We start from the raw sequence: 65,419 nt of genomic DNA on the forward strand, positions 1-65,419 counted from the left end.
TTTGTCATCACTATATGAAACCTTGGTCATGCTTACATGAATGCTTACATGAAGAGTTTTTTTTTTTTTTTTTGATGTGATAGTAGGAGAAAGAGGCAGGGAGGTGTTAGTATGGAAGAGATTTATGTGAAAGGTATGAGACAATTAAGTAGGTAGGTGTCAATAGGTAAGATGGGAAAAAGGGTATACAGATAGTATGAGATGTAAGTAGGTAACATGAAAGGGAATGGGTGAAAAGTTAGGGTGGGATGGAAGGTGTAATATGAGACAGAGGGAGAGAGAGATGTATGTGAATGATAGGAACGATATGTAAGTGGCAGCATGAGAGAGAGAGAGAGAGAGAGATGTAAAACTATATGCATTTTTTATCTAATGGATGTAAAGTGTTATATTTTGTTTTCCTAATTGGTTTGTAAAGAAGCAGTCCCCCTCTTTAGACCAGTGTACTCACCATAGACCAAACTATCTCGATTGATACTGTCAAAGGAGGCAACAAAGTATTACATAACATTTTTGAGTATGGAACAATCCAACCCCTATTTAATATATTCCACCATTTAAAAAAAAAAACACTATCCAACTACAAATCATGTCAAAAAATAAATAAAAAATCTCTGGTTGATAGGTTTTCAAGAAACCAAAAAAGGATGAAAAGAGAAACATAGTTCTAGTGTTAAGACGTGACATTTCCTTCTAAAAGTTTCAAAAAATGGGTTATGGGCAGAAATTTATACTAGTGCCAAAAAAAGATCAAAGGCTAAAATAAAATAGACGATCTGAGTGCACCGAAATGTTGTATCTTGGTGGCGGCTAGTCAATGACCTATGTTTCTGAATCCACCTTGTCCACGTAACTTTATTGTAGTATTTAGTCCACGATCCAAATTCCTCTACTTAAATCACGCACGTGACTCACCTTTGGAGCCCTATATAAACCCTAGCATCTATACTCCTTTGTCCATAGAGAAACCAAACTATATACACCAAGAGCTCTAACATCCTCATCTCTTCACTTCATCATGTCTTTCCATCAAAACCAAAACAACGTTTGGAACTCAAGGGTGGCCATAATCGGCGCAGGAATAAGCGGCATCGCTGCCGCAAAAGAGCTTGCGGGGCTCAAACCGGTGGTGTTCGAGGCCTCGAACTCCATCGGTGGGGTCTGGAAGCACTGTTCTTACCGATCAACGAGGCTCCAAACTCCTCGCTATGATTACGAGTTCTCCGACTACCCATGGTCGGATAGAGCAAACCCCACATTCCCAACTCACACCGAGATTGTTGAATATTTGCATGACTACGCTGTAAACTTTGATGTCATGAAATTTGTGAAGCTCAATTCTAAGGTGGTGGAGGTCCGGTTTGTTGGGGACCGTGAGTGCGCCTCTCCCAACGGCAAATGGGCGGAGCACGGGCACCCACTTCCCGGTCGACCAGTTTGGGAAATTGCCGTGAAAACTCATGGATCAGAGACTGTTCAGGTCACCATCTGCCTCAGGCCATGAAATTATTTTACATCGGAATTTCTTAGCATAATGGTCACCCAAATTATTTAGTTTTACAAAATACCATTTTCCTAGATATTTTCACCCCACTACGCATGCGCCCCCCTTATAACTTGGTTTAACGCTTTTTGACGTCAAACCAAGTTAAAAGGGGGGCGCACGTGTACTCCAGGGGGTGAAAATATCATCAATAAAACCTCTTTCACATGAATTTCTTGAGTTTGACCAAACTATACACTTTTTTTACGACTTAAATTTACTAGTTTTCTTGACAACTCAGGGGATGTTGTCATTCTTAAAACTAATTAAAGTTCGTTTTGGTCAAAAAGTTAGTAAGGCTGTGTAAAAGGGTATTTTTCTCATTTTCGTTTTTGGTCTCCATCGTTCCAGTTTTATTGGGTTCACTTTTATTAAACTAGTTGCTTTGCTGCTCTTACACCGTCTTTGGTTGTATTTAGAAAGAGCAATTAATATCTTAATTACGTACCCAAATCCTTAATTATATGGGAGATGAGAAGGAAAGGGTCAAGAGTGATACCCATTACACATGGAAATATGAAAGTTATGGCCATGTTTGGCAAACATGAAAAATATTTCCATGGAATATTCGTGGGCCTAATCTCGTGTGAGGGCTGAGAAGGAAGGTGAGAGATATAATTGAGTGGGCAGGAGTAAATATAGCATAATAAATCCCTAAATCTCATGAAAAGAAAATACCTGTTTTTCTTGTTTTCATAGAGCTTTTCATGCTCCCCACACTCTCACCCTCACAAGTCTCTCCATCTTTTGCCCATCTCACACAACTGGCCCCACAAATATTCCATGGAATATTTTTTTCATGGTGGCCTAAATGTGGGAATTGGGCCTAAGAAACTTAGGTCACGTTCTTTAACCCTTATAGGCAGCGTTTCTGCACCTTTTTGGTTGCATTGAAATAATGTTTTTTCGGAAAATTTGACCAGTTTGGCCCATTGCTATAATTTCTTACACTCGAGCAACATGTGGTAGTTATTTGAAATGAATTCTCTGAACGAAAGCGGAATCACTCCAAAGGATTCTCTTCCAGGGTTTTGCCATGGAGAACAAGTTCACTAGTTGTTTGCTAATTTCATAGAGGGGCATATTGATCAATTTAATAAATTTGGCTAAATGATATTCCCACCCGCTTTGAAAAAAAAGGTCTATTTTTCTAGAGACAAACAGTAGAAGGGGGGAATGCAGTCATTTTTTAGGAAAAGACATAACAAAATGGGTGGAATTCTCATTTCCCTACACTTTCTTTTTTCTTCGTTTTCCTTCTTTTATCAATTTTACTATGTCGGTTGAATCTTGGCTGAATAATTTTGTGTGTTTTTCTTTCTTTCTTTCTTTTTTCTAGTGGTATTCGTTCGAGTTCGTGGTGATGTGTATCGGAAAATATGGAGACATACCAAAGTTGCCGGTTTTCCCACAGAATAAAGGACCTGAACAGTTCCAGGGCAAGATCATGCATTCTTTGGATTACTGCAAACTCGATCAAGAAGCCACCACTAAGCTAATGCAAGGAAAGAAAGTTGTGGTTGTTGGTTGCAAGAAATCAGCTATCGATTTAGCTGTTGAATGTGCAGAGGCTAATCAAGGTATTTATAATACTAAACATATAGTTTTCCATATATATATATATATATGAGGAAAAGGATTGTGAGCTTGAGCGTTGGATCCTTATGGTGCGCTTGAGCTCTCAAACCCATGTGGCCCACATTGTTAGGATGATCCAAAGCATTCATTTGAAAGGCCCTTACATAGATAGGGTGTGTACAAAAAATCAGCTCCATAGGATCATCCTAACCCATCCATTTGTGGAGGTCAAAATGGACAGACCACAAATTTGCCCATTTTTGCCCTCCACTTTTGAAGGGGTTAGGATGATTCAATGGAGCTGATTTTTGGTACACACCCTATCTATGATAGGGCCTTGCAAATGAATGGTTTGGATCCTCACAGAAATTGTGGGACCCATGTGATTGGTGCACTCAAGCGCACCATTTGATTATAGCGCTCAAGCGCACCAATACATTCCTCTCTCTCTCTCTCTCTCTCTCTCTCTCTCTCTCTCTCTCTATATATATATATATATATATATATATATATATATATATATATATATATGTGTGTGTGTGTGTGTGTGTGTGTGTGTGTGTGAGAATAGTGTTTCTGTGTGCATTCGCGCCCGGGCGTGTATGTGTGTGAGAGAGAGAGAGAGAGTTTTAGGATTTTTTTTTCATGTAAGAGAGCATTTCTGAGAAAAAGACAAACAAAAGGGGTGAAAATATCATTATATGTGTGTATGCATACTTATGCATGTAAATATATACTCATCCAGAAACTGTTAGGCCACCATTCGGAATAGATGCGAGGGATACAAACCCTTTTTCGATAAGGTAGGTGGAAGTATGTATTCGTTAGTCACCATCTTTCTCCATAATATCTGCTTTTTGTTCGACATTCCAATAGTCATCGAAGACTCAGAGAATTGACTCTTTGGTCATTGAGGAGCCCATACTTTATTCGCAAAAGCTACAAGCATGGAGATAAATTTCTTTGTAATTTATCACAATCTGGTATTTGTTATTGACTTGTGTTTGTTGGCGTTGATTTTATTGATTAAAGGACCAGATGGGCAACCTTGCACCATGGTGATAAGGACCTTACATTGGACAGTTCCTTCTTATTGGATTTGGAGATTGCCCTTTTTCTTGTTCTATGCCACAAGATCTTCACAGTTTCTCCATGGAAGGCCCAATCAGAGCTCCCTTAGACATCTTTTTTGCCTACTGTCGTCACCATTGGTAAGACATTCTTTCTTGGCAGCATGTGTTTCTAAGTTCTAAAAGTATGGCTGAAGACTCGTAAATATTTAAAGATGTTTCCACTAAAATAAAAGGTCAGATGGCATTAGCAACATTCATAAAACAAAAATAATGAAAAGATTGATGGGCCAAGAAGAAAAAAGGTTGTAATATCCCATATTTTATTGCATTTTCAGAAATGTCTACTAGTAGAAGAGCTTAAAAAATGTAGGGAAAATAGGAAGAAACCCCAATACATTACGGGATGCCTTTGCACTATAAATATAGAGAAATTTTGCAAGAGGTGCTTGGCTGCCTATAACTACTTGTGTTTGAAATATAACTAAAATAACTTCATAATCTACCACTATAATGATCCAACCGTCAAATCTAGATCTCATATATTCTAACAACTACTAACCCGCAGTCTTATTGTGTGTTTCCATAGAGAAGGGCCGTTTCAAGGTTTATTGAGTCCTATTTGGTGTGGAAACTTCCATTAAAGAAGTATGGGTTGATACCAGATCACCCATTTGAGGAGGATTATGCATCATGTCAGATGGCAATCTTGCCAGAGAACTTTTTCTCAGAAGCTGATCAAGGACGTATTCGGTTTAAAAAAGCATCAAATTGGTGGTTTTGGAATGGGGGGATAGAATTCGAAGACAAAACCAAGTTGGAAGCCGACATTGTGTTTCTTGCAACAGGCTTTGATGGAAAAACAAAGCTCAAGTCAATATTACCAGAGCCTTTCCGCGATCTGATAGAAGACACTTCTGGTGTCATGCCTTTATACAGGTAAATCATACTTTTTATAAGTTTTTTATTGAAAGCCACTGCTTCTTTCGTCAAATGGGCGTAAAACAAAATTTACATCCATTCTCTAGTGGAATGATGGGCGTAAAATTTACATCGAAAGAAACGGAACCAAATGGTCTAATGGCATTGCTTAATGTTGTTTTGAAATCTAAGTACAAGTTGATCAAACTAATCCGTTGACTTAAATCCCTGCTCGAGGCTCATTGCATTGCTACCTTTTGAAGATAAATGGCACCCAAACTTCCCAAAAGAGAGATATAACTACAAATCTACAAAGAAGATACACAAGAGATATATGTTAGCTTTATTCAAACTTAACGAGGAAATACCTCCAGCCGTGATGATCAGATGGAGTTGCAAAGCAATGCGTGCGATCTGACTGTTCAAGACGCTCCCGAAGAATAATGTACACCAGTCACTAGAGAGATCTTCCAATCTACCCAAGTCTAGATGCTCAGATAAAAAAAAATCTAATGCTTTGCCTTGTAGATCAGGGACCACTTAAATAAGAACCCTAAATCACTCCTTGATTTTCTTAATGTGTCTTGCTCCCATTAAGCAACAACTTCATATATAAGATTAGGGATTAGGATTTTAGTTTCACTCCATTTTTTTTGTTTCTTAGATTCACTCCATGCACCACACTTTTTCTAAACTAAACTCTTAAGAGACATTATTATGGGTTGCTCTAAACCCATGTTTAAAAATCTCTCTGAACCTATGTAGGCTAGGTTGCCTATGTGGGCCACCCATATTGGAAAATGTTCTCAACAATAAAAAGCATATATATCCTAAAATAGTTGTGAAGGTTACAATCTTGATTGCATTAATATGGAAGAGAGATCCTTCTAAATCTCAAATTTTGAGATCCAAGTGAGGGAGAAACGTGGAGATTTGGATGGTCTCCACATATATGACTCTCCCTCTCTCTACATTTACACACCTTCATGAATTTCTTGGAAAGAAATATGATAGTTCTATCTTTTGAGGAATTTTTATTTGTTACAGGGGTACAATCCATCCTTTGATACCAAACATGGCCTTTGTGGGCTACGTGGAGAGCGTATCGAACCTACACACGGCAGAACTTCGATGTAAATGGCTGGCTCGACTACTTGACGATCACTTCGTGCTCCCAAATGTGGAAAAGATGCTTGAGCAGACTAATGAAGAAATCAAGGTCGCGAGGAAAACCACAAGATTCTATAAGAGGCATTGCATTTCTACTTATAGCATCAACCATAGTGACGAAATATGTGAAGAGATGGGATGGAGATCATGGAGGAAGAACAACTGGTTCGCAGAACTTTTCAGCCCTTATAATAACGAAGACTACAAAGAAGAGAATTAGGTTTCAAAACCTAGTTTGATTTGGTACAATAAGCTCATTTGTTCGCTTATCCAAGACCAAACATAAGATCTTAGTAGGATATTAATAAAGGAAAAAGATGGTGCCTCACTTGTTTTTGGTACTTTGCTACCCATCTCTCTTTTACTTGGAATTTTTTGTAAGTTGTAAGAGCCAGTTATGACCTAATAAGACATTATTTAGGTCCCTAAGATATGTAAGGATATTAGTCTCCTAATGTTAATGTAACATCAATAATAATTATATAGCAATCTTTTTCATTGTATCAGAGCCAACAACACTCGATCTCATTTGTTTGATTGATTACTTTTTTTTATTAACTACAGAATGAATACTGATAATTTCTTAAAAAAATTTCTTGCAAGAAAATGAGCAAATAATAACTCAGAATCTCTGATACCATTTGTTGGGACAAGGCCCACTATGAGTACGTAATGGGGTCCCCCAAAACAAACATAAGTAAATGTGCACAAGATGTTGGGAAAATTTTTAATGGTTGATGAAAAAAGTAACTCTTTAGTCCCAAGAAATAGTATAGGAGGAGAGAGAGTATGCAAGGCAAGCTGAAGCTTTCTCTTATATATAGGCTCTATTTCCCCACTTATGCAAGTGGCTTCACAAAATAAAGTCCCGAGGATGCAATGCCTACATCAAGAACAAAAACTGCACCCCAAGTTCATGAAAACCAGTTTGCCCTTAGAGAAAAGAGAAGAGTAATAAAGGAGAAAGCCCATTTTGAAAATGAGACCTTAAGCCTTCTTTTATAGAAGATAAAAAAGACATGAAGGCACCCTTTCAAATATAGAGAATTTATATGATGAGAGGCCTTACGAACACGCACTTAGCATCCCATCCTTGATATTTGATCCAACAGGCTCACTCTTTGAGGAGCTGCTGTTGGATCAAATCTCAAGGGTGGTACCTTTTATCGTACCACCTTTACGTGTTCATACAGCCTTTCATCATATAATTTATCTCAAATGAAAGTACCCTTTCATTTTAAAATAACAACTTTTCATAACAATGGTTTTAAATTTTAGTTTCAATACAAATTTTGGCCCTGGCCGAAATCCGGTAAAAAGATAAGAAATGTCATTTCTTTGAGCCGAAATTTCAAAATTCGGTAAAATAATAAAAATTATTATTTTAATGAAATTTCTGAAATTTCGACCGAAATTTGATACATTTCAGATATTTCGGTTTCGATGCATTTCGGTTTCGGTCTTGACCGAAATCCAAGTGTGCTTTGAATGAAAATACCATTTTACAAAAAGAAGTGTCATTTTGAAAAAACCCAGCACAAGAAATGTGAACAATTAATCTGGCAAGAGGATATTCATCAATTAGGGAAATGATAAATGTGCCCCTTTTCATTACTAGGGACACCCAGCTATAGTGGACTGCAAGGGGGCTGTTGTACTTCACATTTAAAGAATGAAGTGACTTGATTGCCACGTACAATGCAGCTAGGTGTCCCAAGCGATGAAAAGGGGCGCATTTATCATTTCCCATTAATTAAATGCGATGACAATTGTAATGTCACTCACCTAGTCACCTTCTACCAGCCCGATAAAACTCACAAAGAAATATCTTCTTCCAACTCTAATAAAATCCCCTTTTTGCTGTTTTACCTTGCAAAACCACCTTTAAAGTTTAAACTACGGTGCCAAGCCAGTGTAACCCAATAACCTTGAGTGTCTAGGGTTTTCAATAGCAAGAGAGGGAAAATTATGAGAAAAAATACATCTAAAAAAACCCAAGGCTAGTAGGTTTACAATTTTCTTTAAAAATAGGAAATTTTTACTTAAAAATCCATGAAAAATAAGTTTACCAAACACTGGAAAGAGTAGACCTTGGTTGCACAGAAGTTGTGATAGCTTAGCGGGTTTGCCTGGCATTTGGATGTCTCGTCATAAAAAATCCCTTGTTTGGTTGTCAATGCAGTTTGAAATCACAGCCAAAAAGGTTGATTTTTTGCTCTCTCTCTCTCTCCTGCACATTCTACTAGGTAAGTTCCAGGTAAATCCAATGCTTGTCTCCTCCCTAGCTGGATACCCGCAATCAAACAAAGAAAAAACACCTTTTAAATAGACCACAGCAACTATTCCCAAAACCCTCTTTTTCTATACCTAAACATGAGAAAAAAATCTGAAAATAAAAAATTCTTTACATCGTTGTCAAAGATGGTTATTATTATGCTAGTGGAACAATTAAGGCCGCCCCCATACAAGCAAAGAAAATGTTACACCTTTGTCCAACCTGGATGCATATGTTTCTTTCTTCGATTTAATAACAAAAAGACAAGAGGCCCACTCTAGGTGGAGTGTAGTGGCTTTGGTCTTTCCTGCTGTAGTCGTACACGTATGTAAAGAGATCCTCCCACGTGATCTAATTAATATGGCTTCTCCCTTTGAATTTTGACAGTAACCCATTTTTTCTTAACTCTTTTTAGCCATCCATTTCTAACACTTTGTAGATTGCTAAAGCCTTGGTTGTTTTGGAATTTTAGAATCAAATTTTGAGTTCAAAACTGATTGTTGGATTCAAAATTAAGGCCCTTTTTATTTTGGATTATGAGAACTGATTTTGAGTTCAAAACTAATTATTGGACTCAAAATTAAACGTAAATTTGAGTTTGTTTTGGATTTTGAGAACCGATTGTGAGCCCAAAACTGATTTTGAGTCTAATAATCTTTTAATTTTGAATCCAACAATCCAATATTATTTAATTTTGAATCCAAACATGGCCAAAACAAACAGGGCCAATGACCAGTTTGGTATGACGATGTTCGTGGATCCATATCACATCTTGCACTTACTTGTTGGGAAGTGATATATTCATCTCCTTTTCTTCCCTGGGCTAGCAACCACTAGTCTATTTATGACTACTCTTTTACACTACAAGGGGGTGGCCCGGTGAATAAAATGGGCCGATCTCGTGTTGGGATTACGTGTTTTACAAAACTAGAACGGTTCGAATGTTGTTAGCGACCTAACATGGATATATATTTCACTGACTTAGTTGAAAGCGGCATCAAGTGCCATTCTATTTCAAAGCAATTCTCTCCGCTCAACCCTCCATAGTTTCTTCCTCGAACCCTGGTAATGCAAAACCATGGAAATTAAAAAGCTATCAATAAATATCTAGGTTCAAAATTCTAAAATACTACCCAATGATTTATTCATTCCTCATCATATTTAACAAAGATATATTAGTGGCGTCCTTTTTCTTTTTTTTTACTTCACGTCTCTTCTTAAGAGTGAAAGAAAAAAAGAAAATTTGCTCCATCTTGTTCTTCTCCTTGACCATCTCCATCTTGGGGTTTTTTTCTTCATATTTTTTTTAATGGGTAAAGAAAAGAATTAGATTTTATAAGCCTTTTCCTCATGGAAATAGACTGGTCGCTCACCATTGTGCTGTGAATTATAATTCAAGATATAGACAAGGGCTAGTCTATTGCATGTTAATATGGACCCAAGCCTTGTTGAAAAAGGATAATCAAATATAGGATTGAAGCTGAGAAGATGGAGCAAATCCAAGATGATGACTAATTGGTTACTTCCAATTACGTAAATTTTTTAATTGGAAATTTTATTTTTGACGATTTTTTTTTTTTTTTTGCATAAACTGAGGAGATGGAGTAAATTTTCTTTCGCAAAATCTTTTAATTGGAAAAAATAGCCTTTTTTAAATTGTATCAATGAAAACAACTTAATTTTGACTGGATTGTATCAGGTAAAAAAAAAATATAACACAAGCACATACGGGGAATGCACCTGCGGGAACAAAACCCTATTCCTTTACCCTGCTCTCTATATCCATCGGTCCATTAGTTCTCAACCAAACACTTAACCAGATGGAGGTAAGGTTGGAAGTGGAAAGCGACTCTCCAAATAGAGTCCTGTGGGCTAAAAAGATTCACGGCATTCTGTGGAGAATAGCCAATCTATTGGATGAGATAAAATATCTTTGTTTATGGGGAAACCTTTACCCCCTAAGTGCACTTGTAATCCTTTCTTACTGTTTTAATAAATTGTTACATTTCTAAAAAAAAAAAAAAAAGGGGGGTCTTAAGCAAACACAACAGAAAACTTGACATTCTGCAATCTTGAGCGTTGCAGCACGTTTCCTAGGTTGAAGAAGATATTCAATTACATTTAAGAAAACCCAGAAAAGAAAAATGCATAAATCCGAACATGAATTAAAGAGAAGGGAAAAAAAATCAATAATTTCAATCATGAAGAGATAATTGTGACATGCATGAAGAAACATGAATGATGGTGAGTCTCTCTTATTCATAGGGTTACAGGAAGAGAGACATTATTCTACATTTTGTATTTCAAGCTTTATTTTCTAGTAGTGCAAGTAATCTGCCTGTGAAAACCCACTTATTCACCGAAATCGGATCACAATGCTGCAAAAAAGGGTCCACTGATTGTTCAGTGTGATCTCTTTTGTGCTATTCAAGACTTAAAGCAGAATTTCCCCGGCTCGGGATAGTTCATCTCCGATTGGTCGGCCTTCTCTATTCTGAATCCCCTCATCCTCACTTCCTCAGAATAAGAGCTATCTTTGTAATCAACAGGTTCGAGTGTCCACCCCTTGTTTTGAACACAACCGCTGACTTTCACCTGTGAAATCCAATATTAGGCAATGCCATGATTTGTCAAAAACTGTACCTGAATTGTATGATTAACACAAAAATAGAGAAACTTATGATTTCATGCTTGTTAGAGTTTGCAAGTTAATTTGATATTTTGGCTAGAAGGGAAATGAAATAGAACTGTATTTAACATAATCCAGCTCATTTATTTCCTCGCACATTATAAATCTAGTAAGTGAGATCAATATGACAAGTTGACTAGAATTTGTAAGTGGAATGTTAGAATCTTGTTTACAAGGCTGATTTATTTTTCCATTTGCCATATTTTTTAGTCTTATTTATTTGTATCTTTATTAGTTTTTCAGTCTTATTTTACTTATGATTTGATTCAATTCAGCCTATTATCTACAGCCCAACTTGATATTCCGAACTTTGATCATGTTGAATACCTCTGCATCTTCAACCAAGTTTATCACAAGCGCTCCATCCAAGGAGAGGCCCTCAAAAGACACGTTCCGACCCTTGACAACCATGGTGGACCTCTGAGATATAGAGCAACTGCCACCCACTTTTCTTTTCACATCTGAGAAGGTCATCGCCCATTTAGGATTCCATGCGATACGAGGCCACACTTCCACTTCTTGTCCATTGAAGACCTGACGTACAGGATCAGCTACCTGGACACCAACCTGGCAAACAAAAAACAATTTTGAACTGGGAAGCAGAGCATATGTGAATGCTTCATAAAGAGAGAAGAAACAGTTTGATCAAGAAACAAAAAAAAGAAAGAGGAGCATTTTTTACTCATCAAGATTCCCAGTACAAGATGTTTAGAAATTAGAAACATGAGACAAAAATTTTGAAAAGAAAACCAACCTTGGTTGCTGATGAAAAACCATGTGGTTATTTATCAAAACCAATTGTTTTTTTTTATAATGGAACAATAAAAAGTAATTGAAATAATATTTCTTACAAACATAAAAACTAAAAAGTGAAATAATCATAATATTCTCACTCAAGCTACTAAGGTAATTACTGCAAGATATGAGCCCCTCTTTGCCAGAGGTTGCAAAACTACTACGAGGTAGCGGAGCAACTGAATGACAAAGCCAGATGATAACACCTTGTTTTAGAATTAAAAATTCATGAATAAAAGGGTGGACCCAATTAGGAGCATTTTTTACTCCTCAAGATCTCCAATACAGGATACTTATGAGTCAACCATTTGTGGATGAAACCAGCTGTTGAACAGCAACAATACATTCAAAAACATGAATATTAGGTTCTTTAGGAGCAACTGTGAAAATAAGCTTTGCGAACTATAAAAGCACAAGGAACTTGAAACATAATGACATAAGAGAGGGGTCGTTTGAATTTGTATAAGATGTGACCACGTCAAGTCAAAGTAGCCAATTTTTTTCCTTTTTTGTAAAAAGTAAATGTTGCAAGTTTGAATTTGCATAAGACGTGAGAATGTGAAGGAGCCACTTTTTGTTTGCAAGATTAGATGATTTTCAACTTCCCACTCTTTCATATGTATGAAGGTCTTATCCTTCAAATTGAGTGGCTTTAAAAGAAAATAAATTAGCATGTCTTAATTCAAAACTGCATAAAAATACCTCAATAATGTCATTCCTATATGTTATGACAACAGACTAAAGCAACTACCTTTCTAAAAATTAGGCTGTTTGCCCTGTAGATAGCCATTTCTCCACTAGTTGCACTGTGGTATGGATTTCCCTTTGGTACCTGCAATGGAATAAGAAGCTAAAAGTTAAAATTATCATTAGGGTTGTACATTGAGTACAAAAGAACGCCCACAATCAAGACCGGAAACCAGAGACAAGACAGTGGTAACATTGATTTTACATGTGATTACTTAGAACATAATTTAATGGATCATTCCAGAACCTCTTTTAAACAGTTTGCAGATAGGGATAATTGAAATATTTAAATAGTTTCATAGCTTCTGCTATCTAAAAGGAGGTGTAGCATGGATTGCTGGGGTGTGCTGGAGCATATTGTAACAATCATTCCAGATTAGAATAAATAGTGACTTTCCATAGGTTTACTGCACACAAACTGGAAAACAACAAAATAAGAGAGAAAGAAGAACATGTCAAATCAATCTATAGACTGGAAAGTGACTTGTTCACACTGTCCAACAAGTAAATGAATATCTATCTAAAGTTGAAAGCTTAAAGATTCTGAAAAAAGTAAAATGAACTTTATTCAACAATAATGATTTCCGTCTGAAACACTTTAAAATATTTCAGATAAATTTTTTGTTCTTTATATATATATTCAGACTACAATGTTGGATAAAAAGAAATAGGATATATGTATGAAAATAAATGTGGACACCTTGTCCCTGCAGTGTGTACGCTGTTGTTTTATTTTAATAAAATCGTTAGCATTAAAAAAGAGTGCAAGTAAAAACAAACAAATTTAGATAAATGCACCGTATCTGATAACTTAATGTATTGCCACACACACCAGCGCTATTAGAATCTTGGCATCTTAAAATTTATTCAACCAAATCCAATATTCTCCTAAAATTTAAGTAAAATATTTCCACATGAATTTTATCCATCAGTTTCTCAGAGGACAAGAAGCGTATCTTATACTTAATTAAATGAAGTGTTAAGAGTTTCTTTTCAGATTATATTTACTTACCAAACAAGTTAATAACATAAAGCTAGCTCTAAATGATATTTATAGTATATTCTAAAGGAAAAAGATGTACCTTTGCAGCATCCTCAGGGTTGTTCTTCACAGGTGCATAAGCAAGCCATATATCCATTACCTACAGGTAGCAGGTGCTAGTTGTTAATGACTTCAAGATTTACAGTTGAGAAAAAATTGCAGAAAAACTTTAAAAACTGGAGTAAAATCCACAAAAATCTTTGAAAGATGAAATATCAAATCATAGAATCGCAGGCAAAACTTATCCTTGCATCACCATTTGCTACATTTGCCCCTGTTCGTTTTAGATTATGACAAACGATTGTGTGTCCACAACCTATTATTGGACTAAAAATTACATTAAATTTTGAGTCCAATAATAGGTTGTGGTTGAGTCCAATAATAGGTTGTGGACAGACAATTGGTTGTCATAATCTAAAACGAACAGGGTGTTAGTAACATCCAGTGGAGAGTTCTATTTGTGATTGTGGAGACAGTGGTAACGTCAATCTCTGTTTGCATGCTAAGGCCCTGTTCGTTTGAGATTGTGGCAACCAATTGTCACCTCCCAATCATTATTAGACTCAAAATTTAATGTAATTTTGAGTCGAAGGGTGGCAATCGTTTGTCATAATCCCAAACGAATAGGACATAAGCAATAAGCATATACGCATACATCTTAATCAGCACCAAGAAGAAAATTTATTAAGAAAAGGGGATAAGGAAAAAAAACCAAGTATTAGATGAACACCAAGGAGAACATATGATTCCACAAAGAGTTGGGTCATTTTGCCAATGTGATAGCATAAAATACAAGTAGACGCGATTAATTACTAAATCAGCATCAACAATCATATAACTGAACAATTCATAGTAGAAGTTGGATTCAAGTTTATTCAAGTTTATAAGGGATCAAGGTATATCAATATCGATGGGGATCATCCTTCACAAAAATAGAAAAGGGGCTAAATATGATAATTTGGCCCAAATGCTTTAGTTTCTTTTTCCTTTGTTTGCAGGGGTATAATTGTCTTTTGGGATTTTAATTTTAATTTAATTGGGATGGGATGGGTTTTAGTCAGGGTTTACTATTCCTGTGACACTATTCATGCATCGCTAGTCACACAACACAACTCACTAGGCACTAGTCATCCACATTTTAGTTTGGGATTTGCTAGGCCATTCATAGAAAGCCATTTTGTGGCTCGGTTTTTCAGGAGAGAACAGGCACCTCATATGAATTAAATGAATAACTGAATAAGATAAAGTCTGCTACGAGGTGGCTGTTATCTCCTTAAAAACCAACCCGCAAAAAGGCTTTCTGTGAAATTGTCTAGCAAGCCCCTTTTACTTTTTATTTTCATGAGTTTTATGTGGAAACTTTTCCAGGAATTAGGTTTTACTTGTTTGAGTTAAAGAGGGCCTACATGAAGGTTTTATATTGTTTAGAACTCTCTCTCTCTCTCTCTCTCTCTCTCATGCGACAGCCGGTCCGTGAAATGCCTTCTGTGATGGTCCCTGGCAAATCCCTTATATATATATATATATATATATATATAGGCCTTTGGCCATTCCTTTGGTTATTAATGAAATGGAGAATTGAATTTTCGAGAGCCTTGCAGCCATTTCTATTGTCATGTGGATTAATGGCATCGATCAAGGGAGGATTCCATTGATAAATAAACGGCCCTCTAGGTGGATTCTATTGATTCGGCGTGCTTCTTCTCTACGTGGATTCTTCCGAAGTGGATCATTTGGCAACACTTCAACCTTTTTATCTTAGTTTTTTCTTATCATACAGTGTATCTTTCAATATAAGTTTTGCTTGTTTTGTGCTCAGGATCATTAGGTCCATTTTATCATCATATATTTTCCTTTCTACAGCCCCACGGAGGTGGATGATTCTAGGGTCCTTCCCATCTTCATAAATCAACAAGCTTTCTCTTTTTATTGTTTGAAACAAGTGCTGTTAATATTATCTTTATAGTATTCCAGTCGTACATTCTAGTTTGTTAAGCTAGTATTACTTGTTTCTTGAAATACACAGTTAAATTTAATCTTCCCATCGAACAGTCCATCCTTAGACTAAATTCTGCTGATTTCTAAACAATTTCCTTCAATATCTGTAATTTCAGCATATCCCTAGAACTTTTCTTGAATTGTGTCACCCTTCCCATAGGCCATAGCCTGTCCCACATCAAATATGGTCACAGCAACTTTGTAATAAATACATCTGCAACCAGACTACTAAGATTCTCAACTGGCAGTCCATTGCAAAAGAAACATCATCCATTACGTGACTCACCATGACTAAAATCCCCAACTTACGCATATCATTCCCCAAAATTCCTACATCTTGAGGGTTCATGAATTTTGAGCACATTATTAGTGAGATGTACAGATCTTTCAGAAATATTACAGTCTGATGGTGGCAAAAGATCTCTCTCATCGCAGCCCAATATGGATCGGATTGGACTTAACATTCACAATCAATGCTATTGGCAATAATGGCAGGGTTCCGTGGAATGCCCCATTCGTTAAAGACAAAATTTTGAAGATGTTGCTTGATCGTCCACGGAGGATCACTCACGTATAAAGCAAAGAAAACTGATCGGCAGATTGGTAGGCTAACAAGGGTTCCTCAACTTGTAATTTCAATATCTCTAGTACTTAGACAGACTATTATTTGAAGATGATGGCAAGATCGATCTCTCTCTCTCTCTCACTGCTCAATATAGATCGAATTGGACCCAACCTTCACAGTCAATGCTATTGGCAAGAATTGCATGATTCTGTGGAATGCCCCATTCGTTAAAGGAAAATTTTTGTAGCTATGGCACGAGCATCCATGGATGATCACTCACATATATAGCAAAGAAAAACTGATCGGCAGATTGGTTGGCTAGTAACGGTTCCTCAACATGTAATTTCAATATCTCTCCTACTTAGAAAGACCATTGTTTGAAGATGATGCCCTGGCATTCATCAGTGCCCATTTAATTAGGCTGTTCTCTGCTTCTCGTACCTTTTCTTTTTCTTTGTTTGTGATATGTCTTCATCTCCTGCTATTGTTATATCACTACGGGTGTAAACGAGCCGAGCCGAGCCGAGCTTGGCCCAGCTCGGCTCGGCTCGTTAAGCTCAAAAGCTCGGCTCGGGCTCGAACCAGGCTCGAGCTCAGCTCGGCTCGGCCAGGCTCGCGAGCCTTACCGAGCTCGGGTTATATTAAGGGTAATGATATATTCACACCCCTCATCTTCCCTGGACAACCCTATCTAGTGTAATTTGACTACTCTTTTTACACCACGGGGGGTGGTCTCTAAGCAACAAATGGGGTTCCAAAAATGAAGTGATATATTTTGCCTCCCCCTTTCACTCCCTGGACAACCCTCCCTTTTAGTGTATATATTAATATATAATATATATTTAAATATATTAAATCCTTAACGAGCCGAGCCGAGCCGAGCCTGGCCTAGCTCGGACTCGGCTCGTTAAGCTTAACAAGCCTGACCAGCCGGCTCGGCTCTGCTCGGCTCGGCTCGTTAAGGATTTGAGTCGAGCTTGAGCCGAGCTTTTACCTAGCCGAGCTCGAGCAAGCTTCCGAGCCCGAGCCAAAATTGACACCCTAATATATCACCTTTTTAATAATAACTTCTTGCTTACCCAACAAAAAAAAGGTACACATCAACATGAGCTGCCAGTAAAAAGATGATACCATACAAATGCAATTCCCCTGCTCCAGTATGCAATTTGGCCTAAGTACTCATTTTTTTTAAAAAAGGCAATTCTAATACTAATAACATTTTTAGAATTACTAATGGGACGAACTACCTAGAAACAGAACCAGAAATTATGTCCATAAGCCAAACGACGCCAAGGTATTGATTAATGCAGAATTTGTAGTTTGTATTGGGTTAGTTCATTTGAGATAATATTTTAGTGTACAATGGAAAATATACGATTAGTAATCCATTTTGTGATTTAAAATTCATAATTTCTAACATAATATTATATAATCATTTGATATAATACTGAGGCACTATATCCAATTACTGTAAGGTGTAACTGACTAGGATCTATTTCAGTTGCTTTGTCACATGGTATTAATGTAAATCGTCTATTATGTGTTAGATGGGTTGTAAAGTAACATGCGGATATCTTCTTTCAGTGAAGTGTGCAGACACTATATAAGACAATACAAATTTCCATTACCCAAATCCAACTATTATTTAGAAGATAGATAATTATGTTAAAATTTGGGAAGTGATTTTTACGCTACTTTTGATCACCAGGAACACCGAGCACCAGTGTACGTGGCAATCAAACCCACTGGATTCTTCTGACGTAAAGTACATTAGCCCCCCCCCCCCCCCCCCCACCCACCCCCCCCCCCCCCCCCTTAGTCATTGATACACTGGAAATGGGAGTCCCTAGTAATAAAAAGGGGTGTAAATATCACTTCCCTAAAATTTTAATGTGTCGGAGTTACTAATTTAAATAATACTTTTTTTTTTTATGACGAAGGGTGTCCCCACCCCCTTCGGGCGTGATTTAAATAATACTATTAACTACAAGAAATGTGACAAATGAAAATAAATTTTACTATAGATAATTATGATAAAATTTTAATGTGTCGGAGTTACTAATTTAAATAATACTTTTAACTGCAAGAAATGTGTCAAACGAAAATAAATTTTAATTTTTAAAGCTTGATGATTTCAATTTATACTCTTGTGTCATTTTCTGCCATATGCACGGGTATTATACCAAATTTTATTTACTTGGTATAAGAAAAATAGATACTGTTTAGTTGCTTTTCTATATCATGTGTTGTTAATTTATACATATAATAATAGTGTTCAAATTCTTTGCAGTGGCAGGCAGCTCAATATGACAAGCTTATGCGTTAGGTATAACACCAACATGTTTAGATTCAACTTTACATATGTTATACAAACTCTACTTCAAACCTAGCCTATTTGAACTCAATCAAATCTAGCATATTTTGTGATAATGCTAGTAATTTGAACAACCTAATATGGCATTGAAAGGAAAATTGATTTCAACCTAGAAGAATCATAAAAATGAGAATAAGAAACTTTTCAAGTTTTATCGTCACATGCTTTTCTTAGATATTTGGTTCGCATAGATCTGCTAATAAAGGGAGCTGATATTTACGCCCCTCTTAATTCTGCGGACACCCACTTTCACACTCTCAAACCGGCTAAAATTGGTTGCAAGTTACAATGAAAGAATTGTTCCAAACATGACCAAAATGCCCTTTCAACTGAACCCCCTCCTATCTCTCTCGCGCTTCCAAATCCCACAACCCTCAGCTTCTCCTCTGCATCACGTCTCTCGCTGCAAAGCTTCAAGGTCTCTCTCTACAAAGAAATAAAATTTCAGAATCTCTCAGTCGCTATTATTATATTCCAGAATCTTTTAGCCTATCCTCTCTCACACTCTCCTCTCTATCAATCAACCCAAAGCTCCCTCTACCTTGATCAACGACTTCACAAAATTCTGTCACCCAAGGGTCCTCCCCATGGCCATCAACGCCATAAAATCCCTCCAAAACCACATAATTCGTGCACACAGGCGTAATCACATTACTGGGAACTCATCAAATGTTGCATCCAAATAGAGCAATTGAACAAGGGAAACTCGTCCATCAACACCTTTTCTCACATGGGTTCAAACCAAAATCCTTTATAATCAACAATCTCATGAACATGTACATGAAGTTAGGTCTAAAAGAGGAAGGACGCCAACTGTTTGAAAAAATGTCTGAATCGTAATGCCATTTCTCGGACCACAATGATTTCAACTTAGACTAATCCTACTGTGGAGAAGGATGGATTGAGGACCATTCAATAGAGCCGTTGCAGTATAATTGTGAGATGGGGAGATTTAATCGTTTAGAGTTTGATCACAGGAACATTTGCTAAGAACAGTAATGATGTTGGAGCTCTCGATCTCTTTAAGCATATGAGGGGTGGTTTTTGAGCAAATAAGGTACACTAACGAGTGTTTTAAGAGCTTCTACAGGTGTAGTGCTTTTGGAAATTGGCAGACAATTACATGCTCAAGTGATGAAATTTGGGAGAGAATTTATGCTTGACAATGCACTTTTGGATAGATATTGCAAATGTGAGGTTGTGGAGGAGGCGAATTTGGCATTCGAGCAGATTCTGGAGAGAGGAGCAGCGGTTTACAGATTTAGTCATTCAGATGGTGCGAGAGAGAGAGAGCAACAGGGGTTTCATTGAAAGGGCATTCTTGTCATTTTAAAAGTACCCTTTTTGTTGTAACTTGCAACCGATTAATGCCGGTCAGGGGGTTTAAATGCGGGTGTCCGCAGAATCAAAAGGGGCGTAAATATCAGCTCCCGCTAATAAAACAGTATGTGAACCAAAAGACATGAAAATGATTATTTCATCTGATATGACACAAAAGACAGGGTTCAAAACTATTATCATAAGCATAAGATTTTATGAAGCTTTTACTTACTGTGAATCCAACCCTTGCCGATGGAGGCAGCGTTTTTGGATAATCTTGCATCATACACTCCAATCGGGTTGAGGACTTAAATGATGTCCTGCTAGAATCTTTGTATCTGAGACAAGTGACAAAAATGTAAATAATAACTACTAGATATGGTAAATAATAATCAAAGGAAACATAGTTTCTAAGGCAGTATGCATTATGCATATCTTATCATGCACTTGTAAGAGAAAAGAGAATAGAAACATGAAATAAATTGCATTATCATGTGTCATCAACAATTCCCAAAATGATAAGAAGAAAATAGGATATAGTAGCTCAGATATGTCTCACAGGCCGAAGGTTACAATTTCATCATTGTCTTTTCCTTTTTTATCTCTTTTTTGTGAACTTAGGATTAACTAGAGAGCTGAAGGTTGAAAGATTGAGAAGACATTGCATGTTTCGTTGGATATAAGACCCGGATCCAAGCGGCCTTTGCTCAGTCAAATCACTATTTAGGTTCTTGGGCTACCCCATGGATATTTCTTTCCCCTGGCAGAGGATTTAGAGACTCCTATTCCGTCCACAAGTTCAGGCTTTCTATTGGAAGATGATTCTTAGCAGAATCAACACTCACGACAGTCTGAACGATCGACACCTTCACTTGGCGAACATATGCTATCTTTGCGCAATGGACGAAAAATTCATTGCACATCTTTTCATTATTCGCAGGGTGGCCTCACTCATTTGGGAACAGATGCTCAGATGGTTTGAGATCAGCTGGGTTTTCCCTAATTTGATCCAAGATTTGATTTGCAGCTGGCGGGTGAAGAGTCTTGGCTCTCTTGGTCTAATCCTCAAGCAACTTACACCATTTGTTGTCTTATGAAACATTTGGATGGAGAGGAATTCTCAAATTTTTTATGATTAAGGCTCAATCATTAATTGGATGGCATGGTGATGGGATCATCCTAGGGCTCATCCTCTAAATTTTAAGTGTCTTTTAGGTATTTCTAAGTCCCTTCAGTTATAGGAGAGGTACCATGGTCTTTTCCCATCAAAATCACTTGAGGCCCGTTTGGATACCTAATAATTTGTATTTGGATTTGGAATTGAGTTTTGAATACAAAATGAATAAATCTGCCAGCTCATGTTGAGGGAGACAGAGAAGGAAGGGGGTACTTCCTTCCTACTGGAGGGGAGATGTTGAGGAGCAAAGAGGGTGAAGGAAACTGCCAGATCTGTGGATTTCCAATTACTTACTTCCACAGCATATCTGGAAATCTGTTCTTTTGCACTGTCAGTCGCTGATTTGGAAATCCAAGGATTTGATCCGGATCCAAATCACAATGCAAAAAGGGCTGCAACTGTGAGAAATCCAAATCAAAATCTTCTCGGCATCCAAACAGGCCCTTAAGGTCTTTGAGTTTCATATGAATATGTTTTAAGGGATTTGCTAGACAATTTCGCGGAAAGCCATTTCGCGGCTGGCTTTTGCATGTGAGAACAGCCACACATGTTGACTTTTTGGCAGATTTTATATTATTCATTTAATTCATCTAAGGTAGCTGTTCTCACATGCAAAAGCCAGCTGCGAAATGGCTTTCCGCGAAATTGGCTAGCAAATCCCATGTTTAAAATAGGCCTCAAACATGTATTAGGAAAATTTTAAGTGGGGAGAGAGAGTTTTTAAGTCATTAGAGAGTATTTTAGTCCAAAAGTGTTAGGTTTTTGTTTAGGGATTTAAAATTTTAAACATGAATATTTTTTTTTTGATGCTATGCAATGATGGAATGCATATAGATTTGAAGCTTTTTCTCTCTTGTGTGGATGTGATGCCTTTGCTTCAAATTATATCAGTTTTCTGTCCCTAAACTCATCTCTCTCTCTCTCTCTTCTAGTCCATCTTTGTCTTCTTCCATCCTCCCTTCATCTCTTTCTCCACATTCCTATTTCATATCTTTACTTGTTTGTCTCGTTCTTTCCCTATTCCTCTCCCTTTTTATATCCTTTTCACCTCCACCTTCAATTGGAGGTTCTGATACCACGAGGGTATTTGCAGGGACTGTTGAGATAAGGAAAAACGTGTAGGGTGATTTGCAGTCAATAGATATGGACTGTAGAGGGTTGTAGGATAATAGGAGGGTAGCTAACGAGGGTTAGAGGTGTAAAATAGGGCTAGGCGCAGGTTTTTGTGGGCAGGGCAGTCCACGAAGATGGACTGTGGGGACAGGGTATGGTAGCAGGTGGGGTAGGTAACGGCTGGGATAACAGATATTGAAAGATTTGACTACCTTATTCAAAAAAAAAAAAAAGATATTGAAAGAGAATGGAGAATGGACGGAGTTGAGGTCCTGGGCAAGCAGGGAATGGGTTTCAGAGTTTATCTTGGGTCTGAAAAAATAGGCTGAGGTTACAGCCTTACAGGTCAAGGACTGTTGCAGAATAAAATTTCTGTAACTGAAAATTATCTATCACAGATAATTTAATCTACAAGAAAGGGTTGTAACAGGTTTCAAAACAGATCTATGGGATAATTAAATTTGATCAATGGGATAATTAAGTTTGATACTGGGTGGAAATATGGGTTTGATTCAGGCTTACGATCTGGTCGTTTCGGATTCGGTTTCGGTTTCGGTGAGGATGGAAACAGAAACATTTCGGTCATTTCGTATCTGTTTCGGTGGAAATTTAAAACCATGCCTCATGGTTCTTCAATTAGAATATGAAGTATACGGCAAATTTTGATCTAACATGTGATTTATAGTTTATATTAATTTCAGCAATGGTTTCACTAATTTTTCATGTTTTGTATATGCAGATAGCCTCATTGTCCATAAAGAAAAGATACATCATGAGATAATGTTTGTTATTAGTAGGAACTATTAAGATTTTTGGCTATAAAACAGGTGCAGGCTATCATACACTACAGGACCATCTTTACAATGAAAAAAGAACAAGAAAAAGGATCCGATGTTGGATGACTGGAACATAGATGAGCATTACTTAGGGTTAACAAACTCCGTAATGGCACCTCGTGTTTTTGCGACCTCATTGATGTATGAATCTAGTTCCAAAATCAACTGCACAAAAAAATACAAACAGATAAGTCAATTTTCCACCATAAAAGTGCTTATAAAAACCATGTCATTAATATCATGAAAAAAAACCTTTCAAAGAATATCGATTATTAGTTCATTGTTGCACTAAGCAAAATCACTATTAGGGTGGTTTTCATGGCATTGGTAGCAGCTAACTTGTCAACAAAAGAAAGATGAGGATAAAATAGAATATTAAATGACACATAGTCCACAGATTTTGTCTTATTCATTTAATTCTTCTGAGGTGGCTGCTCCCACATGCAACAACCGGCCCAGGAAATGCCTCCTACGATGGTCCGTAGCAAATTCCCACGCGCGCACACACACACATATATGAATCTTACGATTTATGATCAGGAAAGATTCGACCCATATTACGATATTCGATTCTAATTTTCAAAACATCGCTTCTAGGACCATATGTTCAACCCAGTTCTAGAACATTGAAAGCTGGAAGAAGACCACATGATTTGGAAAGACAATAACGTGAACACTCTTTCAAAGGATGACTCTTGAATCTAATGACATGTAAAGGATGGAAAATCAACAGATTCAAAACATCGTGCTGATTCTTGTGTTCCATTTGAACAGTTCTAGAACTTTCAATCATTTCTAAAACAAGCATAAGAAGATGGATATGCAGATTTGAAGAACTCAAACCCAGTATTTTATTGAGAACTTAAAATTATAGACCAAACTAAATCAATCCATGACAGCTCAAAAAAGCAAAATTAAAAGAAAAATCTAATCAACGAGTCATTCCATTGTTCACTAATATGCTATTTGTAGTGCCAAAGAATGAGCGAAGGAATAAATATCTGTTACGGGGAAGTATTTAACCAAATTCCTAGTCACACTAAATGTGGTTTCAAAGATGGATAAAAAAACAAAAATCCAAGTTAGATGCATGCCTGGTTTATATTTCCGGGGAAAGGAGAAAAGCCTGTTTCACAATTCACATCTCCCTCAGGATATCCAGTCGCCCTAAGCAGAGGATCAAGCTGATTGTACTCCACATTAATCACCATTGTCCTCCCTGAGCCAAACATATGCAATTCAGTATTATGAATAAGGTACGAACCAAATGGCTTAATGGAATATCACATAAACAATACTGAAAAGCTATCTTAAAAGCCTGGTTTATTACGAAGAATAGGAGCATAAATATCTCTATAACCAGAAAATAAAAAAACTGATACAAAAAAAGAAAAGAAAATATAGGTGTTCTCTAGCTTGTAAGCGGATGAGCACATTTTGGGAATCAACTGCATCCATTAAAAAAAACACAGAAACTGTACTTGACTGGTAACAACTGTACTTGGCCACATCGGCCATTGGGCTTCGTCCCTTCCATAAAAAAATTCATTATCATTGAAAAAAAAAGAAAAGAAGCTGGAGACGGGTAACAATGGAAAGAAAAAACCCAAAATCTACATTAGATTATGGAGAAAACAATCCAAGAGATAAGGTGGTGCTAACATAGGCCTTTAAGTGCTAGTATATCTCCCAATATGTGCCAATAGCCATGCAACCATATGAAACAATTAAATACCTTCATAACTCAAAATGTGGCATGAAAGATTAGACCATGTAATCTTGAACCCTAGTCCCTTGAACAAAGTTGAAAAAGGCACAACTCAAGGTGGTATCATTAATTTCCCATATTAATGCGGTGAAATGTCAGAGATATCCTTGAACAAGACATGTTCCTAGAACTGAGGACCATAATGAAATTCTTATGTATATATATATATATATATATATATATATATATATATATAAAACACTTCCAAAACGGATGTCCATTTGGAAAATAAAGATGAAAGTGAAAATGACCACCAATTTGGTCATTTTCACACTATTTAGAGCACTCTTCCTTGTCTTCTTGCGCATGTGTCATGAAGAGGGTCTCATCTTTTTCTTCAAAATGGATTTCCATTTTGCCATGCTCAGGCAATAAGAATCTTTATATATATATCCCTCCATCAACTAGTTTATAGAAGCAAGCGTAAAAACGACCAGAAACCAATATGAGAGTTCCTTGATAATTATTTTCCCAACAAAATCCAATTGGAATGTTAAAAAGATAAAGAACATGTATTAAGAAAGCAGAATGCTATTGAATCAATTACCATCAGCATGAGTAAGCTTGGTGATTCCCCCGATAGCTTCTTTTGCTTTGCGAGGAACCGCAAGAGAATTCACATGGTACTTTTTAGTAGAACTAACACCCAATGAAGCAGGAATTGCCTAATACACATTAAAATGGGAAAGAAAATAATTTTATCAGAATTTTAGATCCAAACATCAAGACTCTACTAGGACAAATAAATGAAGCCACACAAAACATCACTTTCGAACCTTGAAGAGCAGCGCATTAGTATCTTGGAAAAATAGGACCCATTTCAGACCTGCATCATGCCTGGAAGGGGGTAAAATTGTAAAAAAGAGCACCATAAGCATGTCTAAGCCCACATTCATATATAACAAAAGAAGCATTCAGTAACACAATCACTTCAAATCATTGAAACCACCGAAATAAACAGCAACTTGCAGAGCAGAATAATAAGCTTACCATAACTTTAGGAGGCCACTAGAATAAAGAAGTGAATGCACATCGCCATGGCCATGAGGTTTTGTCTGTCAATGTAGAAACACAAAGAAGGTGGGAAAGGAAAAATAAAGTAAAATCCTCATGTTTAGTGTGCTTAACTGAATAACTCTGGGAGTATGACTAGAATTCTTTAAATATCGCAAAGGCAAGACCTGGATCTTATATTTGTATTGTAGGTCTACTGCAAGCCTGGCATCATTATCATCTAAGCATGCTACCTTTTCCTGGAATGGGTTTATGAAATTGAATTCGATCTTACAATTCCAGAGATTGAAGTTTCAGGAAATTTTTCATGAACAAAACATTGGTACAATCATGCAAATACCTGCTTAAGAAGTTTCACTTGTGTTGGCTTCATTCCAAAATAAGCATTTGATTCTAGAAGATCTAAAGTGCGTGCATGTGTATCATCCGATGTCATTATCACCAAAGGAATCTGAGTTTGACATTGGCCTACAAATCAAAAAAATTATCATTAGCCCAAAAACATGCACCACAAGGAGTTGTTTGGGTACAAATGAGACCAATTTCATGTGTAACTCAATTTCAGGGAAAACTGATTTACCCTCTTTGGATGACCAATTGATTTACCAGTGCCAGCTAGAGGGCCGGGCACCAATGAACATTATGAGAGAGAAGAAGAGGGGAGACACTATTCAAACAAAAAAAAGGCAGAGGAGGGGGAGGATAGAGGACAATTGAGGGTGGAAATGACAGTCAGGGAGAGAGCAGAAAAGAAGGACCCGAGTTTTACGAGTTTCAATGCGTTAAATCAATTTCAATGAACCGATTTTGAAGTTTTTAATAAATTGTACTCCTTCCGTAAATCGAATTCCAAAAAAATCGAGTGATCCAAACAGCGTAAAATCGATTTCAGGGTACATCCAGACACCCCCTCTAAAGCACATTCATGGTTTGTAAGATAAGGCTGAAGCAATACAAAATAAGAATGCCTAATGAATGACAAGGATTGGCAATCAATCAGTTAAAAAGATGAACCATTCTATTAACCAACCTTCTACCAATCTACAGCTAGCATCTTGTAGAGCGAGAATAGACTCCACATAGTGTTGTAAGAAGCACGTTCCAGTTGTTGATTCTGAAGGAAGAGCCAACTTCAATAACAGGCACGCATGGTTAGAAATAGAAGCTATGTAGAAATCAGGCAGATAAATTTGTGTCTAAGTGTTAGGGTCTACCTTAATTCCCTTGTACCCAAGACGTTCACCAAGCCCACCTGCAACAAGAACAAATGCAGCATTCCGAGCCTCTCTAATGCCAGCCTCTTCAAACATAACAAAATTATCGTCGCCAAAATTCAGAACCTCTCCTGATGGAACCTGCAACAGAAATATTTTTGCATAAGAAAATTGAAGCTCATGCATTATCTATGCCTTTAATAACATAATCAAAGATAATTGCGCATACCTTCCTTTAAATTTTAAAAAGAGTAGCAGCAGGATGCCCAGGAGGGTGCCAGGGCCATGACACCACTCTCCGGTTTGTCCTGCATTGTGGCCACACCATGCAGGTGGTCTGGCCCACATTCAGTCCGTGCAGATAGTGGCCATGCGGGCCATGGCATCCTCTCTGGGTATCCTCGTATCATTTTTCTTAAAAATAACGAATTAAAAATATCTATGAAAATTATGGTGGAACATCAGAATTGCAAATACAAACACACTACAGATGCATGAATGCATCTATGCAAAACAGAGAGCAGCAAAGAATTTAGAAACAATCATCATTACTCCATGAAATATGATCCAAGTATGGATATATGGTACAAAACATTTACATTTTCCAAATAGTACTGCACAAAGTAACACAGCTAAGATGCAAGGCATATAACTAACCATGAAGTAGAAAATCTCTGAGCTTTGGCATCTGAATGCATGTAAGCCGAAGAAGACTATTGGACCTAAGCACCCAAAACCGGTTGAAAACCTTCGAAGAAATGGTGTGCAGCTAAATTTACAACTCCCTATCAGGTTGAGGTGATACCTCATTCAAAGAAAGGAAATCTTAGCAAAAAATGGCAAATGACCAGATCAATGCAAAAGGAACCTATCATGGATGAGTTAATTGGATTCCATATATAGAAGTCTTATCAAGAGAAAGAAAGAAAAATGTATGTGTTCGATCAAGAAAGGAAAGACAAAACTGAGAAGTCCATTTGTGGTAGTCTCTAGGAGGAGTCACACTAGTCTTCTCTATTGATGCGTAAGAGACATCAAGCTGACAAGCACAAGCGACATCAAGTGTTTCAAGAAGGCGATCTTGTCATGGTGTATCTGTGAAAAGAACAGTTTCTAGTGAGTATGTACAACAAGCTCAACAAAAAGGTGGGACCATTCACCGTATTGAAGAGTGGGAGCAATGCTTATGTGATTGACTTGCTAGAGGACATGGCACTTTCAACATCTTCAACATTTTAGGTTTGTACAAGTAACCATGGTGGGGAGATTGGTGTCATGGAGGTCTAAACTCGATGTCAAGTTCTTCTCCAATCAGAGGAGAATGCTGCATGCATGAGCCATGGCCCACCAATGATTGGTATGAGTGGGTGGCATGGCCCACCAAAGGGGGATCACTAGTCTCTCAGTAGCATTAGAAAAAATTTCTCTTTTCTTTGAGTTTAGTTATTGTTTTCTCTTGGAGGTTATTCTAGCTAGACAAAAAAGCTATTGACTTATGTTAAGCAAGGGAAATGAGTGACGAGTAATTGTGTCATTTTGCCTCACTTCAATAATGGTTTTATTTTTTTTGGAAGAGAGAGAGAGAGAGAGAGAGAGAGAGAGAGAGAGAGAGAGAGAGCTTTCTTCGTGGTTTTCTCCTCCAAAATGTGGATTTGGAATGGAGCTAGGATGGATTTTGGAGGTTTTCTTCAAGTAAGTGATACCCTTATTCTCTATTCCATCTTTTCGTGATTGGGGTTCTGTTTTGCTGTTCATGTGATTTTATTCTTGTTTAATATCTTATTTGTTGCACTAAATTTGATCTTTTGGGTAGTTTTGGGAATTTTTTTAATGCACTAATCACCTTGTGATGAATTATTCAATTCTGTGATTATTTGGATATGTTCCAGCAATCATCTTGGACTGATTTAGCATTTAAACTCTTCCCAGCACTAAATCACACAGTAAGGCTTGAGGGTAAAAAAACGGTGGGAAAAAACACAAGTTCAAGAAAACAACCGGAAAAATGTAACGAAATAGGGATTTCAAAAACAAGAATGCATTCACTTACAGAAGGAGTAAATCCATCAAATGGATTCTTCCCCGCTTTTGAATCTGCTAAAAGATTTCTAGCATTTCGAATATATGACACCAAACCCCCAGGATAGCTTGAATTAAGCCGCGCTACCTGAAAGAAAACAACTGCTTGACATCAATAAGATAAATGAAAGAAAACAACTGCTTGACATCAATAAGATAAATGAAAAAGCATGAGCATATTTTCAGCAAGGAAAAATAATTTAATAGTTCAAACCAAGTGATGAAAACTCACAGCCCAGACTACAAACTCAATTAAATCCCTCAGTTTTGTCAAGGCCCACTCTTCCATGGAAGATATCAAACAAATGAGAAAAAACTGTCTCTTGAATTATGGACTTTCTGTAACACTCTTGATCTTTCAGATTTCTTCAAATTGTTACTGACCAACCAAGCCAAGTAATGTAAAGGATTGGGAAAGTCTTATGTGGATTCCGTGGTTTTGAACACTGGGTGTAACAATATTCTCATATGGACATTCAAATATCTGATCAATAAGTAACTAAGGAAACATGGAACAAACATAATAAGGAACATGATGTAGCATGAATGTGCAGTATAGTATGAAGCCATGTGGATCTGGATAGTGCTAAACTGTAATGAATTTAATTTAAGAAACATGTAAGATTCTTGTAAGAACCAAAATAAAAACTAAAACTAACAACAAACATCATGAAAATATACCTGATCGAAGAAGCCCTTTTTTTCTTCATCATCAACACCTGGCTCTAGCCAATGCACAAAAATATGACTTTGTCCCTCGTCCAACAGCATTTTTGCAAGTTCAATCTGTTAATCAAAACTCACAATGATTATGATCATTATACCAAAGTAGAACTCGACTACTAGAATCTTTTGACGCTTTATAAAGGGTGGCCCAGTGCACGAGGCTCCCGCCATTGCAGGGTCTGGGGAGGGCTAGATGTACGCAGCCTTACCCCTGCTTTGCAGAGAGGCTGTTTCCGTGACTCAAACCCGTGACCACCAGGTCACAATGGAGGTTCAACTTTTGATGCTTTATATAGATATTAATTATAAATGATGCACAAACCGTTTGAATGACATTAGATTTCTTGGTCAGTGGATATTACATGAATAAGGAAGTACTGCAACAAATTAACAATGACGCGAACAGCTTTGCATACATCATTATTCATGAACAAAAGACAATTAAGTTTTTTTAATCAAGTGAAAGCCAGATAAGAAGGAAATATACAAAACAAGCTCAGACTGGACGAGTTGTTGAACCAATTAGAAATTTGGTCATGACTTCCCAGCAGCACATTCAACGCCAAATGCTGCACTTCTTAATAAAAGGATTTGCACCCCGATTGACATGTGAAATACAACCAAAGTGGAGAGTGTGCTCAGATTAGCGATAGCTGCAGAACAGACACCAATGAGAAGACTCCCCATCCATCTTATAGGGTAGAGTGAATTACCCTCGATTCAGCCATATAAGACCCTTCCTCGGTTAGTTTTACCAAGTTACACAGCTCCATGCCTCCACCTCAATCACATCAAAAATACTAGTCCAAATGGAGAGCAAGTGAAAACAAGCAACCCTTCATGCTATTTACGTAAAGTATCAAGTTTATGTAAAGTAGAAGGTTTTCAACTGTCAAGATCATGTTGTGGGGCTTTTTTGGATAAGTATGCCAATCTATCATGATCGAGCTATTTATATAAATTTTCATGTTACATGAAGTAATCAATGCTTAAATCTTGTTTTTTCTCTTCAAAGCCAAACTTGCCTAAAAGTGAAATTGTTCCATTGACTTGGATCAAACCTACCTGACTTTCCATTTCCAAAATTGCCATGGTGAGCAGATATCATAGGATTGTTCTGACAACTAGTCATAAGGCCGATCGAGTCAAAATCATACTTCAAGTAGTAATGACGATTTATATTTTTAAAAATATCTATAATTCAGAAACAAGAAAATATCGCATATAATACAAAACTGATGGTATTATTGAGTGTATATTTGATGGAGCCAGTGCTGGGAAGTAGATAAAAATGAGAAGAGGAAGATTTTGAAGAGATAGCAACACCATAGGTGAAGAATTCACGGTACATGATGATGATGATCAAAACCAAGGTGAAGGGTTCACAGCTTATAGTGATGATCAAAACCAAGCAAGGCTGTTTAAGTGCTCACAATAAGGAAAATTTAGAACCTCAAAATGGGGATAACATAAATATAAAGATTTTATTTGTGAATAAACTGATAAAGACCTCTGGTTTTGAAAAAAAAAAAAAATCCTCTGCCAAATGCCTATTGTCGCATTCATTTAAATTGTTGATATAAAAGTAGAAAACAGAAGGCAGTTTGAATTAACAAATGGTAAGGAACGTATATACCTGATCCGAGGAAAGAATGCTGAGATTCTTCTGAAGATTGGGAGCAGAAGCAGCCCAATAGCCTTTTGGAGATCCATTGATTCTTAACTTGGAAAGGTTTTCGGCAGTTGCTCCAGATGACGCCATCCTAAAACCTAATTTCACGCCCCAAAATATGAAGAAATACAATATGGAATCTAAATGTTCTAATCTAGGGTTTAAAACCTAGCAGCAATCAAATACTCGACGAAGAGACCGGGCGAAGAACTTGAAGGAAATTATCCGATCGGAAGAAAAGAAAACCAGACGTATGATGAAAAGGGACAGAGAGAGAGAGAGAGTGTGTGTGTCTAGGGAGATTTCGAGGAAAGAATGAAAGACAAAAACAGAGGGAATAATCACACGAAGCTGTCCCGCCTTCTTTATTTGAGAACTGAGAACGAGAAGGACAGTTTGTTTGCCGTTAGATGCAGCAGCAACGTCGGTTAGGCCGTGACGTTCATTTTAAACCCTCCATAAATCGGAGGGTTTCTATAGGGTCATCCTAATCCTCCCATCCGTTCAGCTTTCCATTTTAAACCTCCACAAATCAGAGGGTTAAGATCATCTTATGGATAAGATTTTCTACGTCAGGGCCCAACGAATGGATCACCTTAAAAAAGCCTTCCAGCCTATTTTGGTAGAATGAATTCATGCCACATGTGTCTACATGCTGAGTAGGGCTGCAACTCGAGCCGGGTAAAACCCGAGCCGCATCGACCCGACCCGAAAATAACCTGGGTTGGGTTCAGGTTTCATGGGTTTCAGGTCGAGCCGGGTTGAGCATCCAAAAGCCCGCATGAATCTCAGGTCGAGCCGGGTTTGAAGGGACCCGACCCGACCCGAGTTACATAAGTTATAGTATGTACTTTTTTTTCTTCTATTGTTAGTTAAAAGTTAAAAGTGAAAACCCACGCACCCACTGTTATAGTATGTGAGTGTAATTTCTGCTTCTATGAGTTGAGCTGATTCAAGTATTTGATTCAAGTGTTATAGCATTGTTTGATTGTAATTACAACATTGCTTGATTACAGCATTGTTTGATTCAAGTGTACTGTGAGTGTAATTACATCATTGTTTGATTCAAGTGTAATGTGAGTGTAATTTCTGCTTCTATGAGTTGAGTTGCTTTGCCAAACAAGAGTTTTCCTTAAAAAATTGCGTCAATGTGAAAAAATCCGACCCGACCCGATCCGACCGGAGATTTATCATGGGTAGGGCCGGGTTTGGGAATCGTGGGTTTTCCGAAAAAAAAACCTGACCCGAGATATTTCTCGGGTAGGGTTGGGTTCTCCAAAACCCGACCCGAGTTGCAGCCCTAATTGCTGAGTCAAAGGGCATCATATAAGTACTCTTATTATAATGTTGATTTTAAGTGAGTCATTCAATTGTAGGGCAGATGAGCCCAAAAAAAATTCACATTCAGCCCCTCTTAATCTGCATTCTCTAGACTAGACACATCAGGACCGTTGACCCTCCACGAAAAGTATTCCCTGCTCGAAATTGGGAAATGTTTTTTTATAATTGGGGGAGTATATTTGAGGCATGATCTTTCTACAAACCCTAAGAAAATGGACGATGAATTTTGCTACTTTTCGCATTTTCTCGAAGCTGGTTAGGAAATTGCCGTCACAGTAGGGATCAAACATCAAGATTGAATTGTTCTCCAAATTCCCTCGCAAAAAAAAAAAAAACTTAGAACAGATTTCCCATGGGGACGAGAAGAACCCTACCGATCTTGAAGCAACTTCTTAAGAAATCAATCTCTTCTCCATCAGATCCTCCTCCTCAGTTAGGATTAGGTTATGAAACACGAAGATCTGTGACCTACATGCCCCGGCCAGGGGACGGTTCACCTCGACCGGTAACCCTAATTCCCGGCGACGGGATCGGACCTCTGGTGACCGGTGCGGTCGAGCAGGTGATGGAGGCGATGCACGCTCCGGTTTATTTCGAGACCTATGAGGTTCACGGAGACATGACTAAGGTTCCTCAAGAGGTTGTGGATTCGATAAGGAAGAACAAGGTTTGTTTGAAGGGTGGGCTTGCGACGCCTGTGGGCGGTGGTGTGAGCTCTCTCAACGTCCAGCTGAGGAAAGAGCTTGATCTCTACGCCTCGCTCGTCAATTGCTTCAATCTCCAAGGACTACCCACTCGTCACGAGAACGTAGATATTGTTGTCATTCGGGAGAATACTGAGGGGGAGTATTCGGGGCTCGAGCATGAGGTCGTTCCCGGTGTAGTCGAGAGCCTCAAGGTATTGATCCTTCTTTGTCTTTTCCTTTCCTTTTTCATCTCCTCTCTCACATATACACACATGTATATATATTGCATATATTGTAAGGGTTTGTCTTTTGAAATTTGAGATGGATGGTATTTTGGGGGGGTCATTGGGGTATATAATTGTACCTTAGTAGATGAACTATGGGGGGAAGTTTACTGTGTCTGTAGCAGCATAAGTAATTCTATGCTACCCATTACTTGGGCACAAGAAAAAAAGCAATTTTGTTATTGATTCCCTAGTTTCAAAACTCTCCCGCGTCATCAAAGACTCCCCCGAGTCTACTCCCTTTTACCTTGGCCGAATTCTTGCCCAAGTATGTGTTTGCCCTATAGAGCCAATCAAAACTCCTTTGACTCTTCCGAGGTATGACCACGCCAATTGAGTACTCGGCCGCCTGTGTCGTGCCAAGTCGACTAGGATTTGCTCTGGCTGTGTTTTGACCTGCATCCGTGTTTTTAAACAATGATTGATTATGGAGAAGGTGCTATTACTCCCCCCAAGTGGATGAACTAGGGAGAAGGTGTTCTTATAATTGGAGGAAGTTGCTGCAGAGGGGGCTGTAATGAGGAAGCATTGAGGTTCGGTGGAGACTGACTGCTTGGCTATATCAAACTCAATTTCTATTGGAGCTCGATAGACAACCAAGGATCCAGAGGGTTTATGAGTGTTTAGAGATGAGAGAGGAAACATGATGCTTGCATTTTTGGGCCCTTTAAGTGAGAAATAAGCACACTTATGCTCTTGGGAAAGTTCAAGGTTGTTTGGAAGCAGTTTAAATAGGAAGCTAATTGTTGAAATTATTCTTCTATAATCATTAGTTGGGTGCTTAAAAGGAGTGTGGGCCATTGGTAATTAGCTTGTATTATAGATGAGCTTAGGAATTAATAAGTGTGGGGATCCCTTGTTGATACAATATGTACTTATTGATCCAATTTTGAATACCTTTCACAATCATTATATGTATATATATACATACGTTGAAAAACCATGAACAAATCATTATCAAGAGACAGGCTTGGGGCACTCTTAAGTTAGGCAAAACTGATCATTTCTTAGCCACACATATAAGGCAGAAAGATAAGAAAACTGAGGAGATCCCTTGTTGGGGATGACCCTTGCAATCAGTTATTCATTTGACCCAAAACACTGTAGTATTTTCCTCTATTGGGATCACACTTCGGATGAATCAAAGCCGCCAGAAACTCATTTAGTGCAACACATAATCCTCATCTCTAAGTATCTGAGCAACCTCGTCTGAGGGGATCAAATACCCTCTGCGAGAGTATTATCAATTAGGGTGACAGCATTTTCATCCCTAAATCCTTGAAAATGTGCATGCGCGGATGCACACTCTTATGTGGACTGAGATTCCCCTCTCATACTGATATCGATAATACTGCTTTGTGTAGTCATCAGACGCATGTAACCACGTGCATCCTGAGCTTTCCCATGTTGGTCCCAGTTGTCTGACTCTATGTCTATGTATGACCAGAGAATCAGATCTCACTTTGATGTAGACCCCACCACTAGACCAGTTATCCTACTGTGTTCCCAAAGGACACAGTCTCAGTCCCTTGAGGGAGAGACCCCTGTAACCTTAAATCACATGCATAATATGAATTCCATTTAAATCCGTACACAATAAACAAATATCTCATCACATTTAGAAGTCAATAAAGTATATGATCTTCATACATAAATAAAAATACCAATACTAACAAACACAAATGAAGAATCTGCATTTTGGAGATAATTTTGAACTCTTATATAATATGATATTTCTAGAGACTTTGGCTCTAGTTTATGTTCCAGCTTCAAAGTATAATAATGCTGTAAATTATGGATATCTGGTGGTCATCTGTCATCCTACTAATATGAATAGAAGTAAAGAAGATGAGGAAAATCCAGTATAGATAAATGAAGAAAATCCAGTATGGAGATAGTCACGACTTCTTACATTCTACATTATATGTCTAGAGAATTTGGCTCTAGTTTATGCTCCAACTTCCAATTATAATGCTACCATGGATAGCAGACACTCATCAGACTAAGTCCTTTTGGTATTGCACATTTATGTTCCATAAGTGCCAATTAGATTTTTTTTGTTTCTAAAATGTCATTTTGATGCTAGTCCTCTTATACTTGGTTGATGAGATGGGATTGAAATAATATATGAATCTTACCATAAGAAGCCTGTGGCATCCGCTTGTCAAATTTGGCTTCCCTCAGAATGGTTTTATTGTCTCATTAATTATTTCCTTTCTGTTCTTTTTTTTTTTCGTTTTTTTCTTGAGATGTCTTTTATAGATATGTTTTTGTTTCTGTGAAACAACCAATTAAAAAAAAAGCTTAAGCTGTTGGAGAAGGTGTTATTTAATCTTTTATACTTTGACACTCCCCCTCGCATGTGGCCCCTCTTTTTAGGGTTGGCCTACATGTGGCACATGTGGTCCCTCTTTTGGGTTTGCCATTAGATGTAGAGTTTTAATATCGACGAGTTTTGAACTCGGGACCTTTGCTGTGATACCATGTGAAACAACCAATTACTCCAAAAGCTTAAGCTGTTGGAGAAGGTGTTATTTAATCTTTTATACTTTAGCAGTTTCTCATCTGTGTCTTTGTTATTTGACATCTGCTTCTCAACTCTAGCTTCCCACAAATGTTATATTTTCTCATTAGTTTTTTCTTTCTATTCTTTTCTTGTTTCTTTTTGGAGATGCCATTTTTGGATATGTTTTTGTTTCTCATCCACGGCTTTGTTAGGTGATAACAAAGTTCTGTTCAGAGCGTATTGCAAAGTATGCATTTGAGTATTCCTACCTTAACAACAGAAAGAAAGTGACAGCTGTACACAAAGCCAATATTATGAAGCTAGCAGATGGTCTCTTCTTAGAATCTTGTCGGGAGGTTGCTACAAAGTACCCTGGTATAAAGTACAACGAGATTATCGTGGACAACTGCTGCATGCAACTTGTTTCAAAACCTGAGCAATTCGATGTCATGGTATGTTACTGTAGTGTTCACACTCATCTACTTCACATGATTACTTGTCTGGTGGGTATTTATTTTTTGATGCGTCTGACGGACCCAATCTGGTTTTTATTTGGATTTGGGTATATTATGATAAGTTGGTAACTTTGTTGCATTTATATTCTGATGGGTTGATATCATAATCTACCTCTATTTTATGTACATTTTTGTTGCTGCATATTTCTAGGATTTCATTTTCTATAAGGATAACAACTTTATGAAAAAACAGAAACATATACATGGCAGAATATTTACACAAGGGGCAGAGGTTCCCTCCACTAAGAAATCCTACTAACCCCTCCTTGGCCAACAAATCAGTGGTATTATTAGCCTCTCTTAACCTGGACAAGGTTGGCACGTCGGCTGGTGTCGTGGGTTTGCTCCCCATAGACACTAGTTCGAATCCCCCCTAGTTACCTAATGCACGTGGTTTACGGGTGATTGCGTGCATCCGTAGGGATTAGTCCCGCCCTCAGAAGCAGGAATCTTCCCTTGTGGTGCCGCTCCCCACTCGGAACCTCGATTCGGCGCTCCTTAGGAAGAAGCTTCCAGGGAGCGCGATCTTGAAGAGATGGAAACCGCTCCCATGGCGCTCCCTACCCGCTCCTATTACTCTATTAGTAACTCCTCAAACTGTTCAAAGTACTTCATTGGAGCAAGCACGGAGGCAAATCTTCAGAAGGCATGAGGAAAGAGAGCATGAAAATGAAAACGGTTAGAAATTGTTACTTTTGATGTACTTAAATTTTGAAAGATTTATATGAAGATAGTTTAAAATTACTATTTTTATGTACTTGAATTTTGAAAGACATATGATGAAAATGTTACGTTAACGCTCTCACGGCGCCTCCAACCTTAGACTCTTCTAGACCCCAGGCTTCCCCGCGCCCACCCCCGCGTCTAAAAGGCGTAGGGGAAACCCTATGTCATAAAAAAAATAGCCCCTCTTAAAACATGACCAAAGGAAGCTTCTCTCCCTCTAGTTAGGTTGTCAATCTTGTTCCTGATATAATCCCAAAGAACACCCTTCCCAGTTTGTTGATAGTTTGTTGATATGATCCCAAAGAACACCCTTCCGAGTTTGTTGATAGATCTGATTTTTTCGGACAGATTTGTCTGAGGTCTGATTTCTATTTCATTTGATAGCTGATTTCTTTTAGGGACTATTTTGTGGAACATGTTGGGACGAATTGTTTTCTTTTGATGGTTGAACTCTAAAGCTTAGAATTTCTTTGAAAACTCTTGCTGAGTTTGATTATTTATGCTGATTTGGGAATGCACCAATATGTTTGGTCTTGGCATGAAAGACAGGCTTTTGACAATTTGATGGTACTTTGATTGTCACAAACAACACTTAAGTGTTTCACCTACGATGGAGCATCATCATAAGACGTTTCAGTAATGTGAGTAATGTGAGCTTCGCAGTAATTGTGGCATCACTCTATACTCGGCTTCTGCACTTGATCGGATACTATCTTCTGCTTCTTGCTAACTCTACTATCGTGGCTGATTTTGTAAAACAGTCCATGGTCTATGGTCCCTTTAAGCAGGGTTTTAAATTTTGGCCGAAATACCGAAATTTCGGATTTAGGCAGAGGCCGACACTGAAAGTACATTAATTCGGTGTCGGCCCAGATTTCGGCCGAAATTTCGGAATTTTGGCCAAATTTACTTTTTTAAATTTCTTTTCAAAATTTCCAATTTTTTGCCGAAATTTCAGCCTAAAATTCATAAATTTCGGCTGAAACTGAAAATTTTTGGTTTCAGTTGTGGCCGAAACCAAAATTTTATTCCTTGCCTCTAAGACATCTCAAATTGCGCTTCACTGCCTATAAGTGTTTGCACAATCCATAGTCGTTTATGATATCTCAAATTGCGCTTCATTGCCTGGAAATTTTCCTCTCGAGAGTCATGCAAATGCCAACAAACTTGATTTGTAGTTAATATCTGGCCTAATGAGAGTTAGATATTGCAAGGGCCATACCATACTTCAATAAGTAGATCTTTAACTTGTATTCTCTATCACTGAATATTTTATTAGAAGCAGTAGGACTATCTACAGGCTTGCAATTTGCAATTCATCATGCAAAACCTGTCAAGTAAATCAGGTGTATACTTCCTTTAGGGTGGGCGCATTTCATCCTTAGATCTTTCCACTTCTACTCTGAGGAAATAATGAAAATGCCCTAGATCCGTCTTGTCAAAGGATCCTTTCAACCTATTTTTGAGTTTATGAATGACATCACTACCACTTCCTATGATAACATATGCTAAAACCAAAATAATCCCTGACTGCATGTGCTTTACAAACAAGGATTATCAAATATACTTCTCTTGTATCCACTGTCTCTAAGTGCTTGATTTAGTTTTTCAAACCACACACTGGGATCCCGTGTGAGCCCTAGCCAGTTTACTTACATATTTGCTTCTATCTCCAACTTCAGGCTCTTCTATTGTTTCATATAGACGTCCTCTTTAAGGGGCCCATGAAAATAATGCATTGTTTATATCCATTTGAATGCAAGTTCCCAAAGATGTTGGCCAAGACTTGGATGAATCTCCTACTGAATCTCATTGTAGTACTTTTGACTACAAGAATGCATGTCTCATTGTAGTCAAAGCCATATCTCTGATTGTACCGTTTGGACACTAGTCAATCCTTGTGTCTTTCAATGGTTTCTTCTCCCTTTTTTTTTTTTTTTTTTTGGACTGTGTATACCCATTGAAGCCTACAATGTTCTTGTTTGCATGTCTCGTCACTACCTCCACAGATCATTTTGTGAAATGATCTTATTTCTTCTTATCCATTTATCATTTGAAATGGCTTCCTTGAATGTCGTTGGTTCATCAACCCCTCTGACGACTTCAGCTGCCAACACTTGCTTGTCTTTATTTTAACAAACATTGTGCTGGTCATAAGGCTTAGAAAAAAGTGGTATGTATGTGTGTGTGTGTGTGTTGCTAGATACCTTGATCTCGTTGTAGTTCATCGGAACTTAATTTTCTTGATCTCATGGCTCTGATACCTTGTGTGTTGTGTTGTTGGGGGGGGGGGGGGGGGGTGCTAGAAGTACCTTGATGTCATTGTAGTTCATTGATCTCATCATATCTTAATCTTCTTGATCTCATGGCTCTGATACCATGCGAAATCTCCTTTAAATATGATGAATCCCAAAGATATGATATACAAGTAGAAGCAAGTTTGGCCCTGTCAGCCCTGAGCCTGAACAGGGTCAGGGCTGGATTTTCCAACCCTGAGGGCTGGTCAGGGTTCATTTTTTTAGGCCCTGACTCAGGTTGGGTCGGGTTCTGGGTTAATGCCTCAGGTACCTTGACCCGGCCTGACCCTAAGTTTTCTATTATAAAATTGAACCATCTGTGCATGTTTCTTTTGCTAATGTTTTCTATTATCTTGGATTGATGTTTCTTTAGATTATTATTATTAATTGTCTCTGTTGCTCGTCATGTTGTTGAATTCATATTGTCTTATTTTGTTCCCTTTCTCTGTTTATTGATCATTTTGTTCTATATGATAAGTGGTTTCTTTATTTTTGGTACTCTTAAAAGGTATTTGCACTAGGGTCAATTAGGGCCAATCAGGGCGGGCCAGGGCCAGCACTGAGCCCTGTAGGGCGGGCAATGGGTTGAGGTTTTTCGGCCCTGACTCAGGGTCAAGGCGGGTCAGGGCCGAGATAATGGGATCCAGGGTTGGGCTAGGGTTTTGAAAAACCCGACCCAACCCGACCCTGTTGCAGCCCTAAGTAGAAGAGACGAATCATGGAGTCTAAACTCAATTCCTTTCAAACAATAACACAGGTTACAATGTAGGATTAGCTGCAGTTGAGAGGAAGGAATGCAATATAGGGATTGCAAAGGAAAGGGGAGAAACAAGAATCCAAGGCAATGAAGCAAAAGAACTAGAGCGGGGAATACCTGCTCGAGAAGGGAAGTTTAGTCTATTAGGGTCTTAGGGATGCATAGTTACGGGAAAAAAGAAAAGTTGTTTGTGTGTTTGTTTGTGCGTGTGCGTGTGCGTGTGCTTGCGTGGTGGTCGAGTTCGGGTTGGAATGAGTCTTATGGGCTAAACCAAACCCAAGCCCAACCCCCCCTTTTTTTTGGCTAATGAAAGCTCAACATGACAGGTTGGAATATCCAACCCAGCTTGGGTTGTGATGTAGTACAGCTTCATACCAAGATTTCGACTCAGGATAGGAGTTAAAGCATGAGCCAAAGAGGGGTAAAAAAACAATCATTGTTCAATGTAGGACAATGTGACGCAGATGGGGCCCACCCTTCACAAGAATCAAGAAAGAGTCAGTCAAGAAATGTCACTTAAGTGAATTAGAATAACAGAGGGCTCACAGTAGTATTCCCATTATTGTTCACGTCATTGCTCACTATTCATAGGGTTGGAGTTTGGGACTAGAAGTACCTTGATCTCATTGTAGTTCATCAGATCTTAATCTTCTTGATCTCATAGCTCTGATACCATCCGAAATCTCCTTTAAATATGATGAATCCCAAAGATATGATATACAAGTAGAAGAGACGAATCATGGAGTCTAAACTCAATTCCTTTCAAACAATAACACAAGTTACAATGTAGGATTAGCTGCAGTGGAGAGGAAGGAATGCAATATAGGGATTGCAAAGGAAAGGGGAGAAATAAGAATCCAAGGCAATGAAACAAAAGAACTAGAGGGGGGAATACCTGCTCGAGAATGGAAGTTTAGTCTATTAGGGTCTTAGGGATGCATAGTTACGGGAAAAAAGAAAAGTTGTTTGTTTGTTTGTTTGTGCGTGTGCGTGTGCTTGCGTGGTGGTCGAGTTCGGGTTGGAATGAGTCTTATGGGCTAAACCAAGCCCAAGCCCAAGCCAAACCCTCTTTTTTTTTTTGGCTAATGAAAGCTCAACATGACAGGTTGGAATATCCAACCCAGCTTGGGTTGTGATGTAGTACAGCTTCATAGCCAGATTTCGACTCAGGATAGGAGTTAAAGCATGAGCCAAAGAGGGGTAAAAAAACAATCATTGTTCAATGTAGGACAATGTGACGCAGATGGGGCCCACCCTTCACAAGAATCAAGAAAGAGTCATTCAAGAAATGTCACTTAAGTGAATTAGAATAACAGAGGGCTCACAGTAGTATTCCCATTATTGTTCACGTCATTGCTCACTATTCATATGGTTGGAGTTTGGGACTGAAGTTGTGATGCAGGCCAGGGGAAGAGAAAGAGAAGAAAGAGGGAAAGAAGTGAAGAAGAATACGAGAAGAAGAAGAAGGGAAAGGGAATAAGAGACAAAAGGGAAAGAGAGGAAGGGGAGAGAAGAAGAAAGAAGAGAAGGGAAGGAGAAAGAAGAGGGAAGAGAAATCTGAGGGGAGAAATTTCACTAGAACTAAATAACATATAAATAAAATTCCTAAAGGTTTATTGGGAAAATATGCCCACTTATTGGGCCCCACGCTCCTACAATCGTCATCAAGTTGATTTATTTCTGGTTAAGTGTTAGGACTTTTCATGTCACAATTCCCAAGGTTGGAGTTTAAGTGTTAGGACTGTTAGTATGTTACAGGCAAGGTTTTAAATTTCGGTTTCGGAGGTAACTTCGGTCCTATTCAAAACCGAAATTTTAGCTGAAATCCCTGAATTTCGGCCGAAATTCTGTAATGGGAGCTAGAAATGTCATTTTTTGGGCCGAAATTTCGGTAATTTCAGCTGAAGGAATAAAAAATTAATATTTTATCTTAAATTTCGCCAAAATTTGGTAAATTTTGGCAATTTCAGTTTCGGAACGTTTAGGTGATTTCAGTGATTTCGGCTGAAATTTAAAACCTTGGTTACAGGTCCTTAATTTAGGGAGTTCTTCCCAGTTTTTTTTTTTTCTCTTTTCTTTTAGAGGTTTTTTCTTTCTTATAGAGTTGTAATCTAATTAGACTATCACCATGGGAGAAGTGTGTATGTCGTTGGGATGTTGCTTTGAAGGAGTTTTGTTTTATGACTTTTGGAATAAGAAAGAAGGGAGATTGTGTGCAGTTCTACAGTTTTTTCTGTTCGTGGGTTTTATTCTAGAGAAGAAAATCCATCCCTTGGCAGATTTATGTTGTAAATTTTCTGCAAATTTCTAAAAGTTCATTGGTTTATTGTTGTAATCAACCTATATCTGATTTGTTTTGATTCAAGTTTCATCTTTGGGATCTTTATTCTACTAAAGGAAGGTTACTTGTGAATTTTTCTATAATATGTAATTCCTCATTTGATTCCAGATTTGAATTATATAATGGATATCTGTGATCTACCCCTCGACTCCTGTTTCATCGTTTTAGATTTGTTTTACACTATTTGGGATTAAAGCGTCAATTTTAGACTTGTTCGATATTATTTAGTATTGGAGCATTGATTGTAGATTTGTTCTACATCAGTTGGTTTCAGGGCGGGTCGGTCCAATGATTCCAATCCAACTTGATCACATGGGACTTCCATTCTCATTGACTGCACTTTCTTGACGTATACTTTATAGTCAAGCTATATACATCTATAACAAGGGCACTCCATATTTCAAAAGTCTGTCACACTACCTGGGCAAAGCCTTAGTTTAACTTTTTCTTGATAAAAAAAGGGCGGCCCAGTGCACAAGGTTCCCGCCATTGCGGGGTCTAGGGAGGGCTAGATGTACGCAGCCTTACCCCTGTTTTGCAGAGAGGCTGTTTCCGTGACTCGAGCACGTGACCATCAGGTCAAAATGGAGCAACCTTACTGTTGCGCCAAGGCTCGCCCTCTTAACTTTTTCTTGATCTTTGTTATTTTTCTGCATTATCTTTTAAAGTTTTGGAAAATGATATTGAGACACGCTTGTGCCAGGGTAGTCTTAAAGACTTAAACAACTCTCCTAATATTGCTACGTATACCAACATAGGGGTCTGTTTATCGTAAAAATAGTTATAAAATGTATAATTGAATACTTGGATAAGGAAAAATCTGCTACAAAGTTGGTCCTTTGCTCCTTGGCTCAAAAAGGAAAAATCCTATGGATTGTGATATTACTAACTACAATCTGGGTATTATGGAAAGAGAGGAATTCCAGAGTGTTTAGGGACCTTGCAAAAAGCCTCCAGTTCATCTTCATGAAGATGATGGCGCTCACCATATCTTGGGTGAGGGCTCTACCTAAATTTAGGTTCGTCTCAGCCAGTGTTGCATGGATTCGGATTCGCGTGTCGGGTTCCTACACGGATTCGAGGTGTTGGATTCGGCAAACACCCAAAAGTAGGATTCGGATTTGGTAATTTTTAAATAAAATAAAATTTTCAAAATTTAAAATTTATATATATATATATATATATATATATATATATATATATATAGAGAGAGAGAGAGAGAGAGAGAGAGAGAAAGTGTAGCTACACACTCGTGCTCAAAATACAGTGGGCCCCACATTGTTTGGGTGATGCAAACCATTCATTTGAGGGGCCCTCACATAGATAGGTTGTGCCCAAAAATCAGCTCCATAGGATCATCCCAACCCTACGATTTGTGGAGGCAAAAATGGACGTGTAAAAACCTTCACAAATCTGTCCATTTTTGCCTCTACAGTTTGAAGGGTTGGGATGATCCTATGGAGCTGATTTTTTGGGCACACCCTATCAATGTGAGGGCCTATCAAATGAATGGTTTGGATCACCCAAACAATGTGGGCCCACTGTATTTTAAGCCGTCGGTGTAGCTAAGTGTAGCGGTCGGTGTAGCTAAGTTAGCTACACGAGTGTGTAGCTTCACTTTCCTCATATATATATATATATATGAGAATAGAGTTCCTAAGGTGTCACCTCATATAGCTTATATGAGGTGGCGCTTAAAAACATAAGGGGCCCACTTTGTTTGGATGATCCAAAGCATTCATTTGATAGGCCCTCACATAGATAGGGTGTGCCCAAAAAATCAACTCCATAGGATCATCCTAACCCTTCCATTTGTGGAGGTTGAAATGGATGGGTATAAACCTCCACAAATATGCCCATTTTTTACCTCCATAAATGGAAGGGTTAGGATGATCCTATGGATCTGATTTTCTGTAGGCACCATATCCATCCAAGGGCCTTTCAAATGAGTGGTTTGGATTACCCCAAACAAAGTGGGCCCCTTATGTTTTTAAGCGCCACCTCATATAAGCTATATGAGGTGACACCTTAGGAATGAGTGAGAGAACTGTTTCTATACACAAGTGTAGATAAGTTGCCCTCACATAGATAGGGTGTCCACAAAAAAATCAGCTCCATAGGATCATCCCAACCCTATGATTTGTGGAGGTAAAATGGACGTGTATAAACCTTCACAAATCTGTCCATTTTTTGCCTCCACGGTTCAAAGGGTTAGGATGATCCTATGAAGCTGATTTTTTGGGCACACCCTGTCTATGTGAGGGCCCATCAAATGAATGGTTTGGATCACCCAAACAATGTGTGCCCCCACTGTATGTTAAGCTAGTGTGTAGAGAACTTATCTACACTTGTGTGTAGAAACCGTTCTCTCTCTCTCTCTCTCTCTCTCTCTCTATATATATATATATATATATATATATATATATATATATATATATATATATTCATGAAAAAATTGAGGGTAGAGGGTTGAGGCGAGTATTGTATTATGAGAGTTGAAGGAGGAAGCGGGTCGAGGTTCGAGGCGCTAGAGTTTTTATTAAAAGTGTACGGGTTGTGCTTTCATATACAAAAAGTTAAGAAAATATACATATAAAGAGAAAATATATAGGATTCGCATTTCAAAAGAGACAATGATGAATTGGATTCGCTCGAAGAAAACAGGATTCGTGCGGGACACGGCTACGACAAGAATCTGGGTGTGTCTCACGTGAATCCATGTCTTATTCGGATGTGGAGACGTGTCGACACGGATTCGGCATAGGAGGGAAAAGAATCTATGCGACATAGGTCTCAGCGTATGATTTATGGCATGGGTGGAAAGAGGATTGCATCAGTGACAAGCAGAGGACGCCCATTTCCTAACCCTAGTTCCCTCCTAGTTGAGGCTACCTAAAGCTGAACTTTGACGGTTCAAGCTCGCAGAATCCAAGGCCGGCTGGAGTAGGCGGTTTTCTTAGAGATGACTGTGGAGAAACGAAATGGGATTTCCCACTCCCAGTTAGGTTTGTGGATTCCAATGAGGAAGGTGGAGATTACAACGGTTCTTCAAGGTATTGGGCTACTTTAGCCCAAGACCTTTGATCAAGTCATAGTGGAAGGCGATTCGGTCAATGTTATAAGATGGTTGATGGAAAGTCTCTCCCTTCCTTGGCGATTTGCCTATTGGATAAACAAGATTAAGGACCGAGGGTTGAGATCTTCCACCTCCTTCCATTATGTAAGAAGATCGGCTAACAAGGAGGCTGATAGACTAACAAGAGAAGGAGTTGCTAGGGAGGCTCTAGAGAGTTTCGACTTCCTCCTTGACAAGTTCATTGTTGTGTTTTTTTTTTTTCCTCTTGTTGTTATTCATCTTGTATTGACCATCTTGATCGTCGTGGTGTCCCTGTTTTTCTCTCTCTGTTTAATTCAATTCTTCGCTATTGAAAAAAAAATTATATACTTGAAAATGTATGGGCATGTTGGATGTCTTGGTTAGTACTGTTTCCTAATACATGGCCATTTACATCTGACCATCTAATGAAGTTAATGCTGTGTTATTGAAATTTGCAGGTGACACCAAATCTGTATGGTAACCTGGTGGCAAACACAGCAGCGGGTATTGCTGGAGGCACTGGTGTCATGCCAGGAGGTACACATCACCAAGAGACTCCCAACATTTTCAATTCCTTTCCTCTACTTCCATTCAGTGTTTTTTAAATATATGTCAAATTATTAGTAGTCTCTGATTTTTTGAAGGTTGTATTAACTATTACCAGTTTATTTAAGCAAAAAATGTCACTTCAGCCGCTTATTTTTAAAGAATTTTTAGCAGTCCTGTTGATCAGGATATAAGAAAAGCCTGAAGTCCATGCAGACTTAATCACTGACACAGTCGTAAATCTTAAATGTAAATATCTATCCATGTGCTACTGGTGTTTGTGATGTTTTTGTTCTTTTCTATTTATTCTTTGTTTTCTCTAATTTTCAAAATGGGAAACCATCATAATCATTATATTCACACCAGGCTTGAAAATTTGAGAGCCCAATCCCAAGTCAACACTAGACTTGGTTGAATACTTGACCAGGTCATGTTGGTATTTCAATGTGTACACGTGATCAAGTTATCATTCTTAAAGTAAAAAAACAAAAAACAAAAAAAGATAGATTAAGTGTCCAGATTTGATTTAGTTAACAAGTTTCTTGAGTATATTCAATCGCGTTGATATATCAACTTAGTCAGGCAACTGGGTTCGCTCTTGACTTGATGAGTTTTGTAGTTAATTTAGTTTTGGTACTTGGTTGCCAGTAACTACAGTTCTCTTAATTAGATGCATTGTTTTTTCTGCCTTCTTCGAATATCTTATCATGGGATTTGCTAGGGACCATCACAGAAGGCATTTTGCGTGTGGGCTTTTGCATGTGAGAGCAGCCACAGAGGCTCAGATTTTGTCTTATTAATTTAATTCATCTGGGCATCTGTGGCTCTCTCACATGAAACAGCCCATCCGCAAAATGCCTTCTAGGATGGTCCCTAGCAAATCCCTCTTATCATTACAGATTCACATTGGTCAAGGTAGTGATGGCTTATGAAGTTTGCAGTGCTTATTATATATGTATCATGGGTATTTTTCTCATGATCGGACTTCACTGGGCCTGGAAAATTGACACCCCTACATTATTTCTTACAAGATCTGTAAATCTCCCATACCCTCATATCAAATTAGTGATGGCGATTCACCATTTTGCAGGCAATGTTGGCGCCGACTATGCCATTTTTGAGCAAGGTGCTTCGGCAGGGAACGTTGGGCACGATAAGCTTGTGTTGGAGAATAAGGCAAACCCGGTTGCCTTGCTCCTTTCATCCTCAATGATGTTGAGGCATTTACAGTTCCCTTCATTTGCTGATCGGCTAGAAACAGCTGTAAAGCGTGTGATAGCAGAAGGTAAGTACCGGACCAAAGATCTTGGAGGAACAAGCACCACCCAAGAAGTTGTGGACGCGATCCTAGCAGTGTTAGATTAATTTCAATCTCTGCTCCGAAAACCAGTGTTTGTCTGAAAAATAATATAGTAAATCATTAAATTCTCAGAGTTTGATCATCTTCTTTTGTTTCTGTATTATTGTTGGTTATTAGGCTTTTGCCCTGATCGGGAAACATTATTTTTTTGCTTCAGAATGATCTGAGTCTTCATGTCTAAATTAACTCAATCAATACACATGTTTTGTTCGGCTTGCCTGAGGGGTTTATGATGTTGGATTCATCTCAGCTGCTGCAGCTGTTTCTTTTTTTCTTTTTCTTTTTCAGGATTTACTCGATAGAACATGCCAGGACCTAGTAGTTTTGCACTTCTTGTTGAAAACAAAGGAAAATTTTCAATTTTGGAAAAAACTTTCCATAGAAAATGAGTTTACCAAACATTGAAACATTCATTTATCCTTTTAATGAAATGAAAAACATAGCCTGCAGTAATTCACATTGCAATATACGGAGAGATAATTCACATTGCAATATACGGAGAGATGTTATAAAAACCCTTTTTGAACTGTGGCTGTTCTTCATCAAAGGAGAAGAACCAATGTAGAACATGAATCCACACTACATGTAAGGTGAACGGGTTCATGAATCTTATCAGCCATAACAAAACCGGTGTATGGATACCTCTAAAAGTTACTTCCACATAATCTTATAAGCAAATGGTCTTGAAGTAAGATATGATTATTTGCAAATCATGAATAATGGCTTACAAAATCCAAATTAAACCAGGCCAAAACAAACAGGGCCTTAATTAATAAAACAAGGGAGATGAACCATCGATTATTATTTCTATCCCTTTTTCTTGCAGACAGGATCTCCTTTCTGCATGAGATCTTGGGCTTATTAGGGTGCCCTTACTGAAGGGCCATTACATCAATATTCATGTAAGATGTCATTTTGCTAGTCGATCTATAACTTCTATCTATCTTTTCTTTTTCTTTTCTTTTTTTTACCTGGCTTTGTTTATGCTCTCATCCATACCATGGATTTGCCATGATACAAAATATCTTAACCGTTTCTCGTGATGACTCACAGATGGATGGTTAAGATTAATTTGCCCACTGTTTCACATTTGGTCTGTTAATAATTATTGATTCAACATTTACCTTCATTCCCACTCATCAACAAATTTTTTGTTTTTAATTTCGTCAATGGCAATAATCATTTTCCTAAAAGCCTATTTTTTAATCCATTTCGTAACCACAGTAGAGCGAGAAAAGAAGTTGAAATGAAGAGATGCGGAGCACGGAGACTCTTGGATTTAATATTGCAAAGGAGATTCAGAACTCCTTTTCCACTACATTATTTCCTTGAATCATTTGCCATTTCACAGCAAGCTTTATTAGCAACATGAAGAAACAAAAGACCCGTGGACAAAAATAATCCATCTCACTAAGCTAACCACTCACCATCCACCCCTTCAATTTCTCCAATATCCAAGCTGCAAAAAAAAAAAGTACAATAAATTAATACTAAAAACTAAATTAATAACAATATATGAATATCTAGTGAATCAAAACCCTTATGTTAAACCTAAGTTTCTAACTACAATAATGATTAGTCCTTAAATTTGATAAAATACAGCAAAACCCAAATCAAAGAAGCAATAAAATGTTGTTCCTATTTTCCTTACCAAGGCAAGATATCTTCTTGCAACCACTCCGAACAGGAATCATCCAAATGGTTTTGTAAGAAGCAGTTCTCACTGGCATTTCCTACAACACCATCATTAAGCCAAGCTGGAATAATGTCCATCATCTCATCAAACAAATGAAAACCATCATCTCCCCTCTGTTCATTCCTCTCATCAGGGCTAATCTCCATGGTCTTAAGGAACTTAAACCACCACGCCGATGTGACCAAATTCAAAGTATCATTCCACTCCATCTCGTGTTGCTCTCCTATTGATCGGATCTCCGCCATTTCCTCGTCGTCCATAGCTTGATGTAAGTCTCCATTGGGATACAACACATTTGAGGCCAACGGAATTTCAGTGCTTAAAAGTGTGGGAGAAGATGAAGAGGATGATGAATAGATTGATGAGTTTTCACTATTGTTGTGGTAAAAGGTAGTGTCTATGTTATTGAAATCATGGAGGTTGAGATTAAGGCCTAAGGTTTGGTTTGGGAGGGTGAGATTGAGATTTTCATTAATGGGTATTGGTGCAATATGAGGAGAAGCCCAAGAGAAAGAACAAGGAGGAGGATGAGGGAAAGATGTGAAGGGGTGGTTGTTGGGGTAGTTAGAAAAGGTGGTGTTGGATGGGTATATTTTTGGGGTTCTCTTAGGTTTGAGCCTTATTTCATAGGGTTCTAAAGATGGTGGGGGTTGTGGGTTTTGTTGTTTTTGTTGTTCATTTGCTTGTTTCATTGCAGCTCTATGGAATTTCAGTGCAGTGACTATCTCTCTCCTTGCCTCAGCCATATTTAGCAGCCTCTCTTGGTAAGGCCTACTAGTGTGGAGCCTCCTCCTAACTTGCTTTTTGGGTTGTGGAGTTTGAGGTTGGGGTTGGGATTGGGTTTCACTAATACCTTCACTAAATTTAGCAAGGTTTTGTGGAGACCCATCTCTATCTTGACCAACTGGGGATTTTGGGTTCATGGGTTCTTTGGTTCTTGAAGAAGTGAGCTGTTTAACAAGGCTACGGATATAAGCACCAGAGAGATGAGGCTCTTCTTTGAGCTTAAGCTTCTCTATTTCATTGCTATGCTTTGAGGACTTGTTCCTCATTTTTTTTTTCTCTGTTTTTACTCTCTATTTAGAAGAAAATGGGAAGGAATGTGGAAAAAGGGTGAGTTGGGAGAATCATGGTTTTTCTTTTCTAGGATGCAAAGTACACTCCTCGGCAGAGCTGCTCGAGGGGTGTCACTCATGGTTGTTATAAATAGCTCAAGACATTCTAGGATTTCCCCTTTCTTTTTACCCATTTTGGAAAAGATGAGGATGTTAATGTTAATTCCGGATTTACTGGGTAGTTGGTACTTGGAAGGACGTACGGAGAAAATACCCTTTTTTTTCTTAGTATACTACAAAAATGCCACTTTTATTTTAGAATCCAAAATTTATCCTTACATAAATTGAGGAAAAAGCCCCTCTCTAAGTACCTGACCATTTCAGGTCATGGACATTAAAGAAGGCCATGTGAAGCACTAAACCAAAACCATATTTGGGTTGCATTGAAATGGATAACAGTATACGAAAATTTCCAGCTTATCTCATCATAATGAGTTCATGTATTGTAACTATGAACATCTATCTTGGCCTCCAGACTGTGTTGGGTCATCAGTTGCCTGATGAATTCAGTGAGCATCATAGAATTCGACTCTATTTTGCCCTTCTAGAGGTATGTGGGTATGGTAAAGTTTTTGAATGACAGATACTACATAAATTCAATACCTTATCTATAAATCTGAGTTAAAAAAATATTCCTTCTAACATACACCTTCTGGGCCAGGTTGAGCCTCTGGTTCAGTTGGTAAAGACAATGTTCTTCGACCCTAGGGTCAGAGATTGGAGGTTCAATCCCAGCTTGCCTACGAAAAAAAATACAACATCTGGGCGCCACTTAAGGCACGTTTATATGTGATTGGATCCATTGATCTGACTGCCAACGACAAGTGATCCAAACTAAACGCCGTTGAGAACAGCTTAATCAAATGATCTGATCAAACCCTTGATCCATCAAGCCTTGTTTACATGATTCATCCGAGAAAAGTTAAATCATTGATTTTGATAGTTCTTTTTATCTTACACAAGTAATATCCATTGGACGTAGAATAATACATGTGGGTCACCTTATGATATTATACCAGATCAATTGCCTCAAGGGAAGTGATATATTCACACCCTTTTCGTCCCCTGCGACCCTCTCTGGTGTATTTATGACTAATCTTTTTACACTACAACTGGGTGGCAAGGGAAAAGGGGGGTGGGAATGAATTTACAAATAAGCGTCCTTGTGTGGGGACCCAAGATTTGATCGTTAGGATTGATCCGATATAGTTCAAATCGTAGATAGTATTTAAGAATGGTGATTAAAATTTAAAAGGACTTTCGAAATATTTTGTTACAACAGTTTACATATTAGCAATGTGAGGGTATATTTGTAATTTAACTAGTAACGATATGCCTTCATGTTTCCTGTTCTGAAAGGTTGTACTATGGACCAGACACTCCAAAAACGTCAGCAAAAACTCTAGACTGACAGAAGAATCTCCATTACCGCCTTCTTTTCTATTTTTTTGTTTCTTCTTTTTAATAAATAGATACAGCCAACATGATTTGGGTCTGTTTTTGTAAACAGAGAACTTGGACATTTTGTAAAGGCATTCCCACAACATGTTAAAGACAGAAATGCACCATACCACCCCTTTCTTTTCATTTTGCATTTTACCATTCTCCATCCACTCCTTTTTACTCTAATTGGAAGTGGCAGAGGCATGGCTCTGTGTTTTCTGGCAGAGTTTACAGGGAGGAACAGTGAAATAAAGCCTAGAGATGGAAAAGTTACTGTTGCAGTAATGGTAAATACGATTTTTTTCTACAACAGATTCAAATAATACAGATATAAATACCCAATTAAATTATTCTTTTCGTAGATGCCATCTGACATCTGTTACCACACAAATTTTCAAATGTAGTGTAGATGGGGAGCAAATGTACCACTAAATCCAAAATAAAGAAAAGAAAATTTAATACAACAAAATCCATCTCCTATGGTTAAAAAGAAAACTGATTATTATTATTTACTCTTCTGATTAAAAAATTGTTACTGTCTAAATAATATAACTGTTAAAAAGCAAGTTACTGTCTAAATAATAAGTTACAATATAACTGTTAAAAAGCAAGTTACTGTCTAAATAATAAGTTACAATTATCTTATCTAAGTGATAAGATAATTGTTTCATGTCCGTCTTAACTTATGTCACAGAGAAGTCACTCTTCCAATTTAATGTGAAGGGCTGAGATTAATCTCACTGGACAACCTGTCTTTTAATCTCAAACCTTCACATTAAATTCAAAGGCATATTTCTCCACGACACACTTAATAGAGACGGACGTGAAACAAGCTCTGAAAAAAAAAAAAAACCTAAATCCTCTAAGATCCTATCTTCTATCATACATCAACGGTCGGTGTCCATTGTCTCCTAATTGTAATCCAAGTGTACAAAATGTGAGATGCCTCGCCCACAATTGCGTCATTAACATTAATTAGGGTATCCCAAAACTCCAATATGGCCTACACTTTCGTTCTTGGAGGTAAACTTCAACCTGAAAAGGCAAAATGCACCCATTAAACTTAGGTTACCACAATGCTGCACCTTTTACCATGTTTTAACTACATATTACAAATAGGGAAATGATATCAGCATAACTATATTGTGATATTTTCACTAACCCATCTCGTCTTTTAGTATTTAAAGAGCTGTTTAAAGGTTATTACATTTCTCAAAAAGCTCTCACCAGCCAATCAAAGAAGAAAACGCAGTTGGGTTAGTGCAAATATCAAAATATGGTTGTGCTGATAACATTTCCATATAAATATATACATGGAGAGTTAGTGTCCGAAATGTCCATCTATTGTTTGATGAAAACACTTATAAACAAAGAAAAAAAAAAAACGCCAATAGAGATTAAATGAGGTTTATGTGTCCCTGATGTTTTATGACGTCACTATGGCCAAATGCCATCCAAGAGCTTCCATCAGAGAAAAGTACGGAATGTGGGTAATAGTTTCGAGGAATTACGGATTTCAAGTATTTTTTAAAATAATCATCAAACACGGGTCATTCTTCAAAATCGGGTGGAAAAAGACCTCAATACCCTTCTGACATCAACAGAACCAAGGTGGAGTTCTCGTATTTTGGTTCTTCATGATTCATCTTTTCATTAATTTAGTATTTTCTCTGTAGAGAAAACCCCCTTGTATTTAATGCATCTCACCCCATTTATGTTGGCGCACTGCACGAGGCTTCTTTTGATTCGTCTGAATGTGTATTTGAACTGACAGAACCTTATGTTCATTTGGATCTTAGCTGTCGGAAATCACTAGAGACAGAAGAATGCTTGACATGTGTTAAAAAAAACATTTTGGAACGTTGGCACCTTTATTCACAGCTTGTTTGGTTTTGATTTGAAATTTCCCTTTGAACCATGAGTCCCTTGGGTTCGTTTAAAACTTGATCGTCGCCAATATGCATAGACGGTCGGATCCACGACACGTGGACATCAATATAGAACGGTGGCGTCTTCTAATAATACTGTCATCTCTCTGTATGGGATTTCGCCGGCGTACCCATTATTTCCGCCGGCGTATGCATGAATTCCGCCACCGTACACCCTATTTCTGCCGGCATATCCCTTGGTATTCCGGCGGCGTACTCGATACGTTTTGAGCACATGTTTGAACCCAGAAAATCCGGCAGCGTACTCGATATTCCTGAAGCGTACTCTAGAATCCAGTGGCGTACTTTATTTCTTTGAACGATGGATGTTTATTGAATCAAGCGGCGTACTTGATATTCTTGGGCGTACTCTAGAGAATCCGGCGCTGTTCTAACCCAAAAGAGACGTGAGAAATAATAAAATATTCAATAACGTCGTTGTTCTAAGCCAAAAGAGACGTGAGAAATAATAAAATATTCCAATAACGTCGTTGTTCTAAGCCAAAAGAGACGTGAGAAATAATAAAATATTCAATAGCGTCGTCGTTCTAAGCCAAAAGATACATGAGAAATAATAAAATATTCAATAATGTCGCCGTTTTAAGCCAAAAGAGACGTGGGAAATAATAAAATATTCAATAATGTCATCGTTCTAAGCCAAAAGAGACGTGAGAAATAATAAAATATTCAATAACATTGCTGTTTTAAGCCAAAAGAAACGTGAAAAATAATAAAATATTCAATAATGTCGCCATTCTCAACCAAAATAGATGTGTAAATAATAAAATATTCAATAACTTAGCCGTTTCATCTAAAAGAGAAGTGATAAATAATAAAAAATAATGATTGACATTGGGTTGTGAATTTGTCAGGAAGGGCAACATACGAGGACTCTGATCATGTCAGAAGGGTATTGGGGTCTTTTTTCGACTCAATTTTGAAGAATCACCAGTGTTTGATGATCTTTTTTAAAAGCACCCAAAATCCGTAATTCCTCGAAACTGACGCCCCAGTCCCTTCCCTTCCATTATTTTCGAAGATTACAAAAGTACAGATACAGTCTTCGAGCAAGATCTTCTGTAAAATCCCAATCCTAATTCGAGCTCAAGAGTTTAACTCAATCATGGAAACTATGCCATTTTCATACTACGAAAATGTTTATAATCTGTTCTTTTAGGGATACTGTTTCCAATTCCTCGCCTGAGGACCCCACCGGACTTGCATTATGCCAGAACCCTCATGCCTATATCATAATGATAGAGTACACAGAAATATACATGAAATAAAATTCAAGGCGTAAATTTAACAAAAAATGCAGCACTCAATAACAACAAGGTGGAATATGAAAAACCCCACTTTCTCTAGAATCATCTTCAGTAGAAATAATTTTTATATACCTAACAAAAGTAATGTAAAACAAATCATGCAAATCACACTAACCATACATTTACTCTAGATTCATGCACATTATACTACCCACATTTTTAGTTTTGCTACAGGCCCATCTCATTGCTATACATGCATGTAATAAAGACTACAAAGAAACCGCTAGCATCTTATCAAGTTGAGATATATATAATAAGTGTTAGCAGAAGAAGAAATGGAAACCCTTCCCAAGGTGAACCATGGTAGAAGGTTCCAAAGAAGAAATACCCCAGCATTCCTTACCCAAGATGCTCCCAAAGATCCCAACATGCACTCATCAAGCTGGCCGATTATGTAACTCAGCATTCATCAATTAAGTATTGAGCTACATCCACATGTTATATTGAATCATTAGAATCCCCATTGGTTTCCCCGTTTCCCCTGATTACCCTCATTAGTTTGAATATTTGAGGTAGGGAGGCATCGTTTGTCCCCTCCCCCCCCCAGGGATGGTGCTTTGTGCTCTTGACTCTAATATCTTAAGTTTTTTTATATTAATAAACTGTTAGGGATCCTGCCTAACCCCAGCTTACCTATAAAAAAAATGAAACCCATTAAATTTTGAAAGCATGTATCAACTTTACATAACAAGCTTAAAAATCAGAAGTGGAAACCCCATCAAATCTTACACAATCACATGTAGAGACATTACGATTTCAGTCAGAACTATATCTGGTAAATGAAAATAAAATAAAGTAAAATGATGGCCTGTCTTAGAGTGAAGGAAGAAAAAAGAAAAAGAAAAACCGATCTAAAGGATAATATCAAAGAGGGGGGGTGCATGGCTCCCTTCTGAAAGAAACTGCTTGGACCAATCCCTTCACGAGCAGATGCCTGCATAAAAGAAGGCTTTGACGAATGGCATTCGCCCACTAAAACCGTAAAAAAGCCCTCCCTTTATCTCTCTCTCTTGGATTCTCATCTCTTTTTTTTTTTTTTTTTTTTTTTTTTTTTTTTTTTTTTTTTTTTTTTTGATAACGTAGGATGTCCCCACCCCCTTCGGGAGTAGGACTAGTCCCTACGGATGCACGCAATCGCCCGTAAACCACGTGCATCGGGCAAGTCCGGGTGGGATTCGATCACTCATCTCTATCAACAAATGTCCTCTCCTTTTTCATTTATCTTTTGCCAAAAGATTATAACAGCAATAACTAGAGAGAGAAAGTGTGTGGCTTTGTTTCAGTCGCTGAGCGTGCAGGCCTGCCATTTTAACACTGCCATCGTTCTCTCTCTTTATTTCTTCGCCCACCCTTTTTTTATATCTTTGGCATTCTAATGGTGGTTAAATGCATTTTTTTTTCTGAATATTTACACTGCCGTTTCTTATTGATAAGGTAGTTAATAAATGGGACAGTGACCGGAATTATTTACTAGTAATCTTTTTCATTGTTCTTAAAGTAGTAGGGTACAATGACCAAATCCTCCTAAAGATTTCTTGAAATAACATGATATTGCTCTAGCCGTGTTACTACTGTTCTTGGGCCATTGTCTCCGATTGGATTGTGATAGGATGATCCTGAACTGTTGATCAATCTCTCGATAAAGAATATGAAACTATGGATTTATAAAAGGTGATTTATTTTATTTTTTACAGATTACATTTTCTGATTGTTGGTTTCAGCCATCGGTCTTACTCGGGTTATGTACCTTTTTAGTAGCCAATTAGTAGTGTAAAATAAAAAACTGACTAAACCAATGGACTGCGGATATGAGATCAACACAGCCCTGGCCCACATGTCTCTAGATTTCTATTTACAATTAACCACAAAATGAAACAAGAGAATTTATATGATGAGCACACGTAAACAGAAAGTATAGTGGAGCCACTTCAAAGGATGATCTAAACCGTTCATTTGTTAGACCATAATGTAAATAGGTTGTTTCCCATAGATCATCTCTCTAGGATGATCCTAACTCTCGGATGATCTATGAAGTTTTCTATAATGTGCAATACCTCTACAAATCAGAGGGTTAGGATCATCCTATGGAGATGATCTATGGGGATACAACCTATATACATTGTGTTCCAACAAATGAATGGTTTAGATCATCAGCTGAAGTGGGCCCCACCCCACCGCACCCCACCGTACTTTCTGAAAAATACTAAAACTTCACCCGCACTCACCGTACAAAATCGCATGAAAACTGAAGGCGTGTAAATATCAATTTTTAAAAGATGAGGGCAGCTTATTAATTTAATGCACGTATTAAAATAAGGGCATTTCAATCGTGCACGAGTAATTTCTCCGATCAAGTAGGGCTCTTTAAGTCATTCTAAACCCGACTATATATAATTAAAACCGCATTAAACTTTTTTTTTTTTTTTACTGGAGGGTAGGACCGCCTGTTATTGGTGTTACTGACGGATATGATGTGACCGGTCACAATCAACGGCCATGTTTTGCTGTAACCAGCTCATAACAGTGATTGACACGTGGCCAGTAACTCGGGCACCAATCAAAACTCACCTGCCACGTGAGAACTCGTGAAAGGGACAATGAAGCAGAGGTACTCCCTTTACTTTCTTTTTTTTTTCAGAGATCTTTCCATGGCCACGCCAAAAAGCCTGCAGGGACAATGAAGGAAATTAATTACATATATTTTTTAATAATATATGTTTTTATTTCCCATTTATTGGATAGTGTTATCCTCGTCTCCCCTTCAGCTAAAGAAGTGTGTGGTCTCTTTCGTTATAAGGCCGTGGTGGTGGACCATTAGTGTTTTAATTTGGCAGCTATGCTGATACTCTGACTCTATTCATTGTCACAAAAATAGGGTCACAGTATTTTCACCCCTCCTCAGTTGATATTGGCACCCCTTAACTTCTCTAGTGTGGTTGATGAGAGAGAGAGAGAGTGTGTGTGAGTTTCTAGAATGTTATAGGTAGTGAGAGATAAGAACAGGGATGAGCCTCAGGATCCTTAACTTTTGCTTGGTTGTGAGGACCAAGTTGCAACCAATGAAAACATAGAAGAGTAAGCCTTTAGCGGTGAGGTGAGGTGGGGGGGGTAGCATTACCTTGGGTGTGACCACACAAGGCATGTGCAGTTGAAAGACGCTTACCAAAAATTATATTTGGCATTATCACGTTGGATTTTTCCCTTCTCTTCTTTATTTTCTGTGATGAAAAGAAAGACAAGTGAAAGTTATGTGCATACGCTGGTAAAATTTCAAAGTGGTCACGACCATTTTCTCACATTGAAAGGGCTATTTTAACAGGGGACACAGCCAGGGATATGCTTTAGGGGGCCCAGACATACCATTCAATATTTCTTTTGAGCCATGGGCATATGAAAATTAGGAAGAATAACATTGAAAACTAAAATTCATAAAAAAACGGAAGTAATGAAATAATCTACTTAGAAATCTTATGCTTGAATAATACATTGGCTATAAAAACAACAGGACCAACATAAAATTTGTGAATGTGCTTTGTAATCTAATGTCAGCGTATTGACATCATTAAGGCCCTGTTCGTTTCAGACTGTGACAACTGATTGTGGGCACCAAACCGATTATTGGACTCAAAATTACTTATTTGTTTATTATCAAAGAGTTGTTGGGTTTATAACTCCTGATCTGCAGTGAGGCAATAGCTCTGGTACCATGGGAAACAACCAATTACTGCTAAAGCTTAAGCGGTTAAGAGTTGTGTTATTTAACCATTTATACTTCTACAACCCTGTAATGTAAAAGGGTAGTCATAAATACATCAAAGGGGGCTGGCCTAGGGAAGACATAGGGCAAAATGTCTCACTTCTCTAAAAGAATTCCATCTCAATGTGGGAAAGGGTGTATTATTTGTTTTACACCCATTTTATATTAATACCAACCGACTAAAGTAAACAGAAAGTATGCATTGTGGACCCACCACCTCGAAGTGTATTGATGGACAGAGGGCGCGATTGTTGGACGGAGGGTGCTACATTGAGATTGTGATCTTTGCAGGATTATTATTTTGCAGTTCAAACAGAGATGGAGATTAGATGCATGCGGACTTGTAGGCAAAACAAGGTGTTCACCATAGTGAGCTCAATATTAGCGACATTTGCTCTATTTTTTTCTTCTTCTTCTTTTTTAAATAATGAAATACATATTAAAAAGGGAGACCAGGAAGATCAAGAGTGCAAGAGGAAAAAGAGAAAAGAGAATACATATAAAGCATATTTCACGGGAAAGAAATTCAGATAACTCCAGCGACAACCAATTCACCCTATTTCCAGCTAAGCGGTCTGCCTCACTATTAGTCGAACCATGAGCGTCCTGAAAGCGGATGAGGTGGCCTTCCAAATGATCTCAGATATCGTTAAAAAAAAACTCTATGAATCTCCACGGATGAGGCCTGCTACCATCTAACCATCTAATGGAATTAAGAGAATCTCCATCGACTAATAGCCTATCCAAAGAATTTGTTGTTTAGGGATATAGGGGAATTTCGGATTATACCTTTTGCAAGATGGATCTGATAGTATTGCTTTAACTGATTATGAAACTGGAAATAGTTATGACTTGTAGAAAGAAAACAGTAATCAAATAAAAGTGAGAAACTTATCATTGAGTTGAGGCACGAATCTCAATTCTCTGTCCTTTAGACAAGTATCGCCCTCACATACGACGAATCATGGTGCAGCTTAGATCTCTTGGTGTATGTCTCCAGGATTTAACAACTCCGCTTCAAGCGGTATGCACTCTAGCTACCCGGATGGCTAGCAAACACACTTATGCAGCCTTGATCAGAGATGAAAAACGACCAAAAAGTCACCAAAGAACAAAAACCATAAGCTAAAGAAGAAAGAAACTTTTTTGTTTACCTGCTTTTTACTTCTTAAAATGACGCCTTAAAAAGACTTCAAAAGTCGAGTCCTGAATGCCTTAATTAAGGGATCCGATTAGGTAACGTTTAGAACGTTGTTCTACGAGAAGAAAAGAAAAGCCGCACTTACAAAACCAAAATGTAAAACATCGTGTTGAATAACTTTGAAATTATTCCTTGGGAATGGCGAAGTGTTTGACCAAAACCGGCAAAGTTATTTTCAACAGCGGCGAAATTATCCCTTCAGGAACGGCTAAGTTTATCTGCCAGTAACTTCGAAGTTACGGGAGAAATAATATATATGGATAGTAACAAAAAGACTGAGGTTAGAGCAGTGCAACTCCCTACCGAAACATAAGAAAAATATTATGACTTCAGTGCAACCCCCTTTGGAACCACCCTAAGCCCTTGGTTAATGATGATGCAAAAGTCATAATTCTTAGATGCCTCCTCTTCGGCTCAATGCTGTTGTTTGTCTCCCCACATCCTAACGATCGAAGCCATTAATGCTTTTCTTAGAGCGAGATCTATGTTCCGGGGGATTGAGCCTCTAGCTAGATATTCAAGACTTTGTTCTTCAACCCCGGAGGCCATATGGTCAATCCCAGCTTACCTACCGAAAAAAACATCTCTGTTCTACATGAAACTGGAAACCATTGGCTTCTACAATGGTGCCCCATCAGATCAATAGTACCTATCACCCAAGGTGATTGCCATATGTCCGTTTTATTAATGAAAGACGATATATTCTTGAAAGTTTAGAAAGATACATATATCTTCATCAATAAGAAAGACGAGTCACCTCATGATGCCTACAAGATCAAAAGGCTCTATTGCACATACGTGTCCCCCGTGGGATCCAAGAATTGATTGTTGGTATTGATCCCGGAAGGTGGGGTGCGGATTAACAACATCCCGTAATTGTTCTACATCAAAAAGTAATTATTATGGATGTTAGGATCAACAATTGGAATGAATTTTTTGCTATAAGATATCCAAAATAAGGCCATTCAGATAGACGATTCTGATCATACAGAGGTTTGACCCACTATGTCGCAGTGCAACTCCCTATCGAAACATTCTACTTAGGGTGCATTCAGTTGTTTCCGCCAGTGGGAAAGGGAAGAAAAATGATGTAAAAATGAAAAGGAATTGGATGACTCAGTAGGGGTTGACTCGACTAAACTTGGGTCAAGTCGATTCAACTTGGGTAGAGTCGAGTCAGGTCGAGTTGACTCCAATCAAGTTGAGCCGTCTTCAGGAGAGAGTTAGTCAGGTCAGGTCAAGTCGACTCGAATATCTAATTTTTTATCAATTGAGTCCAAAAGTCCGCCCTGCCAGGCCAGGCTTTGAAATAATTCAAACCCTTGTGCACGCAATCTGAAAAGAGGTACGGATTAATTGCACCATCCAATCGAGCCAAGGGTTCGACTCTTTTCTCCATTTGATGTGTCTAGAATTTTTTAGATCCCATTCAGAAGGGGTTCTAGTGGGTTGGTGGTCTGTCTCTGCTCAACAAGTGGGGACCCCTAAAGGTAGGTATATGGTAGAGTACCTTTGTTTCCCTCCAAATTACAAGCAGTTGAATCATTTATCAATAAACACTTATTGGCGGCCAAACTTTAACGATTTCTTCACCAGAAACGTTTTTAAACACACACACAAATCTATTCACGTTTTTTGCACAATTCATCTCTGAAACAATCAACAACCATTCTATCTGCCAACATCAGTTAGAAAGCAGTTCCATCTTGTCCATAGAAGCCAAATTTTGTATAAATACTCACATCACTTGATGATTAGCCATCAACCATTTCTCCTCTTCTTCTAGCTTGTTGAAGAAGACAAGAGAGAAGGGTTGAGCCCTGGTACTTTGGGGTCATGACCCAAATGTTTGCAATGTCAAGGTTGCGCAATGGGGAGATATGGGGTGAGTGGACCATGTTGGAGAAGCAGGGCACGTGCGAAGATCCAACGGATGAGAATTTCGCGCGTGCTCTTCTACTCCACCTTGGATCCTCGCCCCACTCGGCACGATTGGTGAAGTTCTTTGGCATCAATGAAGAACATAGATAATGCGGGAGTATGCTTGCTATTAATTTGTCATTTTCTTTCTACAGTTGATATGAGTTATTTTATTATATATTAGATGAATGTTAAACCGAAGGGCCCCCTTGCAAAAATCAGCCCCAATTGCACCCGCATTGGATCCAGGTAGTCAAAATGCACTCTTACATGTTTCAGTGCTTGTATAAATGCATTTTGATCGCTTGGATCCAATGGGGGCGAACTTTGTTAACATTCTTCTATATATTATTAGCAGAAAATAATATTTGCACTGTTGTTTTAAGGGATTTGCTAGGATCATCGCAGAAAGGCATTTCACAGTTTGCTGTGTTACATGTAAGAGCAGCCACACAGGCTCACTGTTCAGTAGATTTCGTCTTATTCATTTATGGCTGTTGAAAGTTAATCATTGCCCATACTTCCTTTTTATGGTCCATTTACAAGCTCTTTATTGAACGGTTAGAATGGTCCAATTAGAGCAGATTTGGGCCAATCCGAATATTTTCATGATTCAAAACATCAAACCTCCCCAATTTCTCTCATACAACAATGGATGCCAAGTTGAGTTTTAGAAAAATTACCCATAAATTGCCAAAAAAGATCATGAAGGATCTCCCTTGATTACTCAACCATTCCAGTTTTTCATTCCCATGAGATTTTATTGAGACTTTAGGAGAACTTACAACATTTCTATGAGGGGGCAGAAGAGTATTCTTGCGAGACTTCACTGTTAGAAAGCAGTGTGCCTGAGATCTGAGGGATGTGATTTTTCCCTGTTGCAATATTCAGTTGGTCAACTAGACTATGGATCGTGAAGAACTTTGAGAGACAGTTGGGGATTTTCTGCTGTAAATCAGCAAATGTCATGGGAGAATTTTCGTAATTAGATGAGTAAAGCATTACAAGGACTTTGATGATTTTTTTTTTCAACATGTGCACTCTTCTTTTTTCTTTTTGTGGTAATGAAACATGGTGATTTTATTTCTAGAATTAGTAGTTTATAATGTGTTTCTGTTATCAGGAAATTGATTTATATTAAGCCGTCCTCCCTTTGTTCATTCTCGGGCTATTATAGTATCCCAAAGGGAAAGATCTTAGCTCCAGCTTAGCCTTGGCATGGTGATGAGGAAGTGCTCTCAGTCAGCAAGGCCTATGTTCACGTCCTGCATCTTAGTTTATGGGCTGCATTTAAACAGTACAGATATGAATGTGATAAACCAGAGCTATATGCTACTACAACACTTTCCGATTCCCCGTCTTTGAGGCTTCCATCCAGTTGAAGGAAATGCTTTGGAAGAAGGTTTGGAAACAAAATAGATGCATAAATAATAAGAGAATAGTTGACAGGGCTGTAGAAGAATTAGATGAAGGAATGGATGCATCGATGATGAAAATCATAGCATAGATACGGATGCTAAATACAGCTGCAGAAATATTGTATAACTTTCATGAGCAACAAACATAATTATAGTTAAACTGTTACTCCTAATAGTCTTGAACATGATTGGGAAGTTTTAAAGTTCTAATTCTGGGACAGGTTCTCTTTGTTCCTAATAGTCTCGAACACGATTGCATATATACGTTTGAACTAAACCGTTTGTTTGAAAACAGAGTTTCTCCTTGAGCCTCTTTTTTGAAGATGATAGAGAATAATGACTAGTTTCATAATTTTTTTGAAGGATTCACTGTTTAATTTTGGTGTGTGCTTGGGTATGAGGAGTTATTTTTGCTTTTTCATGCTCATTGGTGGTAAAACTCAGAAAACAGTAAATAACACGCACAAACTTGATTTCACCATCACCCACTGATTACACTCTGCATCCTCCCACTAATTACACGGGAATAGTGTTTTTTAATTGTGGATGGGATTTTCAATGTCCCTTCCAATGTCCCTCCCCTTTATCTCTTTAGTGGCTCAAGTCCCACTGATTACACTGTGAATCCTCCCACTGATTACACGGGAATGGTGTACTTTAATTTGTGTGTGTGTGTGTGTGTGTGTGTGTGTGTGTGTGTGTGTGTGTTAATAGATAGATAGTGAGAGTATAAGGGAATTTGTGTGTTACGAGGCAAAGAGGCATCTGTCCTTCATGGGCAGTTTAGATGAAGTTTATATGGGCTGCAAATGTGTTTTGGCTTTGGATTACTTGTGAGTGATAAAGAGGACTCTCTCGGCATTATTCCTAACCATAAACAGAGAAGTACACAAGCTTGAAAAGTGAAACTTGTTTTGTAAAATTGTATCAGTTTTCTCAGCATTAGTGTAATTCAAGTTGAACAGAAATTCGAGGTTTCTCCACTATTTTCTCTTTCCCATGTTTCACCTTCTCAAGCATTCAGGAGTCGTCTGTTGATCAGATTAGATTCCTACTTCAAAAGCTGGATGGTTAGAAGATTCCTAATTTTTGGAAATAAGTAAATGCAGCTGTGGACTTGTGACCAAATCAAGATTCATTTTGTTTTTAAAGGAGAAAACATTGATCAATGTAATTTATTCTCCAATCGAACTCCAAAGGATTGTTGAGGAGATTAGGAAGTGTAATGAATGGTTTTTACTTTGTAATCCCATTACTCTCAAACCCAATATTACCAAAGAAACACTACATTAACACAAACTCTCAAACCTGAGTGTGCCTAACAAAGATGCCTCACCTTTCTTTCTCAAATTGTAGAGTTGTCGTCGTAGAGAGATTTTATTTACCAAAAAAAAAAACTCTCTTTATACATATTCTATATGTTCCATAAGCCCTTTTTGGTTGTTTCAGAAGAAACAATGAAGAGAAAAGAATT

The 65,419-nt window shown here is 38.0% G+C and overlaps 4 protein-coding genes across 5 annotated transcripts; 2 read left to right on the forward strand and 2 right to left on the reverse strand.

Annotated features, from left to right (window-relative positions):
* The first annotated feature begins 974 nt into the window (after positions 1-974).
* LOC143876850 (putative flavin-containing monooxygenase 1) lies at positions 975-6,745 on the forward strand. The gene is made up of 5 exons (XM_077378538.1): positions 975-1,480; positions 2,883-3,123; positions 4,154-4,332; positions 4,781-5,130; positions 6,160-6,745. The coding sequence occupies exons 1-5, from the start codon at positions 1,019-1,021 to the stop codon at positions 6,500-6,502; spliced, it is 1,575 nt and encodes a 524-aa protein (XP_077234653.1). The 5' UTR covers positions 975-1,018; the 3' UTR covers positions 6,503-6,745.
* A 3,977-nt stretch (positions 6,746-10,722) lies between these two features.
* On the reverse strand, positions 10,723-32,207 carry LOC143877973 (UDP-sugar pyrophosphorylase-like). 2 transcript variants are annotated; one of them, XM_077380335.1, is made up of 17 exons: positions 31,651-32,207; positions 29,970-30,074; positions 29,260-29,376; positions 27,210-27,350; positions 27,026-27,125; positions 26,336-26,463; positions 26,163-26,234; positions 25,972-26,036; positions 25,758-25,818; positions 25,529-25,646; positions 24,308-24,432; positions 23,302-23,378; positions 20,320-20,425; positions 13,871-13,930; positions 12,793-12,873; positions 11,574-11,813; positions 10,723-11,152 (listed from the first exon to the last, which is right to left on the reverse strand). In XM_077380335.1, exons 1-17 carry the CDS (start codon positions 31,774-31,776, stop codon positions 10,985-10,987), a joined length of 1,890 nt encoding a protein of 629 aa, XP_077236450.1. In that variant the 5' UTR covers positions 31,777-32,207; the 3' UTR covers positions 10,723-10,984. The 2 variants fall into 2 exon arrangements, with proteins under 2 accessions (XP_077236450.1, XP_077236451.1); XM_077380336.1 differs by lacking the exon at positions 26,163-26,234.
* An 855-nt stretch (positions 32,208-33,062) lies between these two features.
* Positions 33,063-48,361, forward strand: LOC143877974 (isocitrate dehydrogenase [NAD] regulatory subunit 1, mitochondrial). Its single transcript, XM_077380337.1, has 4 exons — positions 33,063-33,925; positions 36,716-36,955; positions 46,695-46,773; positions 47,873-48,361. The coding sequence occupies exons 1-4, from the start codon at positions 33,380-33,382 to the stop codon at positions 48,145-48,147; spliced, it is 1,140 nt and encodes a 379-aa protein (XP_077236452.1). The 5' UTR covers positions 33,063-33,379; the 3' UTR covers positions 48,148-48,361.
* Positions 48,362-49,397: 1,036 nt separating this feature from the next.
* LOC143876851 (protein AAL-toxin resistant 7-like) lies at positions 49,398-50,996 on the reverse strand. Its single transcript, XM_077378539.1, has 2 exons — positions 49,794-50,996; positions 49,398-49,601 (listed from the first exon to the last, which is right to left on the reverse strand). Exons 1-2 carry the CDS (start codon positions 50,888-50,890, stop codon positions 49,553-49,555), a joined length of 1,146 nt encoding a protein of 381 aa, XP_077234654.1. The 5' UTR covers positions 50,891-50,996; the 3' UTR covers positions 49,398-49,552.
* Between the last annotated feature and the right edge of the window lie 14,423 nt (positions 50,997-65,419).

The sequence above is a fragment of the Tasmannia lanceolata genome, unplaced genomic scaffold (genome assembly GCF_043159265.1).
Source record: "Tasmannia lanceolata isolate RefF3 unplaced genomic scaffold, GAP_Taslan_0.1 ptg000005l, whole genome shotgun sequence".
NCBI lineage: Eukaryota > Viridiplantae > Streptophyta > Magnoliopsida > Canellales > Winteraceae > Tasmannia > Tasmannia lanceolata.

Coding starts and splice junctions, on each gene's coding strand:
- LOC143876850 (XM_077378538.1), top strand. CDS start 1,019: ATGTCTTTCCATCAAAACCAAAACAACGTTTGGAACTCAAGGGTGGCC. Junction 3,124..4,153: donor ATGTGCAGAGGCTAATCAAG/GTATTTATAATA, acceptor TATTGATTAAAG/GACCAGATGGGCAACCTTGC. Junction 5,131..6,159: donor GGTGTCATGCCTTTATACAG/GTAAATCATACT, acceptor TATTTGTTACAG/GGGTACAATCCATCCTTTGA.
- LOC143877973 (XM_077380335.1), bottom strand. CDS start 31,776: ATGGCGTCATCTGGAGCAACTGCCGAAAACCTTTCCAAGTTAAGAATC. Junction 30,075..31,650: donor GCATTCTTTCCTCGGATCAG/GTATATACGTTC, acceptor TTTGATTAACAG/ATTGAACTTGCAAAAATGCT. Junction 25,819..25,971: donor AGTGGCCTCCTAAAGTTATG/GTAAGCTTATTA, acceptor ACCCCCTTCCAG/GCATGATGCAGGTCTGAAAT.
- LOC143877974 (XM_077380337.1), top strand. CDS start 33,380: ATGGGGACGAGAAGAACCCTACCGATCTTGAAGCAACTTCTTAAGAAA. Junction 36,956..46,694: donor CTGAGCAATTCGATGTCATG/GTATGTTACTGT, acceptor TGAAATTTGCAG/GTGACACCAAATCTGTATGG. Junction 46,774..47,872: donor CACTGGTGTCATGCCAGGAG/GTACACATCACC, acceptor ACCATTTTGCAG/GCAATGTTGGCGCCGACTAT.
- LOC143876851 (XM_077378539.1), bottom strand. CDS start 50,890: ATGAGGAACAAGTCCTCAAAGCATAGCAATGAAATAGAGAAGCTTAAG. Junction 49,602..49,793: donor CAAGAAGATATCTTGCCTTG/GTAAGGAAAATA, acceptor TTTTTTTTGCAG/CTTGGATATTGGAGAAATTG.